The sequence below is a fragment of the Odontesthes bonariensis genome, chromosome 21 (assembly GCF_027942865.1).
Source record: "Odontesthes bonariensis isolate fOdoBon6 chromosome 21, fOdoBon6.hap1, whole genome shotgun sequence".
NCBI classification, from domain to species: Eukaryota; Metazoa; Chordata; class Actinopteri; order Atheriniformes; family Atherinopsidae; genus Odontesthes; species Odontesthes bonariensis.
Window position 1 is genome coordinate 13690285 of NC_134526.1, and position 70284 is coordinate 13760568.

At 40.3% G+C, this 70284-nt stretch overlaps 6 protein-coding genes across 11 annotated transcripts in view; 3 read left to right on the forward strand and 3 right to left on the reverse strand.

Moving 5' to 3' along the window:
* Window positions 1-6278: 6278 nt before the first annotated feature.
* Window positions 6279-10073, reverse strand: atp5pd (ATP synthase peripheral stalk subunit d). Its single transcript, XM_075454224.1, has 6 exons — window positions 9999-10073; window positions 9551-9682; window positions 9044-9140; window positions 8798-8869; window positions 8579-8641; window positions 6279-6612 (listed from the first exon to the last, which is right to left on the reverse strand). Exons 2-6 carry the CDS (start codon window positions 9670-9672, stop codon window positions 6481-6483), a joined length of 486 nt encoding a protein of 161 aa, XP_075310339.1. The 5' UTR covers window positions 9673-9682; window positions 9999-10073; the 3' UTR covers window positions 6279-6480.
* Window positions 10074-10534: 461 nt separating this feature from the next.
* LOC142371537 (medium-chain acyl-CoA ligase ACSF2, mitochondrial-like) lies at window positions 10535-16068 on the forward strand. Its single transcript, XM_075454220.1, has 16 exons — window positions 10535-10771; window positions 11389-11584; window positions 11707-11835; window positions 12082-12135; window positions 12277-12395; window positions 12484-12646; window positions 12745-12840; window positions 12940-13091; window positions 13179-13267; window positions 13343-13419; window positions 13510-13617; window positions 13700-13851; window positions 13975-14116; window positions 14338-14448; window positions 14554-14622; window positions 14708-16068. Exons 1-16 carry the CDS (start codon window positions 10650-10652, stop codon window positions 14756-14758), a joined length of 1830 nt encoding a protein of 609 aa, XP_075310335.1. The 5' UTR covers window positions 10535-10649; the 3' UTR covers window positions 14759-16068.
* Window positions 16069-16535: 467 nt separating this feature from the next.
* Window positions 16536-25906, reverse strand: ndel1b (nudE neurodevelopment protein 1-like 1b). Of its 2 annotated transcripts, none has more exons than XM_075454221.1 (9): window positions 25758-25906; window positions 22078-22174; window positions 20199-20352; window positions 19331-19479; window positions 19079-19215; window positions 18817-18984; window positions 18625-18716; window positions 18339-18484; window positions 16536-18192 (listed from the first exon to the last, which is right to left on the reverse strand). In XM_075454221.1, exons 2-9 carry the CDS (start codon window positions 22161-22163, stop codon window positions 18102-18104), a joined length of 1023 nt encoding a protein of 340 aa, XP_075310336.1. In that variant the 5' UTR covers window positions 22164-22174; window positions 25758-25906; the 3' UTR covers window positions 16536-18101. The 2 variants fall into 2 exon arrangements, with proteins under 2 accessions (XP_075310336.1, XP_075310337.1); XM_075454222.1 differs by having other exon boundaries at window positions 25750-25906.
* A 513-nt stretch (window positions 25907-26419) lies between these two features.
* On the forward strand, window positions 26420-31463 carry LOC142371539 (RING finger protein 222). The gene has a single exon (XM_075454223.1). It carries the CDS (start codon window positions 26566-26568, stop codon window positions 27184-27186), a length of 621 nt encoding a protein of 206 aa, XP_075310338.1. The 5' UTR covers window positions 26420-26565; the 3' UTR covers window positions 27187-31463.
* On the reverse strand, window positions 29013-55705 carry arhgap44a (Rho GTPase activating protein 44a). 5 transcript variants are annotated; one of them, XM_075454217.1, is made up of 23 exons: window positions 55399-55705; window positions 44883-44922; window positions 44490-44609; window positions 44319-44395; window positions 44029-44140; window positions 43843-43919; window positions 43629-43743; window positions 43416-43484; window positions 43139-43220; window positions 42678-42805; window positions 42343-42454; window positions 41785-41866; window positions 41540-41620; window positions 40865-40978; window positions 40662-40753; window positions 39972-40155; window positions 39148-39165; window positions 38840-39028; window positions 37268-37780; window positions 34568-34713; window positions 33882-34283; window positions 33182-33233; window positions 32037-32124 (listed from the first exon to the last, which is right to left on the reverse strand). In XM_075454217.1, the coding sequence occupies exons 1-22, from the start codon at window positions 55449-55451 to the stop codon at window positions 33226-33228; spliced, it is 2814 nt and encodes a 937-aa protein (XP_075310332.1). In that variant the 5' UTR covers window positions 55452-55705; the 3' UTR covers window positions 32037-32124; window positions 33182-33225. The 5 variants fall into 5 exon arrangements, with proteins under 5 accessions (XP_075310330.1, XP_075310331.1, XP_075310333.1 ...); XM_075454215.1 differs by lacking the exon at window positions 33182-33233 and having other exon boundaries at window positions 29013-32124; XM_075454216.1 differs by lacking the exons at window positions 33182-33233; window positions 39148-39165 and having other exon boundaries at window positions 29013-32124.
* Window positions 55706-69019: 13314 nt separating this feature from the next.
* Window positions 69020-70284, forward strand: part of hs3st3b1a (heparan sulfate (glucosamine) 3-O-sulfotransferase 3B1a) — a 9540-nt gene continuing 8275 nt past the window's right edge. The window contains exon 1 of the mRNA XM_075453930.1: window positions 69020-69805. Within this exon, the coding sequence (XP_075310045.1) occupies window positions 69312-69805 (494 nt within the window). The 5' untranslated portion in view covers window positions 69020-69311. The remainder of the gene's footprint in view (window positions 69806-70284) is intronic.

The following is a 70284-nucleotide window of genomic DNA, read 5'->3' on the forward strand; positions in this document are numbered from 1 at the left end:
ATGTCTGCGCTGTGCGCGTGGCCCTAACCTCAGCACACATAAACACACCACCCCAGCAGCCAGATAGCCGCCACCCACACTGAGCCACAAGTCACTGTGCAGCTGCAGTCCTGACACCTCTGATCTGACACAATGCCACCCTGACATTTCTGCATTGTGGTGCTTACATGCTTCGAATAGTCTAGAATTGGACCTTATTTTCCTCAGCGATAAGACGGAACAACCCTTCTATCTTAGTATTTCTAATCATTCTTATTTCTTGCAAAACTCACTTTAGTTTAGGATTACAGGATCCATCCATTGTCTTGTGTTTGTCAGCCAAACTGTAGAAGGGAGACTATGTGATCTAAAATGGTTTGATTTGGTTTACTTCAAGATTTCTGTATTTTTGTTATACTTTGGAAGCTTGTGTTTATTCTTTGCAAAAAAATTTTGTTCAGTAGATCAATCTATCTCACATCTATGGAGAGATGACCTGCCGTTGCTCACATAAGATTTTCTCCATTGCCCTTTTCTGGAGGGCTTTGGTTGTCCTGCTTTGTGCTTTAAAATACTCACGATGCCTCACAGTCCTCAGGTCAGGGACCACATAAATCCCCACTTTATCTTCTTCAAAAACTATGGTGTGATTATCGCAGTGTGGGATTACAGTGGGATTATTGTCAGAATGGAAAAGTTACCTCCACGCTTCATGGGCACTTTGAGAGTCCAGGCATTACACAATGGACCACATTTGATCCAAACCATGTAATTTTGCTTTTATCAGTCCAAAGAATGTACAGCCAATATTCATCAGGCTTCTATACCATACTACACACCATTTTGAGGGAAAGACTACTCTCCACAAGAAGTGAAGTCACTCGTGATTTTACTCTCAGTTTGAGAAAGATAGAGATATGAATGTCAACAGGCAACAAAAGGACCTCTCAGAGTGCTTATGAATCCCTAGAGGGTTATGAGTTTCAGTCATGAAATGCCTTACAGCCGCCTCCTTGGCTCCGCCTCCCGCAGCAAAGCAGCATGCTGGATTAAGGACAAGAGTGTTGGGTGTCTTCGGCAAAATGCAGTTGTGGGGTCACATCATGGGTCTCCATGTCTCAATATCAGGTATCAAAGAGGATTGGGGGATTTGTGCCCCAACTGAGAAAATGTGTAGTGTGCATGAGGTAAACCAGACGTGGTCATTTTGAGATGTTTTGGTGATCAGAGTCAATTAGTTTTGGATGATGGTAGCCTGTTAAGACGTTTTGTCTTAAAATTGACTTTTGGGATCACATCCAGTAGAAAATTTACAATAACACTTGCCAAAATGAAAATAGAGTTCTTGCATGTGATGAAAATAAATAAATAGATAACATACAGCTAAGCTTTATCGTGCAGATTCTTCGGTCTGGGCTGATGTCTGTATTGTGTCTAATTATTTCTGTTTGTGAATAGTGATTTGATGCTGAAGTCTGCTCCTACGAGACTGACTTCTTCTCCCTTTTGTCCTATGCCGTCTTCTTTCTCAATGAGTGAATGTGTGCCGCTGTGGTCTGCTCACATGGCCCCAAGAGATCAGCGCTGGGATGCCCTATTCGCTCAGCAAACACGCTAATGTCCTCCAGAGTGGGGGTTCCTGCTCCATGAAGCTTCAGAGAGCCCTCCAATGATCAGCAGCATAATAAGAAAGCAGACTTTGGCTTGGAGGGCACCAAGCAAACATGCAGCAAATGGCACTTTTATTTACTTGCCTTCACATCCCCTCCCCCAACAACCTTCATTTACTGGGATCTGCAGTGGCTTTTCCAGCAGCCCCATGGCAACAGCAAGCCTTGTCAACAGGGGTGAAACTTTCTCATGATGTCACCATGATTATGAAGCCCCACAAACTGTTATATTCTTCCATACACAACACAATTTGTGGTTTTCAGCATGAAGGCCAACCTTAAACTGGTAAGAAGGATCAGATTTTGATTTGTTGGCTCGCATCATCAGCAGCATTGTAAAATGGTACGACACATTGTTGAAGGAATCATTACAGAAACATTTACAAATCTAAATAACAAAAGCTCATCCTGTCTCTAACCCTAACTTGGCTCAATCTTGGCAGTGAATGAGTGTGTTGTTGTGTGCTCTATACAACCTGTCATTCATCAACTCTAGCCTCTTGTCTGATTGTGACAATGCAATCTGCCCAGGCCCCATCGCTCTCAGGGCTGTCAGAAGGATAGTCAGAGAACCAGATCTGCTGTGTGCACAGTCCAATGAGCACCAGTGGATTTTCCTTGCTGCATGACTCCACCTTGGCAACTGGACCAACCCCCTTTGACCTCTGACCTGGGCTGTGGCCTTTGGATGACGGAAAGAGATGGGGGGGTGGGTCCAAATTCAGCCATTAGACTCTGGAGTAGACAGGGCCATGCCCTTCAGTCTCCAAAGGAAACACGCATCTTTGGGCAATGTGAGGTGAAAAAGATTATCAGCCAATGGTGTGACGGGTGCGGAGCGTGATAGATTGTGTAATTGAACATGTGACATTTGATGGATGTCCAAATTAGGGGAATAATAGGCTGTGTGAGGGATAGGTAGGAAGTGAACACTTAGATTTTAACACAGGAGCGGATGTGAGCTGTTTGCTTTTAGGACGGAGAATGATGGATCGATTTGCAGAGGAGGGCGACTGAGCAAAAAGGGAACAGATGCATCCTTCTTTTGATTAATATGCAAACATCAGTCCTTATCTTCATCTAGGAAGTTTCTACAATAAAAAAACTATCAAAAGTAATGTGACAACAATGAAAAAGAAAGATGTTCAAATTTACAAACCTGCCTCTTAATCAAGAGCAGGTTTACAACCATGCATCTGAACCAATTTACTACATAGAACATTCCTTAGATCAGGAGTTAAGACCGACTTCACATGCACTTATGTATTGAATAGCAAAAAAAGAGACAAGATTTAAATTGTAAGGAATAGAGGAAGATTAAGGTAATCAAAACAACAATTAAACTAGCTACTTTGTGCTTAAACCTTGCCAAAAACGTCTCCAGAAGTCTGGATTGAATCAGAGAATCACAGTGCAGCACACTCCCAATAGAATAAACACAAATTTAAAGCCAACAAACCATTTGCAAAACTATAAAAAAACAATTTATCTATGCCAACATGCCATCAATATGAAACTGACTCTGCTAAAATATTGATTGTGGGTTACCAACCTACCATGCCAAACAAGACTTAGGGGATTTAATTAAAACCATTACTTCTTGTAAAACAGTGTGCTGAGTTCTGAGCTATGGCAACAGTTATCAAGAAGACAAGTGTTGGCAACAGCTGAAAGCTCAGCTGGGCAGAGAATGGCTGAGGCAAGGGAAAGTAGAGCTTCAGGGGGTCACACACTCACATGTGCACATGTAGCTGTTTAATATAGAAACTTAGGCACAGGTGACAGCAAGAGACCTTCAATCAGAGGTGAGGAACCTGTTGGATTGCTCGCTTGTGTTGCAGAAAATTAAAGGCCTGATTAATCTGATGAACTCACAACAGTACAGGCCTAAAACCTGAAGTTGGCTTTGCTTCTATGGCTACTCACTGGCAACTTTTTTTCTCAATAAATAGGAAACATAAGTGGCCCTGTGATGGACTGGCGACCTGTTCAAGGTGTACCCCGCCTCTCACCCAATGACAGCTAAGATATTCATCCTATGAGGCCGCATGTTCTGGCTGCAGAATGGTCTCGACAAGTCCACCCAGATGCAGTGCCCATTGGTGACATAATGTGTAGATATGGGAGGATTATCACTGCTCTGCTGGGGAATGCATAGCATGCCTAAATGGAGAAATCTGAGAGGGTGTTGATGAGGGCACAGAAGCCTCAGTGTCGTGACAGTGAAACTTTGCTTCGCCCTGCAGGAAAATGTGAAGCTGGCTGAAAGACTAAAAGTCTTCCATGCAGCTGCACCAACCTACGTTATGTCGACTACTCTATACTTAAAAAGAAGAAGATTTGAACACCAAACTATAAATAAAAAAGTGAAGTAAAAGGAATATGGGATTTAAATGTTTTATCAACTAATTCAAAACTAATAACATACCATCAGTTTGTATGAAATGTATAAAAAACCATAAAAGGTTGTATCATGTCTCACAGTGTGTATATCATAGTGTGCATTAAAAAGTCTGATCCTAGTTTGTTTCTCATTAAATACTTATACTAATAAGATTTCTCCACAAGTCACAATACTGTCATCAAATATATTCAATCTTGATCAGCATGTTTGTTGGTCCATCTGAAAATAACTGTGAGGTCAAATTGAAACTGGGCCACAAACTAATGGGGTAAATTCATAGTAAACTATGTTGTACCAGAGACAAAAATAAAAAATAAATACTGTAAACAACTGCATTAAACACCATCTCCAAACGAAAGAGTTAAACCAGGTGGAGTTATTTCCTCATTTACAATTTACAGCTGATTTCTAGTGGCACACTTGCTCGTAGGGTTGTAAGCATTTGCTGCACTCCTCATGTGACAAGCTGTCACATTCATCATCGCAAGAAGCACAAGTAGCTGGAAAGACATCATGTGGGAAGAGATGGGTAGACACAGATGTAGGATATCCATTTTATGTGACGCATAAATGGCATTTCCTTAGCTGGTTACAAATAAACTGTCACAATGACAAAAAGTGTCACAAAATGCTCAAATTGTCATACGCGGTGGAATTTTTACCATTTTGTCGAAGCATGTTTTTCAGAGGGTAAACCGTCTGTGTCGACACGACTGCACATCGTTGCTGTTGGACTCCCTTTCCTTTTGGTGTTGACAATGACATGAGGGGGGGGGTAGCTCCAAATGAAATGATAGCTGCCAGCAGTATTTGGAAGAGATCATCATTTTGTAATTTTGTTTGTGTATTCAAACACATTAACAGCTTATATCTAATAAATCTGGTTAAAGTCCACCGTTAGATATCGATCAAATATAGAATCTCTTTATATATATAAAGGCTTTTTAAAGTTTGCATGTGTGCAAGTTTGAACTTTGGAGCTATAAATCGTGTACTCTCAATATGATCTCATTTGTTGAATGTGGGTGATCGTTTTGAATTCTTTTGCTGAATTTCCTTAGGCATCCATTGACCTGTAGACGATTTGAAGACCAGTTAAGATGTTCTTAAAATCCGCTTGTTTTATCCATCACAATGATCATCTGGAAACAATTTTGGTATTCTAAACAGAGCTTGAACACTGTTAAGCAGACTGCCTTGAATGCGTTTTTAGTGCATTTGATAACAATAATGTCACAGCCAGAAATGACAAGGACTTGGTGGATTGACTGGTTTACAGAAGGTTAACTATGAAGTAGAACTGGTTTTGTTTTGGTAGTAAAAAAAAGAAAGAAAAAAAAAGGTAGTTTAAAAATAAATAGATAAATAAAACTTTCACTTAATAGTAGAAATTAGTAGCAGGACAGCAATGGCCATATCAGGTGGTGGAGGACACCTTCAATCATCTGTTCCTCAAGAGTGTTGCTGCCCCCTACAGGAGGTATAAGTCTGCTAGTTGTTTTGTGCCACATTTTTAGTGAATCATCAAACGACAATTCCGGATAGGGCAGGATACATCTGTGCACGTCTTACTGTCAAGTCTGCCCCGACAAACTGAGAAACACACAGCATTAACCCAGAAACCAAGCCATAATAACAGGCCAGAAAGCAGGCTTTATGTTTTAAATCTCTCTCTGATCCCTGAGAGACTGCTCATATTTCCAGCTATGGTGAAAAGTACATTTATGCTGTAGTCATAACAAAGCCTGAACATGACTGACACTGCAAAATAAAAGGGCAGGATGATCATTTGTTCACGCACTGATGGATCACCTTAATCTGTCTAATGTGCGAGTGTACGGTTTGCATTATTACAATAAGGCAGTAATTTAGGTGCATGTGAAGCTACTTCTAACTACACATAAGTAAATACACAAATAGGAGAATGCTTCTGCCTTGCAGATAAAAAAAACTGGAAAAGACAACACCAACCATGCAAAAGAAAGAAACCATACTAAGCTTTCTGCTGAGAGTGATTCTTCTGAGTGTGTCCACAAGGGTCGGATGATTTTTCACGCCAAATTTACAAAGAAAACAGTCAAACAGATCAAGTTAAGTTCATGATGTCTGGGAAGAAACCCAGTCATAAAATAACAGCCGTTTGCCTGCGAGGGATTTGTGCGGTTGTTTATAATGGGCCAGAACAACAGATTGTTAACACATTTTCCCAAAAAGCAAGACAGTGACACCATGTTTTCAGGATTTAATTTCAGATAGCAACAAGGAGAAACAACATATCCCAGTTATTATTTTTTCTTCCACTGATAGCTATTAAACAAAAGCTTGCTTTAAAAACTCTTGAATGGACAGAACAAGAGTTTCTCTTTTTTTGAACACATAACTGTACAGGCCAGTGGAACATTCAGAATTTAGATACGTGCGATTTATTTACAGTTCAGAAATTGGTTTGTGTGGCCAATAAGGATACTTCACTTTATCCAGTTTTGTTTCTGGGAATGTATCATTCAGGTCTTCGATGGTCATCTGGTCAAAGGGAATCATGTTCCTGAATTTGTCAAGCTAGGGAAGGAAGAACAGAGGAACAGGATCAGAAAAACCTAATGGACCTGTGACTGTCTGTCCAGGGTCTCCCACTGTGGAAAGGATACGAGGCATTTGATGCAACTCAAAAATCATGCAGGTGTAATTCTAAGCCATCCTACTGCCAGCGAACCTTTTTTTTAAAAACTTATTTCATGTTTCAATTGCCCTGCTTCACAAAAAGCTTCTTCTTTCTGAGCTCAGACCCGATCAAGGTCCTGCATTGGAAACAGGTTAACACACGATTCTTCTCAGAAGCTTTCTGGGACAAAAAACGGAGCATGCTAATCATTCAAAAGGGTGGAAGAAAAAGACAAGGAAAAAATTTGCAAATTTGCTCTGAATTAGGAGTAACAGAAACTTTGTTTATGAAATAAAATAAAGGACCACTTAGCAGAAAAGCAAAAACAGTGTGTAATGCTCTGTTTAACATTTAGTGATAAACTATGTTTCTGTTAGTGCACAATGTCACCATGCTGCAACCACCAGTAGCCCAGAGGAGAAGTTGTCTTTAAAACAGGCCTTTTGCATTTCTTGTGGTTAATGTAATTCTCACATAAGCTTGGAGTGTGAGGCGTGTATATATATATATATAAAAAAATTAATACATTTAAAGGGTGTACTTAAAAACAATGTTTAGTATTTGGGATTTTAGCACACTTCCAGCTAGGAGAGTAGTCAGAGAGGGGAAACGGGCAATGTGTGTGCAAGCTGGAATCGCAGAACACACCAATCTAACCAATAATGCCGTCAAAACTCAGCTGATTCCACCATGCCGGCTTGACGTGTGTAAGCAGATGGAAATGCAGGGCTGAACCACTTTCATTTAGCGTGAATTACCTCTTTTGTCCACCGATAAGCCGCAACTGATACACTATATTGCCAAAAGTATTCCCTCATTTGCTCTTACACGCATACGAACTTAAGTGACATCCCATTCTTAATCCATAGGCTTTAATATGAATTCGGCCCACCCTTTGCAGCTATAACAGCTTCAACTCTTCTGGGAAAGCTTTCCACAAGGGTTATGAGTGGGCTTATGGGAATTTTTGACCATTCTTCCAGAAGCGCATTTGTGAGGTCAGACACTGAAGTTGAACGAGAAGGCCTGGCTCTCAGTCTCCGCTCTGATTCATCCCAAACGTGTTGTATCAGGTTGAGGACAGGACTCTGTGCAGGCCAGTCAAGTTCTTCCACACCAAACTCGCTCATCCATGTCTTTATGGACCTTGCTTTGTGCACTGGTGCGCAGTCATGTTGGAACAGGAAGGGGCCATCCCCAGACTGTTTCCACAAAATTGGGAGCATGAAATTGTACAAAATCTCTTGGTATGCTGGAACAAAGGGGCCAAGCCCAGCTCCTGAAAAACAACCCCACACCATAATCCCCCCTCCACCAAACTTTACACTTGGCCCAATGCAGTCAGACAAGTACCGTTCTCCTGGCAACCGCCAAACCCAGACTGGTCCATCAGATTGCCAGATGGAGAAGCGTGATGCGTCACTCCAGAGAACACGTCTCCACTGCTCTGGAGTCCAGTGGCGGCGTGCTTTACACCACTGCACCACAGCGTCCGCTGACCCCGCTCTGTCATTTTACAGGGCCAAACACTTCGTTCATTCCACTTTGTTATAAAACCACTGACAGTTAACTGTGGAATATTTAGTAGCGAGGAAATTTCACGACTGGCACAGGTGACATCCTATCATTCCACCATGCTGGTATTCACTGAGCTCCTGAGAGCGACCCATTCTTTCTCGAATACTTGCAGAAGCAGTCTGCATGCCTAGGTGCCTGAAATTATACACCTGTGGCCATGGAAGTGATTGGAACTCCTGAATTTAATTATTTGGATGGGTGAGTGAATAACTTTGGGAATATAGTGCATGTGAAAAGGGCTAATTATACGATATCAAATGTTTAAAGGAAAATAATAAGTCTCACCTCTTTTTCATACTGGCCAATACGAGCTTTGGATGCCTCAATGTAAGCAGCAGCTGTTTTATTCTGGAGGACACATACACACACACACACACACACACACACAAAAGAAATATTAAATTGAGTTGATGCACATCATAGCTCATGTAGTTAAGTGGAAAAATAAGCAATATTAAAAATAAAATTAAACAGAGGCATCCATCTGGAAACGAGGGCACTCACCGCTTCTGCTTCCTGAGCATCGATATATGCCATTTGAGTGTCTACGGGCTCAGGAACCTTCAGGGCGCTGAACTAAAGTAACAGAGTTCATGCTTTGTAGGGTTAAAAAACAAATACTCCAGGTTCCCTCATTACGGCGTCACAACTGTCACTTCACCTTAATGGATTCGTGTTACTCATAAAATACTGCAAGGTTTTTAAGTTGCACATAAATAATTGCTGGTATCAGATTTATTATCCATTTACCTTCTTTTCAAACTCATCCACCATGCCTGCTTTACCCACAGCAGATCTGTAGTAGCTCCAGTCGATGGCAGCAGGTTTCTCAGGCAGAGAGGAGAGTCTGTGGACACACATCAAATACTTTGGTCAAAAGTGGTCTGTCACAACCTCATGGATATGAAGGAGCATCTACTTGGTCATGCATTACGCAAACCTATAAGTGGGTGTAATGTATTCAAACACTGAACGAGTGCTTGTGTGTGAAGCCTTATTAAGACCATAAGGTCTCTGAAGCAGACTTTTTAAACCATTATGCATCTCAAGTTAGCACATTTGGAGGGAAATGCCCAGACGTTATTGCCATGTCAAGAGACCTATTTATGTGCTTTTTTTTTCTCACATCTCACTAAATGAGAGATAGGCTGGAGATGGGAATTCTGCTTTGGACACACAGCTTAAGAAAAAAAACTGTATAGGATGTGGGATGAAGCATCTAAGTTTTGACTGGCGAGTTTAACGAGGAATACAAACTTTGCAGAAATGGCATCGCTTCGTGTCTTTAGGTTGTTGAACATGTTCCTCTGATTGGGTGGCACCCTTTCAGCAAAAGCCAGCCAGTCAATGGCCTTCAATGCAGCTCTTCTCCCGGCCATGATGTGTTAACTGGGAAGAATGGCAGAGACTAATCAGTAATCAGGTCACTAATGAGGAAAACTACCTGTTGTCCTCGTGTGTTTCAAGACCAAATATTTTCATACATGCCACATTCCCTGTAGTTTCATTGAAAAACACAGCAGACAAGAAAACTGGTGTAATCACATCAATCCATAACTGTCTTCACTGCAGTTAGATTTGGAAGATGAAAACAACCAGAACAAACAGGATATAAATAAGCAGCTTCCAGCACTGGTCCACATATTTTCTTTATGCAAGTGTGACTCAAACATTGTTTGATAAAGTCGAACATTTAATAACATACCGTCTGCAGGTCAACAACTTCTCTTCGCTGCTGACCACGAATAGGAAGCGGAAATGATTTGGTTGAGTTCAAGCGCCAATGGGTCTTAATGTCGCCATCTAGCGGTGGATGTCTTCATCGGTCGTTAAACAGGGAAACTCTCATTGCTTTTTTTTATCAAATAAAAACTATGACCAGACACAGAATAATATATGTACACACACACACACACACACACACACACATATAGGTATATAGGTTTGTTATATTATTGACTGTTTCTCCTATTTTGTTCCCACTTTGCTGATCTGGGACAAACTTTAACTTTAAAAGTTTAAATGCAATAAAAACTGGTCATGCATTACACCTCATGTGAGTAGATGTTTTAATGAATGTGTTTTGTTATGTAAATGTTGCGCAAAATGTTGGGTTCATTAGCGGTTCCTCTTTCTGAATATTTTCCATACAGGTGCTGACAGGTAACATGTTCAAACAGGAAAGATACTCTTATCTTCCAGCGCGGTGTGGGGAGGGTTAAATATTACACATGGTGTAACTAAATCCAACCAGAGTAAACCGCCTTTTTGTTGACGAGACCCATTGTCCTCCACCGATGTATAGTCTGACTAAATTCTGAGCCAGCAGACAGAGACTGTTTGATAATTTAGAGCAATGTCACTACTGATTTCTTCCTCACTGCTCAGGTCCTGCTCCCACAGTCTGAGGTGTTTGGATCGACTCAAACACAGCCAGACACGGAAATCATGCAACACATTTTTGCTCCAGAGTTGTCGGTAAGTTTATATTTAAATACCTCAAATAACAGCATTAGCTGGTTAAAAAAAAAGGAAAACTAGGACTAGGACTAGGACAATTTCCGCTTAAAAAAACATTTCTCTTTCGGTGTGCTTGTGGTTGAGTTTATATTTTTCTTTTTCCCCTCTTCTTTGGTTGCTTTAATTTTCTGTTTTTAATTTATTTTTTTCTTTAAATTGCTTGTTTTTATGCTGCTTTATGCTGTTCTTTTAAATGCCTTGTCTTTATGTAAAGCACATTGAGTTGCCTATGGTATGAAATGCGCTATATAAATAAAGATGCCTTGCCTTGCCTTATGATTGTTTTGCTTAAAGGCCAAATCATCACACTGCAACAATGGTTCTTCAAAAATAATGCAGTTTCTTGCATTAATCAGATCGTGCTTTCATTTTTCCTGGCATTTACGAGACCGAGTTTGATACTTCTGGCACAGTATATGTTTTCTATTTCCTTCTTCCGAGTTCATTTTTTAAACAGACTTGTATTTTATCAAACAGAGCTGGTAACATTGTCTTAAAACCTTTGAAACTTGAGTGTGACAAAAATCCCAGGTCACATGCTGTATCTGAACCCTGAACATTATTATCTCTGTCAGGTTTCTGCATGTGGACAGTCCTCCTCACAAACCCTCACTGACCACCAGCTACGTCCATGGCACCTCTTCCAGCTCACTGCTCTCCCTGACTGTTGGCCAAAGCCTTGACGCCATGGTGCAACACTGTCCTGACCGTGAAGCGGTGGTCTTTGTGCAGGACGGTATCCGAAAGACCTTTGCAGAGTTTCACAAAGATGTGTGTCCCTGATCTAATGAATTCGGTTTTTGCTTTCAAGAGCTTATGTAATGATAAAGGCTGTTAATAATTCACTCTCTACACCTGGTGAGGGTTTTTCTGTCTCATTTTTTTTTGTGCAGGTTGACAAGGTGGCTGCAGGTTTGCTTGCTCTGGGCCTAAAGAGAGGGGATCGACTAGGTGTCTGGGGACCAAATATATACGAATGGATCCTTTTCCAGTTTGCTTCAGCCAAGGCTGGAATTATACTGGTTAGTGTAATGGCTCTATATACTTTGAACATTACATCTCATAGAGGGTGTTACCAAAAACTCTGTTGTCAAGCGAAAGTCAGAAGGACATTGAACCTTCTAGGCGCCTGAGTGGACTGTTGTGTAACTGTTCTATTATATATTTAGCACTTCATTGTTACTGTTATTATTATAAATTAGCACATACAGTAGGGATTAATATACCATGTAGTCATTCAATACTGCCTAATGGACTTAACCTTCCAGGTGTCATTGAACCCAGCCTATCAAGTGGAGGAAGTGGAGTTTACTCTACAGAAGGTAGGGGGTCATATTGTCTGGCCTACATGTTGTACTCATGAAACACAGAAATCTAAAATGGATTAAAAAACATGCCATTCTACTGCTAAGGTCATCCATCAACCTTAAAAGGCTATAACAATAGAGATTTGTTGTGTCCAGGTCCAGTGTAAAGCAGTGGTGTGTCCTACCCGCTTTAAAACTCAGAACTTTTGTGAGATGCTGAGGGAGCTTTGCCCAGGAATCGACAAAATGCCAACAGGCATGATCAAGAGCTCCAGGTTTGGTTTTCTTGAGAAACTTCCAATTGTAGGCTACAGTTGATTCAGTTCTGGCTGCAATATCGCAAATCTGTTTTGTACCTGCCAGGGTGCCAGACCTGCGTATGGTAATTGTGACTGACAGCAGACAGCCGGGGATGCTTCATGTAGAAGATGTGATGCAAGCAGGCGAGAGTCAGCACTACAAAGAGCTCCTGGACCTGCAGAGCAAGCTGTCCTTTGATGATCCCATCAACATTCAGTTCACATCAGTAAACTTCAGTATCACACCTTTTAGATGAGCAAGCAGGGCGTGTTTTACATGTGACGTAACAATCATTCGCAGAACTTCTTTGTTAATTTGTATTAGGGTACCACTGGGAAACCAAAAGGAGCCGTTCTTTCCCACCACAATATTATAAATAATGCATACTTCGTGGGTCTGCGCATGGGTTATGGATGGAGGGTAAGTTAAAAATTGTTTCTAAATTTGGAGAAATGCTAGTTGCAAAATCTGGATAACCTTATTTCATTCATTAAACTTATTGTCTCTATTCCCCATCAGTCTCTGGTGCGGGTGTGTGTGCCTGTGCCACTGTACCACTGCTTTGGCTCAGTTCTTGCAGGGTTGAGTTTGGCAGTTCATGGTGTCACGCTCGTCTTCCCTTCTCCAGGCTATAACAGTGTTGCCAATTTAGAAGCCATCACAAGTGAAAAGTATGGTGTTCACTACCTCTATGGTATCCAGCTTTAAAGTGATAAGCAGTCTCACTGATCATCATTCATATCTTTCTCTTACTCAAGGTGTAATATCGTCTATGGAACTCCCACCATGTTCACTGACATGGTTAGCCAAGATTTAGCCAAGTATAACTTGTCAGCAGTTGAAGCTGGTAAGAAATTTGAGGACATGAGACTTATGCTTTCTTTAATTTGGTGTGATCTGTGCATCTGCTGCTCTTTTTTAGGGATCATGGCGGGTTCTCCATGCCCTCCTGAGATTTTGAGGAAAGTAAAAACAAACATGAATATGAAAGAGATAACGGTGGGTGGATACATTTCCTGTATTTCCCAATACAGCTCTGTAAAAAAATTCTGAAATATGTTCGACCATGTGCACATCATCCTCTAACAGATCTGTTATGGAGCCACTGAAAATAGTCCTGTTACATTTATGGGATTCCCACAAGACAACGAGGAGCTGAAGATGAATACTGTCGGGTGTATCATGGATCACACTGAGGTATGACTCCGTTTTTCACACAAATGTTTACCTCCACTAACACAGTAACACTCTGTACTGTATTTGCATGTCTTAACTATAGGCCAAGGTGGTGGAGCCTGCCACAGGGGAGATTGTCCCATTGGGAGCTTCAGGTGAGCTGATGATTCGAGGCAGCTGTGTGATGCATGCCTACTGGGAAGATCCAGAGAAAACTAGAGAGGTTATATCCATGGACCGCTGGTACAGGACGGGGTGAGATTGTATTTTTACTCCCCACTCTCAGTGCTACTTTGCGCACTACATTTAAAGGGGGTATGTTAGTGCAACAGGGCTCAGTGCTTCATGTAGACAATGTCACAATTTTCATCCAAACAGTGATACAGCCAGCCTGAACAATCTGGGATACTGCCGCATTGAGGGACGCATTAAGGACTTGATCATCCGTGGAGGAGAAAACATTTATCCTGCTGAGGTAGAAGACTTTCTCTTCAAGCATCCGAAAGTAAAGGAGGTGCAGGTGAGCTATTAAACCACAGGAGGGCAGCAAAGACTTCATAGCAAAGATCTACTATCAAACTATAATTACGTGTGCTTATGTGACCAACTGACCTTTTTTTAATTTTTGTCACACACACACCACACAGTCTGCGAGTATGTTCTGTGATTGTATCTTAGTCAAACGACATGAAGTTGAAATGTTAACGGAAGGTCTAAAACTAAATGCGATTTGCTTCTCAGGTGGTTGGAGTGAAAGATGAGAGGCTGGGTGAGCAGGTATGTGCCTGCATCAGGCTCATGGAGGGCCAAACCTTGAGTGCAGAGGAGATAAAAGCGTTCTGCAAAGGCAAGGTCAGAGCAGATGATGGATAAGATCGAAAATATCCCAAAAGATTGTAAATCAGCATATGGGATGGCAGTTGATGCACGTTTTTTTTTTTTTTTTTTGCCCTCTAGATTTCTCACTTCAAGATCCCGCATTATGTGATCTTTGTAGACAGCTACCCTCTGACCGTCTCCGGGAAGGTAAAAGCTCCGTTTTGACTCCATTAATGAAGTACTCTCATGATTTGTGGTCCATTACTGAACTGAGGCTTGTCCGTTTTTCTAGATCAAGAAGAACAAACTGAGGGAGGACATGGAGAAGAAATTAGGGCTTTAACCCTCATAGGGTCCTCGTCTTTTTGTTACACAGAGAATCCTGCTAGGTCTGGTGGACCCATTGCATTTTGGGGCTTTTAATTCAACATAATCAAACCTTTTTTTGTTAAAATACTCTGCAGATGTTTACTCCATCCCAATTGCAAGTATTATAAACAACACATATGTTAATTTTTTTCCCTTTACTTTTGTTAAATTCAATTTATGAATAAAAATGCCACTCGTTTTTGTTAATTTTTTTATTAAAATGTAACTAAATAAGGAAATGCATCATATAACAGGCATTACTGGAAGTAATCAACAAATGTACAAATGAAGCAAGTAATTTTTATTTGAATTTCATTAGAAATTCAACCTAGACAGGTCAGTTTACACAACATCTGTCTGAACAACACATTAGCCCCATTGAACACAGCTATTTTCATACCAGACTATACCACACGAGGGGCAGAGTTTCACTGTGTGAGTATTGCATATGTACTTCTTGCACTGGGTGCATGTATATTGTGTTTTTCTGTCCTTCTTGGGTCCACACACTTCACAGCGCTTCTTTTTGTTGTTGCCGGCCATCTAGAATAATGAAAAGATAAGGATCTTTACTAACACTTCTCTCTCTCAGAAACATGATTTTTTTATACTGCAACAGCATCAAACACTTACCTCAGGCTCTGCAGATGGTGGTTCTGTAATTTGGGAGGATGTGGCACCGTCATCTTCCCCCTGAATCCTCCTCACAATGGCTGCAGAGATTGGGGTTCTTGGAAGATGTCGTCTTCTCTCAATCTGAGGTCTCACCAACATTTTCCCCAATTCCTCAAGAAAGAGACGCCTCTTCTTCAGCTTTCCCCCATTACACTCTGGGCTCAGTGACATCCAAATGACGAAGGTGTTGTACGAGGAGATATCCAACACATCAAAGAATATCACCAGAGGCCATCGTAGGGTCTTCTGTTTGCAGCTGTAAGCAGTCACCAGCTTATCGAGGTTGGCCACCCCTCCTTTTGTGGGATTATGATCCATGATCATTTCGGGTGATCCTCACATTCTACTTCCTCTGCATCACCATCAAAACCCTCTGTCTCTTCAACTATCAACTGTAAGGCAGCCTGAACAGAGAGTCGCTTTGCCATCTTGATCAGTTGTGGTATGGAACCACGCTGACAAAGCAATTTATAGTGTCAGGTCCCCAAGATTGGTTCACGCAAGACAGAGGCTGAAATGTGTGGGAATCTGGGTTCAGACAGTGTTGGGTGCTGTAATTTTGCAACAATGAAGACCCTGTATGTAATATAAATGTGAAGGGGGGGTATACAGGGGGGGGGGGTCATTGAAAATGTTTTCTGATTTATATTCCTCACAGAAAATGAGCCAAGGCCAATACTTTGTATACTTTTTATTACGCTCAAAACTGAAAATGGGTCCCAGACCCGAAGACCCTATGAGGGTTAACTTTGTCGATCCTTCTGGACTGGGAGCACTGAAAAGTGGAAAGACTGCAGCTTAGACTATGAAACTGAATAACTTCAAAAAATGTATTTACTTGTTATTTTGTCATTTGAATGTTTAAATAAATATGCCGTTTCATTATTGACTCAGTACATAGTACTTACAGTTTTATCACAATACAACAGCACTCCAAAGAAATAACAGCTGTACAAAATGCTGACAAGTGAAAAAGTGTCACAGCTCTGGAAAATGTAGTCTGAAAAGTAGTCGTGCACCATTTCGAATGGCATCCTATGTAATAACACCAATGCAAAAACAAACTACACAACATACTCATCATCTCAATCTTTATTTACTTTAACAAGTCTGACAAAACATATTTAACATCATAATACAATGGCTGTAACCACTGTATCATAGCAAAACTCATCTGAATACATGCCATACAGAATTTGAAATAAATAGGACTTTAATGCCAAATGTCAATATGTACAGTGTGGTAGGTAAAAATCCCCAACTATACAAACTATACTGTACAATCTGACTGTAGAACTCACTTTAGTAACAGGCTCTTACGGTGCCCAAAGTGACATCTCATAAATAAAAAACGAATACTAACTTTTGGACTGCACTCCAAGCTGCGAAGACTGTGACACTGAGGAATTAGCAAAAATATTTGTAAGGGGACAATGGATGTGGACACAATTATGGTAAGTGAAATAGATGCAAAGCCAATATTGAACCTGTCTAAAATCAAAAAGCCATACCAAATTAATGCTGAGCAAAATGAGATTACTAGAATGGGATGCAGTACCCAAAGGCCGCAAAGAAAGTCACTAAAAGGTTTTAACTACAACTTAATTTTTGCTTTGATTCCAGTCCACTGGGTGCGTTTAGAGCCAAATTCACATCCTCGGTTAATAATCAACAGCTGATAATTCCCAACATATCACAATGAGGTATTGCAAGATAACAACATTTATTGTTGAAAATGTCAGCGGACATCCATCTGGATGGAGGGGGGGGTTGTATGCTCGACTGCAGCAAAAACCTGTGAGGAGCAGCTTGTTTAAGTGCAGAGGAGCGAACCAGCTGAGATTTCCAAAATGACTTCAGCCAGTAACAAGAGAAATGACTGCACTGCAGCCACATGAACAATCAACATTCACTTCGGTCATTCTTACAAAACACGGGCTCCACCCATACTTCTCCAACCACACATTATATATGCACACATGCAAAAAAGAAAAAACCAAAAAAAAACAACAAATAACGTAGCAAACAAGAAAATAGCATTGTTAAAGCATACTGTGAGATAAATTAGTTAATGTGAACATATCCCTTTTTAAATATCATACATTCTGAATAGAAATGAGTTTAATTGTGCAAGTCAAGAGAAAGTACATGAAAAAAAAAAGGAGGTTAGAAGGAAGCGGTGGTCTACTGAGGACCCTTTTGTCAGAGATGAAACTTTTCAGATGAATCATGGAATTGCCTCCGTTACTTAATCAACTTTAAAGTTGGCATCAAGGGAGCAAAGTATTCTAATGACAGACATACAAGCAAAGCACAGTACACCTTTAGGCACATGCAAGCATGTGGTAGGAACATATGCACCTACTCACAGATGCACTGAGCTGCGACCTGGAGGCAAGTTGATCGTTTAGCCAAGCATTTCATTCACACGTTATCTCTCTCTGTAACACACACACACACACACACACACACACACACACACACACACACACACACACACACACACACACACACACACACACACACACACACACACACACACACACACACACACACAGAGCAGCACAGGTGTCCTCTCCATTTCCGCACTTTAGTGGACAGAGAGGCGTTTCAACAGAGGTCTGCATGGCCCTGTGGATCCCTCATACACTTAAAGGCAGCATGCCCGGCGGAGACACAGCTCTGGATGATGCTATGGAGGTCAGTGAGCTGGGGTCTAATCCATTAACAGTGCTGCAGTTGACATACCGAAATGCTCCACGTCAGCAAACATTGACATACAGGCCAAAATTATTCATGCCTAAAGTTCATTTACAATTCAACGATTATTATCAAAACCAAAAGGGAGACAAGTTGCCCGTGTTGATAAAAAGACTTACGTTTTGTCGAAGTAAGTGGTATGTAGAGAGTGCGAGAACTTTGTGGCATTGCTGTTGATGAGTGTGCCTTTGTCTGTGGAGAAGTTTTTTCGTGTAGCCTGGTCTTTGGCCAAGTTCCTGCAAGCAGCGAGTTTAGACTCCAAAGCCTGTCGACAAAAATGGGAATAGAATTTGTAATTAGCCACGATAGAAACGTCTCTTGTTGCCGATGCTGCATGTCAGTGTTCTGCAATTTAACTGAGAATGGAAAGAGGGAAGTAATTCACTCAAAAGAAGCAACACCTACCCCAACTTTTCTCAGGAGGTCTCCAACTATGTTAAGAGCAGAGATTCTAGCGGAAGGGGTCAGGGCAGAGCCACCACAGCCATTGGTCAATGCTAGAAGCATACAAGCAAACACGAGTTAACAATCTACAAATTTCTCAATGTACGAAAAAAAAAAAAAAAAAAAAAAAAAAAAGGTGGGAGTAATCCTTACATTTTGGGCTGACGAAGGCGTGCTCCATAGCCTTTCCAACAGGTGTTGCTGGGAGGGATAAAGAGGCTTGTACTGCTGAATCCATCTTGTCGATGTCTAAGGTGGGTGAGCTAGGTGCTGACATCCTGTCCGTGGTCCGCTCTCGTACTGCCAGCTCCTGTCTCAGGTCTGCAGAAGATAAGGTCAAACTCAAATACCCATCCACTACCCCTTAGACAGGCGACTAACTACTTGCAAAAATCTAGAGTGGTTTCTTCTTTACCTCGGGCTTCATCTTTCAGTCGCTGCACAGACACCAGGAGAGACTCCTTCTCGTCCAGCTCACTCTCTAGGAAGGCATTTCTCTCAATGGCCTGGTTTAAACGGCCCTCAAAGTCTTCAAGAGACACTATTGTAGCCCTACAAATAAATACATATATGTTTTATGAATACTGCTGAACATACAGTTGCTACAAAATCTGGAAAAACTTTAGACTACAATGTTTACTGAAGTTGTAAATTGTTCCATTCTGACCTTTTGGCTCTCTCCAAGTCGTCGTTGGCTTGTTCGAGCTCTCGGACATATTTGTGTAGCTGCTCCTTGATGCTGCGCGTCTGGCCCAGGTCATCTTCTAGCATAGAAACCTGCTTGTAACTCTGGGCATACTGCTGCTCCAGTTTCTCCTGAGAGAAGAGGATGGAGTAAAGAAGAAAAAGGAGCACAGTGTGAGCCAATGTAGACGATCACAAACAGTGACACAGCTCGCCACGGCATGTGGTTTGAAAAACTATTTTATACTCTCTAGTCATGAACACCAGCAGAGGAAATGAGGTGAATCACAAGGCAGACAAGATAACCTTCTACATAATTTCCCTTTCAAAGTGTCTCTTTGTTCCTTGGGAGGCCCAGTGGCTCTTTTTCTCAGAGATACTTTACAGAGTCATTAGTGGCAGGACTGCATGGCTTTACTGTGTCCCGTGAGGACAAAGACAGGAAAGCATTATTCTTAGTGTCTCTGGTTCATTTACACTCTTCATATCTAACATCAAGTGGGACAAGTGAGCTCAGATGTCAGACGGTGTGAAAAATGGCAAAAAAAAAACAGTTGACAATGTAAATGATCAGGAACACAGGGTCCATGCCTGCTGCGATTAGGAACTAGACATGTCCTAACTATTTTCTTCCTCTTTATCCTGACATCCAATTAAGGAGTGCTGCAGGATTACTGACCAACATGCCTTATTAAAACCTACTATACAAAACAGACACTGAACCTTAAGCTGAGGATCCAACAGAAACCAGATACCCTCTTAGGTAAGCACAAATGACTTACTGAATGTTCTAACCCATAGATAATAAATGCCGTTTAAATTGTACAATAAGCTACAATTCAACAAGTTACCTTCAGGTTGGACACCTCGTTCTTCAGTCTCTCATTCTCAATTTGCAAATCTCGGAGCCGGTGTTCAGCCTGGCTAAGCTGTGCCTCTAACTCAGCCTCCAGTTCCCGACTCCCCTCCTGAAACTCCTGAAGCTCTTCTTGGGCATCTTGGCAACTGGATGGTACACAAAAAACAAAGCAGGGGAAAACATAAACGGTCATCGTTAAGTTTTGTTCTCTGAATCAAACCAATCTCAGTCATGCTCTCGTAGCTTTATTCCTGTAATGGCCAGAAATACGCCCGATATCGGATATTTGCACATTTTCAACCTTCAAACTGGACTTCTTCCTGCCAAACAGAACACACTGTACATCTCAGCATTGTGGAGTTAAGCATGCTAAATATATACAGCTCTAAAGAGACAGCTGAAGTGTGACCGTAGTTGGCTCAGAAGTAGATGAGAAAAACAGTACTGCTGCTCAGTGTGATCAGCTGTGGGTGTTAAAGGTCAGGAGCAAAGAGAAAATGAGAGGGCAAAAAAAAAAAAAAGAAGAAAAAAAGACACGCAGCATGAGGACCAGTATTTAGACATTGTGTACACGCTAGTCTGGACTGACCCCGAGTTCGGAACACAAAATGACTCATAACATAGCTCCAATGTGTGTACACTGAGTTCAGCAAAAAATTTCAAGTCGGAATATGAAGGACAAACTCTGTTGTGTCAGAGTTTATAGAATCTAAATATATATTTGTATTTTTTATTTTTTTTTACCCTGTGAAGATGTCACTGTGCTTAACATTGGTCTGAGATCAGCCGACTTGTGCAGAGATAATGGCCTCTCAGTGGCTCTACAGAGTACAGGAATTCGTGAGTCAGTTGTTGTGCTGGGTTCCACACATACCAGCGTCAGAGGCTGCTTGATCAGCACGCAGGACCCTATAACTTGCCTATAACGGTGAGCCTATTTCAACAGCTCTTTGTGTGTGCGAGTCAAACAGCTTTTAATAAGAAAATGTGTGAATCAACGATAAATGGGTGAAGGCAGGAACTCAAGCGCATTTCATAGGAACTGTTAATGTTTAAACAGGCCATGCATAAACACTACGCGCTTCAACTGTTGATGGACTAGCGTTAAAGTGCTCCTGGGAAAAACACATGCGCAAAACATGTGCGACGAGCCACTTTGAACAATCAGCTTCAAGCTAGTTTTTTCATGGACTGATGATTTTCCCCTATGTACCCACGGCAGGAATTTCCAAGAACACCAAGAGACCTTTAACCCCTTCCCTACAGTTCTACACCTTCTCTTGATGTACAATAGGTCCCAGTTCCACAAATAGAAAAGACAGACAGAGCAAAATCGACAAAGATTTACACAACACCGCTGCCAACCCCTAAATGGGCTGTGGTGTGCGTTTAAGAAGTCAGAGCTGTGGTCACTTCCTCATGCGCAAGTCAGCAGGTTTGTGGGTGCTGATTTCATAGAGCCTGTCATTTGCCTTATATGGGCTGAACTCAGTCCATCTGTGTTGAAACTTTTGACAGAAAAAAAACCCACAAACATTTTTCAACCGACGATGGCTCTTTTATTTATTATAGGGGAATGGCTGCCATCTGAAATTCATTTTTTTTGCAAGATGGACTGAAAAGTAAACAGTGACACATGGTTGCATAACCAACTTTGCAAAGATTTGCTTGGTAAGCAAGAATAATGCTCTCCATATGGAAACGCAGAGAACACAACAAAACAATCGTCTACAAGCCACGTGTATTAAATGCCACTGCTGCCTGAAACAAGATGTTAAACATCTTATTATACGGAGGTTAACTATTACAGCCTGGTTGACACAGGAAGTACATTTAGAAAGTGTTCAGTAGGAGAAATACATGATGCCTACCTTTTCTTGTATTTAAGGGCCTGCGACTTCCAGTAATCGACCTCCTCATCTTTTGACGAAAATTTAGGAATCATCTCTGTGTCCATGTCAGGGCACCCTGAGAAGGAAAGAGACTTTATTAGCTTTACGGACATATTTCCTTGGACTTTATGACAAGTAGGTGACTCGAGAATGGCACAGCTCTTTCACTGCACGTGTCCTGTGGCATGTAGAAGCAAGCATGGTGCATTCCCCTTTTTATCTAGAAGCTGAGCAACCAATGAAAACAAGATAATACGCAAGATGATAGATTAAAGTTTCCCTCAATCCTAACTGAAGGGGAAATGTTCTCTCTTTACAAAAAAAAATCCAAACAAAAGCCAGCTCGGCCTGGCACTGTCATTCTGAGGTCATCCTTGGTCACTCATTAATCAGTTAATTAAATAAACCCTGAGTGTATGTCAGTATTTTTTTAATTTTTTTTTTAAATTGCAAAATTATAATTCATGTAAGTCTGTCTACCAATAATGGAAAGACTTTCAATAATGTGTTCACAGAGCCTGGTAAAAGGGGGGGATTTGTATTTTCACCTCATTTCATCTCATCTCAGTTTACAGTGCACAGTGAAAATGAGTACACCCCTGTTGAAAAGTAACATTTTGAACAATATTTTAATACACACACAAGTTATTCCCAAAACGTGCATAGAGTAAGTTTAATACAACATCTGTTCAGCTTACAACAGAAAAGAAAGGTCAATAATATAACTTAAATGACATATTTGTCCATTTTTGTGAAATTATGCTGGTGCAAAAGTGAGTACACCCCTATGTTAAACTCCCTGAGAATGGGCCGTGTTGGCCCGAAATGTCATGAAATGAAAAGGCATTAAAAGGGAGGTCATCGTTGTGCGTTTCATCCTTGCCTTACATTGAAATTTTACATTTTGAGTCTGCACCAGGCTAAAAGAGACGTGTGTGAGATTTGACTGAAATCCTATGGAGAGTATCATGATCTGCTTCAGTAGTCACAGTACATGTTGACAAGCATGTTTCTTTTGGTGAAATTCAGCTTCCTACTGTTGATGGCATCCATACAGCCCCAAACCATGTCACTCCCACTACTATGCTTGACTTTAAGCATGGGGCACTTTTCTTTGTACAAATCACTTTTTACCACCACACATGCTTGACACCATCGAAAGCAAATTTGTTCATCTTGGTGTCATCAGATCACAGGACATGGTTCCAGCAATCCATATCCTTAGTTTGTTTGTCTCTGATGAGACAATGATAAACAAATTTGCTTTCGATGGTGTCAAGCATGTGTGGTGGTAAAAAGTGATTTGTACAAAGAAAAGTGCCCCATGCTTAAAGTCAAGCATAGTAGTGGGAGTGACATGGTTTGGGGCTGTATGGATGCCATCAACAGTAGGAAGCTGAATTTCACCAAAAGAAACATGCTTGTCAACATGTACTGTGACTACTGAAGCAGATCATGATACTCTCCATAGGATTTCAGTCAAATCTCACACACGTCTCTTTTAGCCTGGTGCAGACTCAAAATGTAAAATTTCAATGTAAGGCAAGGATGAAACGCACAACGATGACCTCCCTTTTAATGCCTTTTCATTTCATGACATTTCGGGCCAACACGGCCCATTCTCAGGGAGTTTAACATAGGGGTGTACTCACTTTTGCACCAGCATAATTTCACAAAAATGGACAAATATGTCATTTAAGTTATATTATTGACCTTTCTTTTCTGTTGTAAGCTGAACAGATGTTGTATTAAACTTACTTTATGCACGTTTTGGGAATAACTTGTGTGTGTATTAAAATATTGTTCAAAATGTTACTTTTCAACAGGGGTGTACTCATTTTCACTGTGCACTGTATGTGATTACAAAACAACCAAGTCAGTGACTAAAATCTATCCCAACTATGTCTACTATGTCAAATGTAGCTCAGCTGTGAAGTTTTAATGACGTTTCAACCTCTGTTCAGTTTGCAGAAGTAGCACTCACAAAGACAGATGTTCCTCTTTTCTGGGAAGCCATTAAACTCTTACTCCATAATCTATGTAGCCCAACAAAAACTGTTTTCTGGAAATCATTTGACACATCTGGAAAGAGATGCGGTGTGGGTGTCGGGGGGGGGATACAGCTGTTGTCCCAAGCACTACTGGTGCTGCTGTAGCTCAAAGAATATTTACAACCCGACCTGTGTTTTTAAGGATTTCCGGCAGATAGGTCTAGTAGTCAGCGAACACAACACAGGAAACCCATCCGTTATATATTGCCTCGGGAATTTAATGCGAATCCTGCTGAAATTGGCTGAAACATGGCTAGTTGAAATAGAAAGTCTGGAGCTGTGTTACCTCATGTTTTGGACGTGACAGGCCTAGTCTGAGCTCAGACAAAGAGGAGGATGTGTCATTATCCTTATCAAACAGAGGATGGTCAAGTCTTAGAGGCACGGCGTCCCTGAGGCAAGACTGCCTGCTCTTCCGTTTAAACATTCCAATGAGGTGGCGTCATCAACTATTTAAAGACAACAGGACCTCAGAAAGCTTGTTCTCAAATTAAATCGGTGGAAAGAGTGAGACTTTCCCTTGCTGGAACTGACATAACATGTTGGCTGTATCATATGACATGTGTGGTGGAGGTGAGGGCTCCACAACATTCAAAGACCAAACACAGCAGATATCCATTTGCTATGATGCAGAAAGACCCAAATGAGAGCAAAGCATTCTATTGATCTCTGTGGGTCACCAAAAAGCATGGTGTAAGGAAATGGTTTCCATGGTGATAAGAGCTCGAAACTCTAAGCCTACTGATGGGATGCTGGAATAAAACGAGGCAATACAGATGCACCTTTACCAAAAGCACAGTATTTCATGTATCAGATAAAGGCAGTGGCACTTTACAGGTAACATTATACACCAGTTAGAGAGGTTAAGCCATATCACGTAACAGATCAAGTCCTGACACTCTGCCAAAACGCATGACAGTTCCCGTTATCTTTCATTTCAACATCCTTTGGAGGGGTGTCAGCGTGACCCCTGAATCCATTTGTTTGCTATAACAATACCCAGTCAAACAAGGCCAGCAAAGAGGAGTCATCTGGAAATAACAGGCAAGGGAAATGAAAAGTAAGCTTCCTATCCCACATGCTTATAGCTTCATAATCTTTTTTACATTTATACATAAATGTATACATTATTTTCTATGACAAATGTAGATGTTTGATATGGTGTTTGGTTAAGTGAACTACAGAGGACAACAGTGATAGCTCTAAGTGTAAAAATAACAACCGATATTTATTTTAAAAAGACCACACAGTCATCAACTAGCAGGCCAGATTTAGCTGAGCGGCGTGAGGCTGTTATTTAACAAGGTAGCTAATTTAACGTGTTGATATTTGATACCACTATATCAGTTTTGACAGACGATTATGTTAATACCAAGAGATAGGCTCTTCACTGTCAAAAGAAAGCGGCATGTACAAAATACAAGGAGTGGAAGTCAATGGTGCATTAATTAAAAATCATATCTGACTGTCACCATTCGACGTTTCACCCTAAATTGAGCTATCACCTTCGTTACGTTAGAGAGCTGTGACTGAGCACATTACACAAACAGGCCAAACATTAACACACAAAACCCGAATATCTTCACAGTTAAATCGGTACCTGCTCACATCAAAGCGGTATCTCGTCCTCTGTTCCAGCAAGTATCCTACCAGCCGGTGTAACGTACGACGAATAACACACCCTCTCCTGGACGGGCCTCGAATGAAACTAACTGAGGTAACCGGGGAAGTGTTTAGGAAACTGCCAACGCGTCTCCCGGAACCAACGTAGATTCTGGGAGAAACGTACGTGCTTACGCAATGTCACGTTACGTCAGAACTGGGAAGAGTCTACCACCAGCCACACCTTTTGACTAGAAGTTTATTGTAGTGTAATTTTAATAGTAACCACAAGATGGCAAACGATGGCCAGACAATGAAACTTTTTTAAAAACGTATTTATTTTTCTGCCAGACAATGAAACGAAACACAAAAACCCTAATAGGCTTTAGTTAGGTTATTGTGAGCTTAACATTTCAATATCCTAAAATGTTATATTTATATTTTTTAATCTGTAGGTTACAAAAAAGAATTGAAAAAAAGAAAATACAATAGAATAGCAGTACAAAGCAATAAAGCAATTGTTCACATTTTGTTAAATAACCTCACAGTAGACACCAATCAATAAGAAATCGTGCGTCTTTAAGTTACCAGTAGGCCTATTTAAAAACATATCGACATCATGATAATGAAATGTGAACCACAGGCATTTGAACTGGATCCTATTCTGCTGTCACAGGTGGCTGGCCCTGTTTTACAAGACTCGTTCTTGCCTCCACCCATTGCCAAAGGCAACGATAGCCAATGAGGAAAAAAGGGACTTGAAGAACACTGTACTTTAAAATTACAAAGAGTTTACAATAAAATAGGCACGTTTATGGCACTCCATAAGGACGACAACCAGGAGGACGAAACAGAATGTCCCGTCTGCTATGAGAGTCTTTCTGGCAGTGAACGCACTTTGAGCTGCGGGCATGTGTTCTGCCACGACTGCCTGGTCAAAACTCTGGTCAGTATTAACAGTGATGGAAACATCAGGGACACAATTGCGTGCCCCATCTGCCGACATCTGACATTCATAAAGAAACAAAAAGAAGCACTGGTGTCACTCGCAGCGAGCAAGGATCCAGATGAAGGGCAGACCCTGGAAGTACCTTTTCCTCTCCCGCCGGGACATCTCCAGGACGCACGGCGCACCACCAGCGTACTGAGTGGAGATAATTGGATTGCCCACTGCTACAGGTGCATCGCCCAGCGATCCCATTGCCAGAAGTTAATCACCCCCCGCTATAATGCATGTCAAATCTTCATCATAAGCACCCAAGGGCGGCCAATGGCTGAGGAAGATGCGCTCGATGTTGTGATGACTGTGGTTCATCCTCGACGCAGGCGAAGACGGAGGATTTGCACAACAGCACGATGTTTGCTCTTCTTGCTTTCGACATTTACTGTACTCGCACTGGTGGCCGCAACTTTACCCTGGATTTTATTGGCATAATCCCCTTCTGAGACAAAAAAAAAAAGAGATGAAAGAGTTTAGGAGAATCAGTGACTTTTAAAGGAATATATATTGCCACAGACTCTTATCCCTTTTATGCAATGCGTGTGAGTTTGACTAAAATATAATGTATAATATGAAATGTAATTTTTCTTCTTAATGTCAGCCTATTAACATAGTTCTTAAGTTGTGACCAAGTAGCCTATTCATTTAGGTCGACCACCTTAACTGACTTGACGATGGAAAAGTATGAACTGTTTAGTACATGTGGTCAAGCTCTTTTATGTGAAATACTGAGCAAACGTCTCTTATTCCTTTATTTTGCATTTGTTTGTCACATATGCAGTCTGTTTTATTAGAAGCAAACAATTTCAAACAAATGCAATCTTGTCCAAAACACAATAAATCAAACTACAAGTTTCAGTTTAATAGTGTTCCTGGATAAATTTAATTAAAAAAAACAAACAAAAAAAACCAACACAATTTCACTGTCATCAAAGCAGCTCTATTCATTATGATGCTGTGCAGTTGATTACTCTGTTTCCAAGCAGCAGACAATAACTCTGTAGACAAAACAGTGCCACAGCCCACCACTTTCAGGATAATAGAGTGAGCAGGCTGTGCATTAATCCTCCTAAGTAATGAAAAGGTAACATTTGGCATGTAAACAATTTGATTACTGAACTGAACATATAGAAGAGGGTTGACAAGAAACAATTTACATCAGATACATTTTTAAAACTTGAAAGCTATGCTGTCCAAATGGGAACATGTTTACTATCATACAGTTAAATTAACATCCATCTAGACTTGTATTGGGCATTAAAAAAAAAAGAAAGATGTATTTAAAGGTTTCTGTGAGAAATAATTTATGCATCCATGGTGGTCTGAAGGAGATGAGCTGGGCTGAGCTGATTGCTGTAAGGAGAGACATTGCTGTAGCATTAGATTACCAGAGAGTCACTCAGAATTCACTGTATCAGTCAACAGTTTGGACACTTGCACATTCAAAATAAACGGGTGCAAGGAGACTGCGGTTATTTTGATAGAAATTTAGCAGAAATAATATACAAGATAACATAGCAAGTGAATAAACAAGAGAACAAAATGTTTCAACATGGTTACTGCAGTCAATAACGTAGCTTGTGGAAGAGATATATATCAAATTAACAACCTGTTCTTGGAAAAAGCTTAGTCAGTATCACTACCATTATGTCAAACACTCCTAGTTTCCCTCGGTGGCAGTTCTTCAGCCATCCTGCTTGGCCAGTCCTACAAGTTACACACCTGGAGAGATATCTGCTTTTCACTCATACCTGTTTTTTGTAGTGGGTGAGGAAGAGAAAAACTATTTACATAATTTGATAAATGTGAGTTGTTTTCATTTTCCTCACATGAAAATGAATGTTGCAACAATAAAGTTGTAAATCTAAGAAAGATACCTGTTTCAAGACAAAGACGCTAGATTAAGAACTACTTTATATGGTAAGGTAACCTACACCTACAGGTGGAAGCATTCAGACTGTGAACGTTGTTATAAACAAACCTGTTGATATCTTCTATTTCCCCCTTTTTTTGTGAGAGGAAATTTAGTTTTGGTAGAATTGGAAACACATGAAAGACTTCTCAAACATGACAATGCAACAATACTTGAAGTAATTTATTTCTAAGAGGTAACATCAATGGAATTAAGTTTAAAAAATATGTACATATATAACATATATCTGTAGTTAAATAACCTAAAGTATTTGATTACTGTACATCAGCCCAATATAAAGCTGATTCAGAAAAAAAATAAAAGAAATAATGCCACATTAACCAGGTGAGATAATTAAAAATGTAGAGTTTAATATATATTTATTTCTGACATTCTGATAAGGATTGCAGTTAGGCTTCACAGTACACACTGTGTTCCACTTGATATGCTAAGCAGAGGAGGAATGAGTGGGCATGGTGGGCTCGACAAGCAGCAGGTTTTGTTTGTACATTAGTCGTAAAGCAGAAGGAGGCAGTACATCCACAGGCAACTTCCGCTCCTCCACTGTATTGCTAAAAACTCCACAAAGGACCCCCTATTGCGACCCACATTCTCTAGAATCCATCAATGCATCTCTTTATTACCCCTCTTATAATCCTAAAAAGACAGTGATTGACACCAAAACATGGATTATCAAAAGACTATCTAAGTGCATGCATGACACTTTTTGTTATATTCTGATTGAACCCCCCCCCCCCCCCCAAAATGTAAACAAACTGGGCTTAATTTTGGAGCCACATTCTTACAGTGAGTCAGAAAATAGGCTTATAGTTGTTGAAAAGCTTCATAAAACTATGCAACTGTGTACCATCTGGTGCAAAAGATTGCTCTTGTAAATATGTGCTTCAAAAATGCTGTAAAGTTCCTTTACTAGCTTTGTGATGAGATTAGGACTCATCTTTTTGGGGAGGTTGCACAATTTTTGTTTTCCTTTTTTGCAGCAAAAATAACCACACCTATAATGAAAATCAATACATGCTTTTAGGAGATAGTTCCAGCTATGATGTACAAAAGCATTAGAGTAATACCACCATGTTCTAATAAAAGTACATGCCGAGAGGCCTTAACAAATCTTCATTTAGTGTCTAACTCTTGTTTGCCTTGTCAGTTCTTACACAGTCAGGCAGCCTACCATTTCAAATCTGTGTCAGTCACATTCAAAGAACCCCCTGCCTCCTTTTATAAATGTATGGGTCCAGCACACACAATATATCCTTTAGCACACATTAATTATGCCTATAGTTCCAAAAAATAACAACCAGAGCGAGGGCACTTGCAAATGTTGTCATATAATTACCACAATTATCAATATAATCAACATCACCAAAGTCTTCATAAACATAGTCCATTGAGAACACACACTGAGGCATACCATATACCATAGATCGCTGCTGGAGAGAGATTAATTCATTTTGTCACCATCATTGAATTCACATGTAAAAAAAAACTAAAAAAAACAAACTAAAATGCTTTGCAATGAAATTAATGGCTTTTTTCTGTAGGTTTGGAAAGGGTGACTATGACCATTTTTCTAGACTGAGGTCGATCAGTAAACACTGTAATTGCACTTTAATTGAAACGATTACTGTCCTTAAGACATTCTACAATAAATAAAAGATTGACACTGCAGCATTTGTCATCAGGTGGATTTAAAATATCTCTAATTCATTGTCTTGAGTGAGAACACCAACAAAGCGAGCAAGCATTTTCAAATTTAGTTGTGTGCCAAAATTTAATATGCTCTCTGACCAAGCATATTATAGTCAGTCCAACCAGATAGGCCTAAAATAGTCCATGGGAGCAGAGTAATCTGATCATCTACATGGAAACTCTCAAACAACAGATGTCTTTTATCAAAATAGAAGAAAACACAGGGCATCAGCATATAAGTAAACAGAGCTCTAACTTGCCTGAAATTCAAAGCTCAGGAGACGGAATTAGAAAGAAGCTGATTTTTTTAGCAGGAGGAACATTCAGCATTTCTGCTGCAGCATCATAGTTACCTGGTGTTAAAGTGTAAAATTATGAATCTACAGTACACCTGTTCATTGTGTGCAAGGACAAAAATAACATAATTTTTTGTAGTCATTACCTTTTCTACACGATATATATCAGCACATATATTATTACTATATGTTCAAGATATGCATTTTACATATACTTACTCTCTCAGCTTTATATACATCAGTTTATGTACAGTCTTTGTATTTACACTTGGGGATCAAAGGTCACTGAACCTGAAGCACTTGAAACAAAGTTAGGAGAGAGAATCACACAAACCTAAAGGCAGTGTAGTAGTCATCCAAGCTGTAACAGCACAGCAGATGTGGGGTCTAAATTTACGCTCAGATGTGAAAAGTGACACTTACACAAAGTAAAGCACTGCTATTCTGAGGCCCTTCATCCAAAGCAGGTTGATCATATTGACATGTCATGCAAAAACATTATGGTACTTCTTTCAAACTGAATAACAGATGCAAGTACAAAAAGCTTAAATTACAACATTCTTCTCTTTCTGTGCTGGTACGGTATAAAGTGAGTTTAAGTGAGTCTGAAAGAACTATAATTTTACTTTGTGACAGAAGAGGAGAAGTAAAGATGAGGGAGAGGTGACATTAAGAAAAAAACTGCATTAAATGTTTCATCCTGTATGCAAAGCCTATCTCAAAAGGCTCAGCATGTTTCTAATGTGCACATAGCTCGAATACCCTGTGAGCAATAAAACTGGACAACGCTTTCACTCTTGTGTCTCTGTTTCAACCTGAGGACGGGCTTTACTCCTACCATGTCAGGCTCTGAGGTTCCCTAAGCAAAACTTAATCAACCTTCGAAAATCATATTGCAATTTGAGTGTTGATATTTTAATAAGGCAAAGAAATAAATCAATGGGAAAAAAAACAGAAAAAAAGACAAAATAACAGAGATAAACAAAGCAAAGCCCAAAAACAAGAAGTGAAAGAATTCTTTAAATGTAATACTTCTCTATATTCCAGTCTTTCCACTTAAAGGCAACTGTTCCTCCACTATGGCATTTTGGTGTTTTCAGAAGTCACATTAATGTAATAGCGAGCAGTTGTAAAAGATAAGTTTATTTGCAGCTTGTAGCAGATGTAAGGGAAGGTTCATGTTCTGGTTTCAAGAGGGCTTGGTTTGGCCAGTTGGTGTTTCCATCAGGCCTTGGCGGCGAACACTTAAGAGCATGTTTAGCCATAGGGGTGCTGGTAAATGATGCTTCAGGGTCATAGGTCATAGAATGGTGCTTTGGGGCTCCTCCTCAGCGACAGCATCCCCCTCTGGAGAGTCTGTCACTGCCAGGGACCTCCTGCAGGGGGCACCGCTGAACTCATCGATGAGGCTGTCCAGATTGACATTGATGGAGGGGATTTCATAATTGAAGATATCTATTGGCGAGCATGATGGGAAAGGTGAGTAAGATGAGCAGAATAGTTGAAATGGTGTTGATGATTGACAGGAAGAGGAGAGGAGGGTGTACCATGAAGATAATGAGGTATAAAAATGGAAGAGAGCAGAAATAATATTAATTGATTTGAATCTGAACTTATGGTAAGTGTGCATATGATGTCTGCCCTGATTGAGGGAATCAGTAGATTACACGTGCTTCACATTCTACACAGGGATCTTTTCAGTGTGCTATTAGTCATACAAACAACCTTGGCAGCGACTAATGTTGCATGTCACAGCTTTTTGTGTCTTTTGAGACAACAGCAACAAATATTTTGCAAGATAAAATATACAATAACAGGTCAAAAGGACTGCACAATGACATATTACATGTCTACAACAATGGCCAGATAAACCAACACAGAGGCAACGAGATGTGTGTGGAACTCTGTGAAAAAAAAATGGCACCAAGACACCAAGTGGCTTAAAGTAACAATGGAAATCTCATGAGGACTGCATATAGTATTTGCTGAAAATATAGATAATCTAATGTGCTGCTCCATTTACTGGAAGCTGCAGGTCCAAACAGACCGATGACTACTCCTGTGTAGGCATGAGATGGATTGTGGCAGTGTAGTAAGAGGAAGCAGAGGTTACAAAAAGCGATGAACCTGCCGAAAGAAGAGTGGGGGTCACCTTCGCACCCCTGATAAAAGCGGCAGGGGTGTTAGAAGGGGATGTCTTCCAGCATGGAGCTGGGAATGTGGAACAAAAGGAAAGGCGGGGGGGCTTTAAGATGAATCTTTGTAAGCGATGGCATCTGCAATGTGAGCGCAGTGTGGTGCACTCTGGGTAGTCCTTAAGCCGCGTGTTAGTGGTTGAACTACAACAAAGCGCAAAGAGACCATGATGCCAAGCTGCTAGGAGAAGAAAATGTCCAAATTATGATCTACAGATGGGTGTGTTTGAGGCAGGCTGCAGGAGACCCCAGAGGCATCCACAGTACGAGGCCAGGCAGTGAGATGGAGTACATAGGGCGGGGGCGGTCTGGCTTACCCTAAATGTCCCCCTCACACTTAGCACACACTGTATCCCTGGCCTCAAACAGCTGCAAAGTACACAATAGTAGCAGGGGGGGACAAGAGAATGATGAATATAACAAAGTAAAATAATTACTGGTATATTATTGACAGTGAACCTTAATAATCAGAACATCATACTGTGGATATAATGTGGGGGTTATCTGGCTATATTTCCACGCCTGCATACAGTAAGAGACACCTATCTGGTGTGAGCTGTGAGCTGTGTAAGCCTCTGACCTACCTCTGCCACGTGGGGGTCTGGGTAACACACATAAACAGAGAGCACATGATGAATCTAATGGCAACTTCCATACAAGCAGGACGAGCTATGCTTCTCTGATGTTTCCACACATTACCCAGAAACATCTCACATAACACAAGCAATGAATACAAAGGTCAGGAGATCTGCTCACTACAATAGCACAACACTGCTAGAAATTACATTGCATCATTCTCAGGCATCTGTGTCTAAAAGGCAACGTTTTTTTCATTCAAGCATTTGTTTGGGAACAGTCAGTTTAAGGGGAAAAGTATCCTCTATGTCTACAGTCCTACAGGGTCCTACACTCGTCCACCGTCTCCATTGGACAGAGCCACAGCGAGTCTGAGAGAGGGCCGCTGCAGCCCCACCTGTGGTGGCGGTGGGGGTGTCGTTGCCAAGGGCTCATGTTTACCTGTAGACATGCTCTCTCCGGGAGACAGTCCATCCAGGAGACCCTGCTCCAGAGGCTGGGGAACCGGGGCCATGGCCAGGCCAGAGAGCCCTGGGGGAGCTGGGGGCGGCTGAGGAGGTGGCAGACTGGGTCTCTGCCTGGGCTTGGGGGCAGGTCGCGACTTGGTGAGCGTTCCAGCCAGGGACGGTGGTGACGAAAGGGAGTGGGGTGCCCCAAATGGAGTCTGCCCAGGGGAGGACGGTGGTACTTGCCCTGGAGGACAGGCCAGTCCATAAGGAGAAGGGGTGCTAGGAGGTGTTGGGGAAAGGCTGACTGGTGACGGCTGACCTGTGGACTGGTCGGACATCCCTCCTGACTGGACATAAGGGACCTTGGGAGGCACAGGGGCCAACTTCTTGGAACCTAGGAAAACATAAGAGTTTTTATGTCCCATATGAAAATATATATATAAAAAAAAAAATCTAAAGTCCAATATACATCTAAAGGCCATTATACACCATTTGGCCACCAGGGATGTCTATTGTCTTTTGGGTCTGTAAAACACAGCTATTACACACCATTGACAGTTTTTTCAGATGATTTATTGCCACTGGTTCTTGATGCAAGCAGGTGTATAGGGTCCTGAAAGCCAGTGTAAGCACAGTGTAAGAAACACAGTGCAAGCTCAGACAGAGAGAGTAACTGACCTTTGCGCAGTGTGTGTGGACTGTGCTCTGTTGAGTGGGGTGACTGGCTGCTGCTCTGAGGGCTACTGCTGGGGGGCACTGTTGGACCTGCCACCTGGATGGCTTTGTGCCCAATTACAGGGGAGAGCTCTTTACTCTTCAACGTACTGAAAACAAAACAAAACTTTAGGACATCAGGATGTGTGAAAGACCAGAAACACAGAACACTTGGACTGTTTGTATGCCACATGGGCTGAACATTACCTCAGTGCCACAAAAGTCACTACCACCATCATCACCATCACTTATGAAAAATTTCTGAATCCAAAAATATCATACAGAGCAAAGGAACATCAATAGAAATAAGTTCAAACAGCATTCCAACTTTTTCAACGCCTCTTGTTTACACATAACAGTGTGCATTATACCCTAAAGGTGCAAATATTTTCCCCAAATTATAAATGAATAATCTATAGCTTCATTTTTCTCTTCTCAGTACTCAGTAGCCAGCCCAGTCTCATGAGAAAATGTGTAATAGGTACATTTGTCCACGTGTCCAAAATATAGTAGTTTCACAACAAAGGTGTAAAAATACTGAGGAGGTCATATTTTTCATTGGCTGTTGCTTTGTATAGGGAAGGATACAGATGACATGATGTGAACTTGAAACCATAACTATCAAAATCTAGTCCCAGCTGTCATTGGGGCGAGAGGTGGGTTACACCCTGGAAAGGTTGCCAGTCCAAACAGAGACAAACGAGACAACTGCGCATGCTCACACTCCTCGAGTCAATTTAGAGACACCAAATAACCTTACATGCATGTTTATGGATGCGAGGAGGAAGCCAGAGTAACCATTGACATATTTCTAATTTCTATCTAAAACTAACCATCAATTTTTATTTTCCTAACCCTAACTAACCATTACTGACAGGTCATAAAAATGAATTGCGTGGGAGTTCATGGTGTAATTCCATCATCAATAAACTAATTCAAAAAGTTGCGTAATATCATGTTTTGGACAAGGTCACGTAATGCAAACTGGAAGCATTTTACAATTTACAAAGGAAATCTTAAGCGTGAGACATTTTAGGAGCAATGAAAATTTCGTAATATAAAATAATTTGAGCAGTTTCATGTAATACGTAACGTAGGCATGTTATAATTTTGAAAGGCAGACATAGGCCTATAATGCTTTGGTCGTCTAGAAAGTATCGCAATTTATCAATTTGTGAACCTTTATAATGAAACTGCTTCCTTTCGTGCTGTAAACCAATGTAGCTATTACACTTTTAGGTGTGAGACTGCGTTGCAGAAACAGTGATGTGAAGCATTTTGTGATATTTAGAAAGTCAACAACAGCCCATCTGGATAGCAAACTCATAAGATTTCATTGTCGGAACTGGTTACAGATTAAGATAAATTTTCATGTTATTTCAACTTAAACAATAGTGAAGATGCACTGAAAATGGATGCATAAAACTAGATATGACTGACTTGATTTCACTAGTAAAAAATTAATGCAGTTTTAAAAGATTTAAATGAACCCCAAATACACCTACATCAGTAGGAGTGTTATTTACTACCGTTGTTTTATTCTGTTATTCTTCTTGTAAAAAAAAGGCTGTATTTGCCAAACTATCTTGGCGTTTCTGGGATATCTGAAACAAACATCTACAATGATAATAAAATATATATATATATTACATTACTGACATGATATCATACACTGATTATGATTATGATTACCTGCCTAATACTGCCTAATAAGTCTACCTTATGCTATCAAAAGACCTCTAACCTGTCATGGGTCGAACCACTTCTGTTCTGCTGGGGGAGACTGCTGCTGAAGGGGATTGCTGTTACCATTGGTGGTGTTTAGGTACAGTAGGTGTCCAGTATCGCAGTGTTATTCAGTAGTGAATAACATGTAGTGGTTGATCAGTGCATGTTTAAAATTTTTAAAACATAAATACCTGCTATATCCCTTCACTATCCCTAAGGTCAAAAGTAAAAGACAGGAATATGCAACCTGCATTGGTTGTGTGCAACATTGATCAGATGTGTCAACAAAATCAACAAAAGAGACATGTTTTTACCCTGCACCTCCACAAAATTATTGTTTAGCCTGTCCTTTTACTTTAATCTCAGGTTTCAGTTTCTGTTACACCAAGCTAGTTGTAATTTTCTGCTGTGTGCCTTTAACAAATGAACAAGTTCTGAAGCTTCCAAACCGAAGAAGTGAGCTGACAGATTTGTCGTGATGATTTACAATGTCCTGTGTCATTGTAACACCAGACCTATGAGTCAAGAAGGTGCCAGAGTCACTCTATACAAATTCAGCACTTTGGTCTTAGATACTGCACTGCACGGCATACTTAAACTTAATGATGACTAAGTGATTGACAAATGTCAATCAAATAAAAAAAACTGCTGCAAACTTAATAAACACGTTTATATGCTATTTGAAAGCAATTTGCTGCATTGATGTGTTTATTGCTTTTTAAAAACAAGCAACTGCATAAGCCAGTAACATCCTCAGTTGCTAGGTTACCTGCATGACAGGCATTCCCAGACAACCTGAATGTTACAGAATCTTAGGTACACAACTTGAAAGGGGAGGGGAAAAAAGCAAAAACAAATATGAGCCAGCGAGCTAGAGGAGAAATCAGCTGCCACTCTGTGATGCATCCATAGCAGCCATGGGTGTGTTGTATTTACCTAGTCAGCCTGGGGGGTCCTCTCTCTCGGGCACATGGACAGGCAGCCCACGGTGGGGGCGGGGGCGCGGACGAAGGGAGGCTAGGGGGGTTGCCAAGGCTCTGGTCATGGCGGGTTAATATCAAGGGGGTTCTGACATAGAGTGGTGAAGCATTTGTGTCAGGAGGGGGGGCATGTGATATTTCACCAGGTGGGCTGTGCTTGGGGAAGTGCAGACAGCTAGGTTTGGGGTTTGAATTGATGTCAAGTGATGAAGAGGAGGAAGAGGAAGAGGAGGAAGGGGGCGGGGCAGGAGGAGTAAAGCCTGACCAGCGCAGTGGGGGTGGAGGTGAGCCAGGGGGCTGGGACTCAGGACCTGGTGCCACAGGGCGAGCACAAGGTGGGGGTTTGGGATAGAAGTGATGGGGGGCAGCGTGGCACGAGGAGGTTGGGTAAGGGGGAGGAGGCCGGTCCTCCCCAAGGGGTGGGTGGGCATGAGAGGTGTCCGGCCGATTGGGCAACACGTTGTCTGAGCTGTAGATATTAAAAGAATAGACAGCACAAATAAAACAGCTCTAGTGACTGAACAGGGAAACGCATTGGAGCGATATAGGATAAGCTGTTCTGATGAATAAGGTGTGTTAGTTAATCCAAAAAAAGGGTTAGAAAAAAAGAAAAAAAACTGCATTTTTAGCATAGCGGTGGGCACCAAGCTTAGCACACAGTCAGCTTTGTGTAAATACAAAGACAAGCAGAAAGAAACTTAAAATAAAAATGTTTTATTGCAAAAGGAAAAGAATACAGTGTGTAGGACTTCCTCTGTGATCACCTTGTGTCTGCACACTGCATAGAGCTCTGAGGATCTTTCTCTGGAGCCAAAGTGCTGGTCTGCAGCTTACAATATTATCGAGCTGAGCTGAATATCTCCTCACTGCTGGATATGGAAACCCTATCTGGCCTAATCCTTTATGACTAGTTTGCATCCCAGGTCCTGCAGTCAGCCCAGATCAGTGTGAAACAGACACAAAACCCTTTCAATGGCTGAAAGAGCCACAGGAAATGAGGGGAAAGCCAGCCAAGCCAGAAGCCATATTATCTCGTCTGCCACACAGGCAGAGCCAGTGACCATGAGGTGATTATTCATGTGTTTATATATGATAAGTATGATAATTAAACCAAAAATCAGGGTGAAATCAGAGAGTCAACAGAAAAATAAATCATTCATGACTAAAGCTGAGAAAGCCAGGCCACAACAGTGAGATACTGAATATATCTGCATGCTTGCAAGGACTTGCATATTGAAGCTTAGTGGTATCTACAGAAACACACCTTTTATTATAGCATTTGGACTAAAACTTTTCAGAGTTAAAGATAATGTTACCTACAGCAACATCAGGGAAAACTCATGAAATGAAGAATGTGAAATTATAATTATAAAATAGAATGAGTCATGAGAGGCTTTGCAGATTAATGGTAGTATGGTCACAACCGCCAAGGATCTTAATCACACTCAACTGGGATTGTTGATGGTAATGATGATGGCGATGACAATATGAATAAAAGGGGACAGCGTCTTTGGTTTGGGTGACTTACCAAATCCTTTCTCCAAGTGGTGGTGTGGCGGATGGGGAGGTGGCGAGCTCCCCAGGCTGCTCGGGGATGAGAGTGTCTGCAGGAGAGCCTGGCCCTTGCATGCCTGGGGGGGTGGAGGAAGCCTTGCGTGCCAGCGTGGATGAACCCTTGCGAGACACCCAGGAGGTATCCATAACCCGGACGCCCATGCTGGAGCCAAACACATGGCCAGAGTTATGTATGATGATAATGATACCATTATATATATATATATAAAAAAAAAGCAGGGATGGTCAGGAAAGAAGTGGGAAAAAGGAATGATGCAGTACCTTTGTATCTTCCTAATGCTGCATTAGTAGGGGAGAAAAGAGGCAAAAGGGATATGAGGTCATGAAGTAATGCAGACAGTGTTCATGATACACGACTGAAAATACTCAGTCACTAACAGGTTATGATAGGGAGATGAGATCCACAGTGGCAGGGAGGAGAAGGGAGGGGAAGTTCACAGGGTGAGAGGATGTCAGACCACATTACCTGTGTGCATTCGTTGACTGAATGGCATTCAAGTCAGTGCACCGCACTTGAAATATATATAACCTATTTTCTCTGAGTACATACAAAATTGTTGGAGCTTTAGACAAAAGCCTCTAACATTGCAGCCTTTTTCCTAATTTGACCGAGGTACTTTTTTGTTATCTCCTCAAGCTATTTTCCACTGGCTGGATGACTCAGGTCATTCAGGTGACGTGCTAGCCAGACTGTAATGAGGGAGCTGGGTGTGGGAGGATGGGAAGATAGCACTAGCGAAATATTTCCTCAGAAAAAAAAACAAAGTAACCAGCAGCTCTCCATCAGAAACCTGTTGCCATAGAGACAATACCACTCTGGCAATTTTTGATAAATTCTGATATTAGGGGGTGTAGTTGTATATGCTGGAATTGGCAGTGAGATACTGCTGCCTATATTGAGGCTTCTGACACACTGATATGGAAGATTTTACATCACAGGGTGTGTAAATACTCTGCAATTTTTAATGTGTGAGTGCTAAGAATTCAGTATGAACTGCCCGAGAAAAGGCGTGGGTGAAGAGGGAGAAAGAGGGATGTAAGGGAAGTGAGAGATGGGCAGCAGAAGAGTGAACTTGGCCTCATACCCATCTTTCTTGTAAAACTCCAGCATCATGTTGTCAGTTGCGACACTCAGTGGGCGTCGGCTCTGGTCGTGCTGCTGCTTGCGTTCAGATTGGTCCATGTCTGGTGAGGGCATGGAGCTGTAGTTGGAGTTGTGGTTGGTGTGGATCGGGCTGCCATAGCAGCCTGTCAAGTTGAATTCGATCTCTGTGGCAGAAGCGCAAACAACATTAGCATATGCATGTACTAGACTGCGTTAGAGTAGGATTTAAAAGTGAGTGTTCAAGCACAACTACCCTTAAAATGTATGTGCTGGGTTTAAATATGATAAAAACTATCATCCAGAGGATTAAGACATGTAAAATTCTTATTGCAAATACAGCATTTTTAAGTAATATTTCTTCATTGAACTTAGAGTACCATATGAGTAAGACTTTGCAGCACATCATCAATTTTAAGGCTCTTTGTCTGTGTTTATTGTGTGTGAGTAAGTTTGCTGCATGGATCTATGGTTAATTATAATGTAAATGTTATTGTGCTCTTTGTATGAACAATGATGTTAAAAGACAATGATTCAGAAACAAAGAATCATCATATTGATAGCTGTACTAAAGAACAAAGGTCCAATCATAGAGATGCAATGATAGAAGGCCAAAAAAATTGATATGTTGCCCAACCTAATTACAATATTACATACATAATGAAATCCCCACCTCCAGGAAAGAACCAATCAGCATGCTGAATAATAGGCTCAATGATGCCAACAATCTGTAGGGACACGGTGGTCATCATCTCTGTTATGTTTCTGGAAAGAAGAAAAACAATTAGCTACAGTATAATCATTGTGTGGTGTGTTTATGTGCAAGTCAAACCACGCAAAGCTAGGTCAAAGCAGGAGTGTGTTAGGAATACATACGGTTCTGTGAGTGTCCACAGCAAGTTAGGTCCAAGGACAATGGCCATGTTCCCAGGAGTCATCTTATTTGAGTCTTGATATTCACTCAGCTTGGCTAAAAATTTGACTAGATATCTGTAGGGTTGAATAAAAGAGTCTGTTTTAAAAGTGACTCATATTTTTGTAAGACATATTGCTAAAGTACATGTATCTGTTTTATGTAGTTAATCTACTAAGTCACTAACGATTTCACGTGTAGCAGATTGCTGACACGAGGGGGTGGATGATTTTTTTGTTGAACACATATTTATCTTTACAGACTATGATTTGGAATGCAAAATTAAAGCAACAGCAGGATCTTGCAACCTGCACCTGGTACCCCCCCCCTAAAAGCCACTGCCTTTAGATGGCACAAGAGTCAGCACTGCAGAAGTAATACATTTCCTGGGCTGTAGATGGGGACATTTGCATGTCTGCAGCTAAAAGTGCTGCTGCCGTTATTTCACTTTTCAGTATGTGACAAGAAGTTAAACTGAAATTCTCTGGATTGTAAGGACATCACAGTGATTCCATCTGTATTATACTGTTCAGGCTTGACTTTCACTGGTTTGTATCAACAAACCTGATGTGCATGACATGTATATACTTGGCTACAGTAAATAATGAATGGGTAGAAAATCAGAGAGAGCAACTGACCTGAAGTTATTCAAGTTGTCTGTGGGGAGTTTTTCACACACTGACATTAATGCTTGTAGTCTCTTGTCCATATCTTGAATACTGTGAAAAAATGTATAGTTTATTTTTGCTCCACTTCTTAATAAATGTCACCATTTTTCATTTTGGCAGTTACACTTACGGGCCTCTGTAGGACTACTTTTAATTGTTCATCATTGCCAATAGCATAACACAAACATATCTTTAATAGGAGAATAGCAACTCACTTGGAGGCCTGAATCCATTCATCATAAAGTTCAGTGGTCATTAATGGCTCGGGGAGCTCACGGAGGTATGATTTCAGGGCCCCTGTGGGTGAGAAAAACAAGGCATGTTTAAAAAAAAGAAAAATGTAGTCAGCTTTTTTAGAGAAGAGGAGGATTGTTTTCTCCCCTCAGAATACTTGCGAGGCCCATATTTTAAGTCCCCTCAAGCAGGCCCTTGCAGTCAGTGCAGCTGCCAGATTCAGATTGCTCAGCACAGATTTCATGCTAATGTGTAATAGACAGTAATTCCAGAATAGGCATCCTGGGAAAAGAACACTGAGGGAAGAGCAGATAAAGGCTTCTTAGCCACTGTTATGCCATCTAAAAGATCCATATTCTCTAACTCTACTATGTCAAAATCAATTTTTTTCCCCTCATAAGAAAAAAGGCATGGAAGGATAGTCAGATTATTTTACATAAACATTTTCGCTAATTTCTTGCTGAATAACACTGACATATTCTAGAGCCTGTTTTTATGGAAATGGCCTTTGAACATGCATTTGTGTGTGTGTAGTTTACCTGCAATGGCGTGTGGGTCAGAGGAGTACTCCTGCACGTCTAGAACTCCACAATCCAGGGAGGCTTTTAGCTTCTTCAACTTGGAGGCTGACGGAGCCACCCTGAAGAGGCCCTGCAGACCCCACACAGGAATCATCAAGTAATTATTAATCATAGGATGACCTGTGCATCTAACACTTACAGAATGAAAAACAAACAACACTGATGTGTTCAGTTAACCAGAAACTACAGGCATAAATTTGGACTTGTTCTTGTTATGCATGTAACAAACATAATGCAACATAAATGCAGACACTTCAAAACATGTGTGCGATGACTATGCAACTGTCCTGTACCTCTTCTTCCATGCCACACTCTAAAAGCATGGTGACGCAGGCTTCTATGGGAAAGGCAATCTCTCTCCCACTAATATTCAGGTGTTCCTCCAGAGACTTGCCAAATGATGGCTTCTCCACCCACGCCTCTGCAACACAATATCGCAGCAAGAATCACACAGAGATACAATAAACCTACACACCAACACCTGCCATCTTCCTCTGGAAGATTGTTTAATAACAACTTTCTATAAAGGTTCAAGACTATTTGGCATTAATTGGAAAATATGATGTTAAAGTCCTCTGTTTGGTTTGGCAATTGCACTTTCAGTATCACGGTTAATAAGAGTTGCTTAATGAGGTGGATAAGTGACGCATGAAGACTTTTACATTCTCTTTTACATGTCTCCGTGATAGCGCTTCAGGTGCAGAAACAAAGCAGGTCTCTACTAACACACTTCCACACACATTACATGACTCACCTTGATGGGCTTTAATCTGAGGCAAGACACTATGAAGAATTTCTAATGACTTCCTGTGATATTCTGCCTGGGTTTCTATCAGCTACAGAGGGAAGAAGATGTAGAACTGATTACAACAAACATCCTGTAAGAAGAACGTATCAATTAATGCAAACAATATTATCAAATGATTGTTTTTACTGTGATCTGTACTAAAATCAAATATCATATAAATAATAGAAAAAAACATTCTTTATTCTTACAATAGGATTCCAGTTGTGACAGAAAATGTACTTACTGTCTGGAAGTAGTTTGCATAGTCTATTTCTTTGGCCACAAAACTGTACATATCTGCTGACAACTGATCCTGAAAATGTATGTGGAGAGAAAAAAAAAGCATCGAGGCAATGTGGTTAATTTGTGTCTGACACATGCATCGGGGTTATAACTCAGAGGGGGAGCAGAAGAAGCTGGGTAGGACATAAATTATTTGCTCAGGTTGGTGACTCACTCTACAAATCTCCATCCGATTGGCTGCCTCCTCCATCTCCTCTCTCAGGGACTCGGACTTGGTGCCGGGCTGCAGAGTGCTTGGGTGACTAGATGACTTGGATGACTGCTGATATCTATAGGCAATTAAAATAATTTATCTTTAAACATGAGCCTTTGAGGACAATTAACAGGAGCAGGTTGCTGTCTGGCTCTTAAATGTAAACATTCTTCACCTTGTTCGTGCTGAGTCCATGTCCAACACAAGTTTAGCTAAGTGCTTCCTCTGTTTCTGGATGTTAGGGATGTCCACCTACAGTAGATTACAGTTCAGTTCAGTCCAGATGAGTGCAACTCTGCATTTCTATCACATCAACTTAACAACTTAATTACTGATTGTATTAATAATAATGTCAGCCCACCTCAGCGAGCACATAGAGAGGCTCCACCACATCTCTCTCTATCTGAAGCTCAAACTGAAGGAGCTCCTGGGCAAGTTTATCTTCTGTGTCCCCACACAGCTTCAGCATTTTCCTTTTTAGTGGCACCCACACACAAAGTCGTACGTAATCAAATGCAATGAAAACATGGACAAGGATAATCAGGACAGAGAAGAATTCGATGGCAAAATCAATAATTATAGATGCCCCGATGTGGGGGTGTGTGCAAATCAAGTTTGTGAGTAAAGACCCATGAGCTTGTAATAAGTTACCCCAGGAGAGAGTCATCCCCCAACACTGCAGCTCCTTCCTCCATGCATTGTGCCAAGATTGTGAGTGGTAGTTTTTTCTAACAGTGGAGAGAAATAGTGCTACTAAGACATCATCACCACGCATTATATTGCTTTCCATCAGTTTCCAGTGTCTGACAGACATTTACTCACAGAAGGTGACTTGACAGATCTCTTCTCGGTGTCAGTCCCCTGCTGACCCTGCAGACAAGCAGTCAGCTTCTTGTGAGTGCTGTGTGTCACCTGCTTTACGAGATCCAAACGCTTCTCAACCTGGACAAAAACACACGAGGCACAGCTTGAAAAACTCCTATGCACAACTTTACATAACCAGGGACACTGCACTCACAACAACATATCTGTCATATCTCATGAAGCGTAATAAATCAGCACCTGCTACCTACTATGGAATCTAAGGACAGAAATGATTACACGCAGTCATCATGATCCAATCATTCACATGCAGTTAAGAAAAACAGCTTGAACCAAAACTAATCTTGAACTGCTAGTCACAGATGACTGCAGCTGTCATCTTTGCACACACACCTGTAGAAGATCATCACTCAGAACCTCTGTTTTTTCTGCCCTGCGAAGACAAAAATATGAAACAGTTAGGGTATTCAAAGGCAGAAGCACATAAATATTAGCTGATGCTTGCTGATATTAGTATGCCAACTCCTGATCTTCATGCACCTCTGAGAATTGCAGAGAAGAAAAACATTTCTCTCACTGAGGCTGAATTTGCTAAGAATTCAAGATTAAAAGATCAGCTTTAAACTCTCACACAAGAGTTTCTATCCATAAAGGTAGACTATCTTGGGGTTTAAGTATCAACATTATTTCATTGAGGAGATGTAAAAATGTATTTTTGATGTTTATGACAAGGTGACATCACACGCATTACATATGTCTCTGCTAAAATGCAAAATTTCAAGAGATATAGAAAACTCAATTACATAATCAGATATGCAATGCTTCATGATGGGTGGACCAGATCTACACATCTGTCCTTCAGAAGTATGCAAGGGTTTTGTAGCCATTTCTCTCTCAGTCATGATGTCAAACAACACATTACAGCAGCATGTTAAAGCCACTGATTTAAATATGCCAGTTCCCAGTGAGTTGCATCGCATCCCCCTGTTAATCCAGCAGACAAGGAGTCAAGTGAAGTCTGTGAGAGAGGGCAGAGCTGCAGTGCCGATGGAGCAGATAAAGCTATTCAGCTGGAGAGGTGAAAGAGCCGTACACTCAGAAAAGAGCAACCAACTGGAAGTTACAAACGTATGGTGTCAGCTCAGTTTACACAGCTTATATTTTGAGAGTTCAGTCTTTTTTCTGCAAAGGTGTTTCTAATAGAGCTCAACATGCCTTCTATACCAAGAAAATAATAAATTGGCGAAAAAAAAATACTTGGAAAAGCAAATATCTGTTTGGATTATATTCTATCCAATAAAAACTTGAATGTGTGCTATATACATTTACTGACCATTCAGGACTTTGGGAATGGAGGATAGCATGCACTTCCTGCTCAAAACAAGAGTTGTAGTCTGACAAGTTAGGGACAGGGCAGATAGATTGGGCTCCAGCTCCAAAGGACAAGGCTCAGGTCTATGGGCGACCGGGCCTTCAGCTTAGCTGCACCCAGTCTGTGGAATGCTCTCCCCGACCATCTAAGGGCACCACAGACTGTGGATTCTTTTAAAAAAGCCCTGAAAACTCACCTTTTTAGAAAAGCCTTTAGTTTGCCTGAATTATCTTAATATTATTTTACTGTTTTTTTTTGCTAGTTTTAAAATGTAGCACTCTGAGGTCATTAAATTGATGTAAAGTGCTTTATAAATAAAATATATTATTATTATTATTATTATTTAAAAGTGAGTCAAAACCACACCTGCAGACCCCCAGCAATCACCCAGCAGCACACATGCTCTCGCTGCAATTCCACTTCCTGTCTGGACAGCCTCTTCCTGCAATTGTGCCCGAACCATGCCAATCTCAATAGCTAATAATGAACATGGACTTATCTTAACCAACAGAATGGAAAAGACCTTGGATTGTTCCATAATATTCATTAGCTTAGAAACAAAAGAAAGAAAATCAGCAGCACAGACCTAAAATGCGTTTTTTCATGGTTGATATATTGACAGAAAGTTTGCTAGGACTCTGCATAACAGCCCTGTAAAATCATAGCGTAAAAATGTCTGTTTGATATTAAGATCCAGCTGCTGCTGCTTATCCATATTTATTAATTCAGACATTGTCACCAACAACGGAGAGCTGCACTGCAACAATGTCTGTTATTAGCCTCCCAGCCTCACTGCCAAGATGTGAACATGGAACCATGAGAACTGGGTCAAACCATGTACGAGTGGATCTAATCACGCCAATCATTTGGAAAACTGCTCTACTCACTGAACTATAAAGAAAAATACAGGAAGTGTGTGTGTGCACGCCTAAGAGAGAAAGAGAGAATGATAGCAAAGCAAAAGATTTCTGGCAAGATTAGTATGGACAAGTGTGATCGCTGATTACATGACAAAGGAGGACAAAAATAACCAAAGCAGAGCAATAAAGTGTGACACAGTTTTGTTGCAACACTTCACCAGCCTGAAAAATCTCTAAAACTCCGATTTCTATGAAACACATACCCAGTCAAGAGTGCAACATGTATGAGGAGCCGTTATTGGGGCCAAACGGCATGGGTGGGTAGGAAAGACTACAATGTAGGATTTAAATCTACAAGGCTTTCAGCAATGACTGTCTCTGTCAAGAGCTCTACTGGGAGAACATAAATGCAGTGCAAACTGAAGAGGTGGGTGAAAAAACACAGAATTCAAACATATTTGATGTTTAAAACAAGGGAACATAAATTTTAATCTCCATCACTGATGCTGCCATTATGACCCTGACATAAAACAGATTAGAGCCTATCTTCAAAGTGAGCCCTGTCTTGTTCAATGAGCATGTTTGTTTTCAGTCCATGGCATTTCCTCCTTGGAAAGCAGAAACATACATAATCGGCCTGTGAAGACATGGAGAAAGAAACAGATTTGCCCATGCTGGAAATATTGGAGCTGTTTTGTCCCAAAGATTCTGATGTAAAGCAAAAACCTGAGAGAGAATTTGGATGTGAGGAGTGATATTCCTATCAACAAATAGAGTCCAGATTGAGCCCTTGGAGGAAAGTAAACACGTGGGAGAGTTGGCAGCCATGTGGGCGGTGTGCGCATGGAGAGGGAGGAAGACATTGCCAGGTTTATGCCAACCATCTGCCCTAATACACATTCCTTTACCTAGAGCTGCTGATGACTAAATACAAGTAAGCACACATACAGGCACGTGCAAAGACATCTATAGATATGAAAATGGATTAACTTCTGTCAAAATGCAGACATTTAACAACATCTTACAGACTTGCCACATAAAATTCTCTCAAACTCTATGATACAGTGGCGATAAAGACCATCTGTGCAAAGCAAACACTGAGCACAGAGACAAAAGTATAGTGAATTATATAAGATAATATTTATACAGACAGATCAATTGAAATACTTTAAATATTTTCCCTTTCCGCCTCTGGTGACAACATTAACAAATAAGTACAGATAAGAAGAAAGATTTGAATGTGCTGAGGACATCTGGGCTTGAATGTTAATGACTGTTTTGGAATAAATGCAATACTACTGTGCATATGGGACACTATACATCATTGAAATTCCATTAAGCTGGAGTCAAAATGTGGACCAAATACCCAGCTGACCATTTCAGCTGCACATTCCATATAAAACATAGTAAATGTTAAATATTTTTATATTGAGATATGTTCATGTCAGACAGCTGCAGCCCCAGCCTTCCAGCAATGTGTATAGTTTATGAAAGCTTGAATAATCCATGTCAAAGTAGCTGAAATGTGAATGAAATAACATCCGCAATTTCGAACATGTGTTGGCAGCAGGCCTGCTGTAGGCTGTTGAGCATCTGAGATTGGGTTGAACAAAAAGAAAGTGGTTGTGCTAGATTGGTCACACTGCTACGTAGCTAAGAACGGAGCTGACTCTCAGGCCTAGGACAGCTATGCTGGATTCACGATACTGTGCTGCTCGGTGAGGGTAGCGGAGCAGAATGGCGGCCCTAGGCCTCAGAGGGCACCACATGGCCTAAAGTGCTGGCATGACATCTGCAGTCAAGCAGAAATACGCACAGAGAAACACACAGCATGTTAATGTTTGAGTCTAAATATTTCTCTACGGAATGCTTTTTGTTTCCTCGAATCTGCTGCCGTGGCCCCCTCTGGTTCCTCCCATACTGCAAAGAAGAGGGCTGATAGGAGACATGGCTACTAAAACAGAGAAACCCACTTACTGTAGCTGTCCAGCAAACTAGGTCACCGTTCTGTCAAGTATGCAAGAATAAATGTGAAGGGAGTGAACACACACGCGCACACAGTGTGCACATGCACACACATAAAGCACATATGTGCAGAGAGGGAGTGAATGAACGAGAGTGCTTGCAGCATCCTGTGACGTTTCGTATAACCTCCTTGAGGGAAAAAAAAGTAAAGCATATCAATATAATGCTCCTCATAAGCAATTACAATCAAAAAAGTAATCTCTGTCTCATAATGTTATAAATGAGTTCAGCATCTGAAAATTTGAAATATGAGTTGACAAACAAACTCCTAATACCAAAGTGAGTGTTTCTGGGCAACTTGAGCAAATGAAAAATGCATTTTCTGTATTGACAATGAAGGAGGAGAACCATCTTTTAGAGCAAATAGAATAAAAATGACAAATGAGAACTTTTAGATATAGCAGTAAGAGGTAAACAAAACAGGAAACTGTTATTAGTGGATTAGTGCTTCCTGTTTTTAGCCTACTGGCATTCCTGAATGAAAGGAAGTGGCATGTTGACAGGGAGTCACCCATCTACATAGAGGTTATTTCTAACAACAATGCCACTCTCGTCAAGCTATTTTAATTTATAACTGCTTGTTGCTCATTACAGCATATACAGTAGCTAAGACTTTGGGCTTAAACCACTAAAATATGTTTTTACATCTCTGAATTACATCTCTGAAGCAGCGAATCCAACTACATCAGTGACTGCTTTTACGGCATTAACATTACACAATGTTGTTTTTTATCTTGATTGATTCTATAAAGAATACAGATGACTACCACATTCTTTTTACATCTGTAACAATCAGTTAATTTAGGACCACAAATGTTTGTGTTTGAACAAGATTCAACATGTTCTTCATTATCCTGTCTTGTACATGATGAGCAATAGACTGGGTCAACCATGACACCTGTGACCCACTGCAGGTATGATCAGACATGAGTAAGCATCGGGTCGATTGGGACAAAATGAAAATTAGAGGGCAAAAGAAAATCTGAGTCGGACAGGACTGAGCTTCTGTCTCTGGCGTTTTTGTTTTTTTTTTGCTTAATGCCATGTTGTTTTCTTTGTATGTGCTTTTAAAATGAAGCAGCAGTGAGGTTGCGGTGGATCACCAGTCCAGGGTCTCTTTAAGAGGTTTGTCTTTTGAGGGAATCAACAACGCTGAAAGGGAGAAACAGTGCTTGTGTCTGATATTACATCATCTCTTTTAATGGCCAAAATGGCCCCTTGACAATGGCTCTTTATCACTACCATTCCCTGTAGTATGCTGTCTCTCAAAAACATTGATGGGATTAGGGAAGGGTTCTAAACATGAACCTAATATAACAGCAGAATTAGACATATAACTGCAGTAGCTCTTGTTTTACAAGATAAAGATACACAATCTACTGCACAAGTATGGACTCATTTCTCATTGCTGATGCCACGATACTCTGAAAAGATCAGCCAAAAAGTGTTAAAAAGTGAACCGAAAAGTTAACTGCAGAGTGAGAGCAGGAAGCTCTGAGATTTCCACAGTGCTTTTGTCATCTGCCAAACCAGGAATTCAAAGCAGCTTGGTGGAGCAAAAGGAGACAGAGAGCAGAGAGGGATGCTGCATTGGCATGCAACAAGTCAGCCACCATATGTATGTATTCGTGCCAGTAATACAGGCATAAGTGTTTTAATGCTTTGCTGAAGAAAAAACTGTCACAGGTAGTACATTTATTTGTCATGCAAAAATAATTTTGTTTACAGAACCATATCCCTGTTCAGGGAAATTTTAATGATTCACACAAAATGCCGTTTCTGTCCTTCTGTCAGCATTAGTAAACATGCAAGAGATAATAAGGTAATAGATAACACTTTTCCTGTACTCTTCTTTTTCTTCTAACAGCCCACTTATCTAAATATTTTGTACGTCACTTAAAATCTGTGAGAGCTGGCATGCAGGCTGGTCTATAATGTGTGAACACACTGCATCAGAACAGAAACAAAAATCTAGAGTGAGACAAAACCATCTACAGCCCACAAATGGCTGCCATTTTCTAATAATTGGATCGTGCAGTAGTGCTGAGCTATTCAGCCTGCCCTAAAAACACAAGCAGAAAGAATACATTTATTTCAGTTTGTGAATTTCTCAGAATTTCCACATTAGTTCATTTGATGAGTTTGTTTTTCAAATTACATGTTTGTGGAGTGTATCATGGCACAGACAAAGGAGGTCTCTGAAGACCACAGAAGAAGGAAGGCATGTTGATGCTCATCAGGTTGGAAAAGGTTGCACAACCATCTCTTTAGAGTTTGGACAACAACAATGCACTTAAAGAGACTGTATATAAACAGAGAACACTGAACAACTGTGTGCTTGGTGGGGTTGGATTGTTCCGTAAATGTTGGACCCATTGACAGAACAATGAATTCTGAATTCTACACATTAGTTATCAGGAAAAAACATTATTCCACATCTGAAAACCTGTACCGTATGAATGTTTCCCACCAAATCATGAACTTTTCCAAACATAAAACAGTTTATTTTGTTGCCTAAACCAAGCCAATATGTTGCTTATACCTCACCAAACAGTGTGTGAAAATGAAAATAAAGAAAAAAACACTGTCACACTGAATAAGTGAAACCGCAATATCTGAGGCTAAACATCGAGAATGAAGACCCAGTGACTCATACCTCTGCCTCCCCTACCAAACTCTTAATAAGTGCTTGTTGGTTGACAATGACTACTTCCCTGGTTGTTGTACCAAAAAAAAAATGGTTAAAGAATAAGGTAAATGTTTTTGGATAATTCCTGACCTTGATCTAAATATTGTGGCAAGATATGAAGTAAGCAGTTCATGTAAAGGAATCCACCAACATCCCAAAGATGAAGCTGTTCTCTAAAGACTAATAAGCAAGGATTGCTCAAACTCGATGCACAGGACTAAACATTTAGGCGCAGATATTTCTGCAGAAGAGGTTAATACCAGCTATTGAAAGCAAAGATTTACAAAGTAAAACTTTGCTACTAACATTATTTTTGCCACTCAAAGCCTTGCAATACTGGAACAATTTCCTCAAATGGGTTCCAATTTGTATCTACCTTAACAATTTGTTTCTTTCAAATGCCAGTGTAACAATTCACAATATTAGGGTTAGAAAAAATAGAATGAACAAACTGTAGATAGATTTTCTTCTTTCACATGTCATTTTTAGACATATTCTTACAGACTTGTATAGTGGAATGTTTTACCATGCTGTCCTAGACCTAGATAGGGCTGTGAGTTGGGAATAAAGAAATAGGTCAAGAGAAATGCAGGCTGAGAGCTGTTTCACCCAATGCAAAGGGCAAAAAGATAAATAAATAAATGTCTCTTTTTGGACAAGTGCAAGTACAGTCTCTTAAACCGAGGAGCCTCAGTTATAACTGAACAAAAAGAACGTCTGAGTTATAAACAAAATTAAAACAAGAAGTTTCCTCCACTTTGTGGAGCAGTGGCCCTTTGTTGTTTCTCTTTCAGTACCATAACACATTGCTTTCAGCTATATTGTATGCATGGCTGCACACTGTCCACTATAAAGTCTTGCTCTGCAGAGATAATTGGTCAAGCTGGTGATCACATGATATGGATCTCACCCAGGCAGGCGGTAGTAGCAGCCGGCCTAAAGAGCTATAGGGCTGCTGACACAGCACACCTGAACACCAACCCGCCCTACTGAAAGAAGACCTTCACTGTGTTCCATGCACAAGGCAAAAGAATGTCAATGCAGGAAGACATGCCACCATAGAGGTGCTAATGCAGGTCATGAAATTACAAGAAAATTCTACTTATAGAGATACACTTTTACATAATGTGCATTCACTATTCTGAGACGAATGTACTTGTTATTAGAATAGAAAAATACTTTATTCATCCTCCAATGGGGGGAATTCCAAAACTTTTTTAAAGAGACTTAATGATGAATGTGGTCTTGTATTTCCACCTCCACAGAGACAACTGAGGTTCAGGAAGGTCAAAGGCTCAACCCAACAGAGTAACCCTGTCCCATATTGAAGATGGTTGAAGCTTGTCAGCAGAACCGTAAATCCGAAGCTGTCATCAGTAAAATCATTAACTGTTTTTCCTGATTTGCCATTTCCTTTCTACAAGAGCATTGTACTGCTCACACGGCAAGACAAGTGGTGAAAAATTACAAGAAATATTAAATTCAATCCTTCAAAGTAAATCTCTATTTCAGTCAACATAGGATAGGATAACCTCCTTTTTGAAAATGAGCTCACGTGCAGTGTGAGATAAAAACAGGCAAATAGCAGAGCTGCAGTATGTTTTAAATTTTTTTAGAATGCAAGCTTACATTAAAATGCCTCATTAATCTCTACATACGCACTCTTGTCCACCCACTGATTCCACACTAACAGCCCACAGCATGTGGGCGAAAGGACACAGAGCCATGCATGCATTTAAAACATGAAGCAAGCTGCCACTTTTACAATACAATACATACACTTTTTGGGTGGCAAGAACACATTTGTGGTTAAATATAAGAAAGAGCTGTTCAAATGTAGCCCCAAAGTTGATCTTTACTTCAGAAATAACTCTCAATAACTAATAATTTTGGGGATATTTGGATAGCCTAGTTTCATTGTCATTAAAGGGCCAAATTCATACTCCTTTACAAGTTTGTTATTTTATTTTGGGGCTTTACTAAATCAAATTTAAATGTTCAACTTCAAAAAATAATAATTTCTCTTCTCAAACTGTGCATTGATGCAGGACCTCTTGTCAGCCTCTGTCCTAAAAACCTTGTTTTTATCTGTTGTCTCTTTAAGCCTTCCTTCTGAAAGAACCAGTCTGCTCTGATCGATCAGCTTATTGGAGGCATTTGACGAAGATGCTCATTATATTTTGTTAGGCATGCCGGTATGAGCTTCACATCTCAGGCAGATCAGCAGCAGTAATTTGTTCTCTGAAAGAGCATTATGCTTGTGTTAACTTTGGGTTTCGTAACTTTTCAGACCCTTTATATGTACGAAAAGCTACCTCACAGACTTGATGAAAAGGAATAACCTTAAAAAGCTTATGATCTCCTCTTTAAGAAGGCTCTTCAGGTTGATAGAGCAGGGCTTCGGTTTAGCTTCTCTGGACAACTGTGAATCTCTAAATATGTATTGATTTGAGGGTTTGAGAGTGTGAACTGTAGGCACGAACAGCCGGGGGCAATCCACAATTCATGGTTTCTAATATCCACATCAACCCATTCATACAACTTTTTCGGTCAGCTTCCCCATGAATGACAATTTCATCAGTCTTGTAGAGCACTTGCAATCTCTCATCAAACCTCTCCATATTGTTCTTCTGCTTGTTATCTTATTATCTTATATCTGATTATCATATTTTATTCTGAATGGGAGATTGATTGAGATGCGTGCTTAGTTGTGAAGCTCAGCCTGCAAAATATTTGTTCTGCATGAAGTTGTCTGCAGAGGGACCCTTAGGCCGTACATGCAAGTAGATTGGGAAACCACAAATTAGCTATATGGAATGTTGCTGTAGATTATTTCTTTGTGGTACAACCAGAGAGAGCAAGTTATCATGCTGCTGCTTTTAGCCTCAAAAGACAGCAGATAGTAAGAGGTGGATCACACCCATAACATTACCTATGTACCTATATGTATGAAATACCTTCAAAAAGGGCTGCATGAGTGGCTGCAACCAAACAAACACACACAGCTAAAAATAAAAGTTCCCTGTTTAATCCTTACATACGAAGGCCTATGTCCTGCCTTCCCACACACATATCTATGCATGCAAACACACTGAGTCACTCAGAAAATTCTAAAAAAAAAAAATACTGCTGTAAGCAGCATGAACCAAGGGGTAGATGATAATGATAGCACAAGCACAGCCTGCAAGGTGTGTTCTTCCTTCTGAGAGCATGCCACTCACACAGCCTTGTAGTAATAATGACCTGGCCTCCTGGTCCTAATCCCTCTGTGCTGAACAGAAAACACCTTCTGGCCTAGTGCTGCTTGACAAGCTGCTCTCCCTTAAGGCAGAGGAGGGGCTGATAAGCCCAATGGACCTGTGTAAAAGGTCACAAAACCTCCTTTCTTGAGGACCCACGCCTAAGAGGTGCTTCCCACCTCACAGCTGGCATACTGCGTAATGAAAACATTGCGCCTTTTCCCATTTTCCCCCCACGTCGCAGCCCACACCGCATCCGTCTGGATCACGTTCACCTATTGACAGGTTCGGTGACAGGAGGTCAATTTAACCACCGCATAATCCCTCAACATCATTCGTGTCACACTCCAAATCTGAGTCCCTATCATAAAGATATAAGGTTGTCGTGTGTCGTGGTGGTCTGCGTTAGTGCGATTTTCTATTTTTAATGTATTTCTGTGGGCAGGTTGTGCTGTAGCTACTGGGGCAATGCGCCTACACGCTGCCTTTGCGGTAGCATATTCCAATGGATATTACGCATAGGAACACTGAGGGCGTTTTGAACATTAGGGTATTATTTGGCTCCCCTGAATTATCAGTGATCTCTTGTGAGCCATATCTTTATACAAATGACAAATATAAGGCATAATATTTCATTGGATTTCATTCACATTCTTACGGAACGATAAAGGAGGATTCTATTCCCTTTGATTTGGCTCTGCGTGAATAGCACTGAAAAGCTTACCTTCCCACCGTTTGGTTGGCGAGCTGTCGCATCCGGTTGAATTGCTTCTTCATCTTGTATTTTATGCGTTAACACCTATGTGGGGAAATATTCCGCATTATTTCTCTCAACACATCGGTCCGTCCTCCACAAAATGCAGTCTTCCATATTTTCCGTTCCTCATTGCAAAGCAGCCAACTCCGAGAACTTAGTCCACGATTACATATTTTCAAACGATATTTGTCACATCTATATTTGCCCCCACTGCCTTTGCAGGGATGCTGGAGCAATTCACCGCGGGTACAGACACAGGCGAAGAGCGACAGCAGTGACAAGTAGCGGCTGCGCAGCAATGCAATGTGGGAAATGTAGTAGCTTGACCTCTTGAAGGATGAATCCAATTTTGCCGCTTCACACAAGGCTGCGTCGATAAAAAGATTCGAATACGTAGGCCGCCAACTTATGTTTGTTCATTTTGTCAGCTGTATCCAAATTTATACATCTTAGTCATAAGAATACACTGAGTAAAATGGAGGAAACTCCAAGACGGCTTGAAAAGTGCATTTTCATAAGTGCATATTTTCCTCCAAGGCATTCATTATCAGCTTTATTATAAAGATAGAGATAAGGAACATTTCTAACAATTAATCCAATTTGAAATAGTTTATTGTTGTTAACATATCCTCCCCTAAAGTAGGGAGTAAATACCATTTACCAGGGAATGAATGTAAATACTTCATCATCGTGAGTGAGCCTGTCTAATACCCCCATCTAGTGCCACTTTTGTGTCGTTGCAACTGAAGCGTAGAAATTATATTAATTTAATAGTTAATGAACAATTTATACTTCATTTTTAACTGGTGCTCATGATTGAACTGTTAATCACAATAGGTTTGGTATTAATTTTTTAACATTTTCTTCACAGTGTTTTACATTGGTGCAACCCTCAAGCAAAATATTGTAGGGTCTTTAATTTTTTTTCTTTCCCTTTTTTTGAGACTTCAAAACAGTTGTGCGTTTTAGTCCTATGGTGACTTAATTTCAAACTCTGTTCTGCCTTTAGGTTAACTGTCCACAGGGGAGCAGTCTCGTCCTATAAACCACAGATTTTCTCAGCACTCGGTGTGAAGCCGCAGCACCAGCACCATAATTTGGCAGTTTACTCAGGATGAGCAATCTGTTATCATGACATGTCCATTAAAATTAATCATATCATTTTATGGCCAAGAAATGCCAAATCGATAAATAAGACATAAGGATTTAATGCTTGAATGAATGCAGGATGCCTTGTTTATCACTATGTCACTAGGCTTGGTGTCAGTTAAACAGAAGCTTCTCTGTGTAACTGTTTCCATGTAGCCATGTTTATTATCCAAACATTTGAATCTGATGACCAGTTTGATTGAACAAATAGGTTTGAAGCTATTTTGCTGCTATAGGAACTGAGCAAAAACTCAAAATGAAAGTATTCTGTCCACCTAGTCCTTATAATTTGTGATTAAATTAGAAGGATTTTACATAAATATTTCTTAAAAGACGAGCTATGAAACTAACCACAGAGGGATTGTGATTTGATCATTTGTAAATGGTAACCGCCATGAATATATGACAATGCAGATGAAAAAACTCATGGAGATGAAAAACTGGTAAATCTAGTGACTACCACCTTAAATCTGGGTAACACAGGATTAAATTGGGTATAGAGCTTCATTAATACAACATGCTCTTGTCTGTGCTGTAAACAGATCAGAGTGATTACAAACCCTATTCAGTGGTGATGCCCCCTGGCTCAGTGTCATGAGGCTTTAATGGACCAACAGGTGGGCCGCGTTCTGCTGACATAAGGTTCAGAGGCCTCAGGGGGTAAATGATACAGAGAAATGGCTGTTTTCTGCCCTCATTAATCTCCTAAGTTGGAAATTGAGAGGGGCGGGGGATGTTTCAGCCTTGATCTCAACCTTTCGACCTTGTCAGATCATTTGTTTTCATTAGTTCCCACTTAGATGAACTGTCCAGTCCCAGTCCAGACACCATCCCTGCCCCCTTAAAGCAGAGAGGTTTTTTTGTAAATATCTCCAACAACCTTCTTTTTCTAAACGCAGACTCCAAAACTACTGCTCCAGAGTGTCTCTGGACACTTCTAAATCATTATGGGTGATTCTTCACATCCGCTGGCCTATTTCAGAAACTCTCTCATCACTAATCCCTGCATGGTGAATAATATTCTCTTGTGTACAGGAAAAGTAAATATAGGACAAGAAAATAGGGTGAACAAAAAAAAATTCAGGGGAATTGTAGGGTGCATTTCTTTGCACAACTATCATTAAAGCGCTCCCAGGTTGTAGTCTGTTTGCATTTTAGTGCACAGCATGAAGAAGAGATTGTACAATTCTTCATCTGGTCTCCCATAGTTTCTGTCACTGGGTGGAATGACGTTTTGTTCTCACTCTAATGCTCCTTTGCTTGGCAGCTGGGGACTAATTGGATCCCAATTTGCCTAATGAAGCCTTCTCTCAGGTCATAGCCTTTCCACCTGATGACCCTTTGCTGCTACTGATATGTGGGCTGCACAGACAGTGACCTGCAGACTGTTGCCCTCACTGAGGCATGCAATTACATCGTTGCTGCAAAGCAATGAGACTTCCTCATGCAGTCACTGGATGGGTTTGGTCTTGCTGGACACGAAAATGCTGCGGTTGTTAGTTTTGCTCAAAACAAACAAAGGTAGGGTGTTGGGTAGGACCTAATGGCGTGTTATGACCTCAGGTTAAAAGCTGCCTAATCAACAGAGGGAAGATGAGTGAGATGGTCACGTACATCATGCATGTGTTTCATCTTCAGACATGAAGTATCATATTACCTAGATCAATCAGTCTGGGTGTGAGGGGTGGGTTGGTACCAGCCTTTGGTCTGTCACTAAAGAAAAGTGTGACATATTAATCAAGGAGGTGCATGTGAGGCAGTCAGCAAACAAACTAAGTCATACTATCTCTGGCTATGAGAAAACAAACATATCTAAGCTCGGGAAATGCACATACATTCAAAATACATGAAAATCAGCATCTGTCATTTTGATCATTGATGTTAGAATTTGAATTATCTTAGAATCTTGAATTATTAACTATCTTTGTAGTTAATATAGTTCTTGTCTCATAAGGATAGTGTGGAAAGACAAAATTCCACATAGGCATTAATGACTACTTTACAGTTCTGGGCGTATGGTCAGACTTTATGGTGAGTCTTTAAAGGGTTATCTAGGGCCATAATAAGCCTCAGCAAGCCTAGCAATGGGCCTAATGAAAAAGCTGCAACATCTGAGGGGTAGAAGTATTACAGGTCGAAACTACGGGGGCTGTTTTAACAAGCATCAAATGACACAAAATGATGGTTATCACAAACACCTTTCAGACACAGTAAATGCAGGTCTTCCAGCAAAAAAGCCTCAAGTTTAGAAACACAGACTGAGCACTAAACACTGGTGTTTTACTGGACACACCACCGGTGCATAATGAAGTAAACAAGTTAGTCCTTCTTGCTCTGAACAATAATTGATAGTTTTAGCACTTTAACTAAAAAAAACCTCATGGATTCTATTTATACAGCAAGGTGAGGATATAAACTTGACAGGATGGGGCCAACATATCAGCTATCAAGGTGTTATCTTTCACAGCACATCAACCAGATTCTCTAGGATACAGCCATACTGCAAATAGGAATGATTGTGTCTGAAAAAAAAAGATGATAACATGAATTAGAATTTTTAAAATGCAATGGGAATAAAACTATATTTTTGGGGTAAAAATGATATGCACAAGTCTATGAGAACTCATGTACAGCCACTGTTGCAACCAATGCAGCTAAACCAAACTATACTGCGGTGCGCTGCCACTGTGATACAAAAGTACTAAAAATGAGAGAGAAATCCAAATATGGAACACCAATGGGAAATGAAACTTTTAAAGGAAAAGAACATGACAGATGTGATAAAAGAAAAAGTTCAGGTTAGGCTGCAAGGTATCTTGTAGTTGTGATAATCTGGAGCAAGTCACTCTATAAATAAACGTTTAATTTCTCTACCTAAGGTATTAGTAGGTAGTTATCAGAACAGTGACCTGTAATGTACAGAAATGGTCCTTATGTTGAATACTGTAGAACTTTGATTGAATTCAAAGGCACAAAAATCACAGACAATGACAGTTGTATAAATGTACTTTAAAGAAAATATAGGTAAAAATATAGGCTAAACTCCTATAATTTTTTTCTGATGTTTTCTTTTCTATAAAACAACCCAATTATTAAGCATAATGGCAGGGTGTATTTGTATTTTGAATTGGATTTATTGAGGAGTGAGTTTGTTGATTCAATCAGTGTGACTGCTTCCACTTGCAATTATAGGTACTCCTCATATTACTCTTATTCCAAATTTTCCAATAAGCAATTTGACATTGCTGATATATTTTGGCATTCTTTGTGTTATTTTTCTTTGCTCTATTTATTTATTTTTGCGGGCTGCACCTTGATGAAGTGGTTGGCACTGTCACCTCATATAAAGAAGATTTTCCAGACCTTTCTGTGTGGAGCTCATATGCTCTCCCTGTGCGGGCGCAGCTTTTCACTGGATACTTTTCGGGTACTCAGGCTTCCTCCTTCAGTCCAAAAACTTGCATGTTAAGTTGACTGATGGTCCTTAATTCACCGCAGGTGTCAGCCTGAGTATGCATTTCTATTTCTCTTTATGTTAGCCCTGCGATGAACTGGTGACCTGTCCAGGGTGTACCTTGTCTTGATCACAGCTAGGATACGTGGCAGCTCCCCTAAGACACTGGGACAGGATGGAGGAGGTTATAGAAGACAGACGGATGGAATAAAAGTATATGTTTTCGATCTAAGAATTCAAATGTGTTTTCTCTATCTCCTACATAAAGATACATTCTTGTCTCTAGGGGTGCAGAATTGTTCTTTCAAAGGTACAGACAAGAAAGTACAAAAATGTACCATTTTCTTTAGGTACAGTGCTTGTACCGTTCATAAAGCTCGGTAAAGCTGTGCACCTTTTATAAGACCATGATCGCACCTGTTTTTTTCATTATAATGGTCCTCTTGTTTGCTTGATCACATGCAATATGTCAGTTATTACTGTGTATTGTGTGTAACCCTGACTATTTAGCTTTCAGCACGTACTCTAACTAAATCTCTTATTATGTGAATTGATGACTCAAGTGACAGTTATGGCCGGTAAATATTACGTAAAAGGACTCAATCATCTTTATGTCCCTATTATCTTTAGCAACTTGTTCAGTGCTAGGTATTTGCCTCTGGCAAACTGACTGACGCATTAAGACTTACTATAAAGCCATGTTCCCGGCATGCTGTATTCTGTTTGGAAAGCCAATTCAGAAACTGTTTTCTGGGGTGTGGTGGGTACCAGCTGTGGGTTATTGTGAGCACATTTGTTTTTTAAGTAAGTTCATGTATGTACTTGTAAGCACATGAAATAAATGCTTAATTTGCTTGAAGGCGAGTTTTATTATGGAGTCATTTTTTTCAAGATAATATAGCTTTTTCTTTTAGGAGGATCAAAATGTGGAAATTTTCTTTAACCATATAATTTTAGATCTGGGTCATTGCAATGCAATGCAACATTAGCCACTAAACGTATACTTCTTACCTTTTGTTTCTCCCCGAATACATTGACGATTTTTAAATCTTCACAAAAGTTTTAGGGAGTGACAGCTTTTTCTACTAATTTGCATTTTTTAACTTTAGTCCCACTTCCCCTGTCACTGTTTGGATTTTTGGACTTTTTTGGACATATCACCAAGCCAAACCAAATTTCTGACTAAAAGATAGCTTGCTTTAAGGGTTCACACAAAATCTAGATGGATAGCTTAGATGCGACCAACTCACTCATAAGGCGCATCTTATTATAGGTCAAATAGGTTTAATTGTTCAAAACATTGAAATTATTCATAAAAAAGATCACTGTGAGTTAACATGTTATTTCCGAGGTTGAGGACTATATCAACATTCGATTGAGACAAGCAAAAGCTGTTAACAATACATTTAGATACTGATGCAGGTGTTGCTGGAAAAAAGAATTCCTCACACGGAACTGTATTCCAGCAAATAGCTCACACATGCACACCCATACACAAAGGACATTTGATATGGGACCAACATTTGGAAACCAAGACCTTGAGGCCGCCTTGGCATTTCATGGATCTGAAAGACAGATTGACCTCAGATGGTTCAGGATTTATGATGCAACGGGACCAGCCAAGTCCTCCCTGGCCTGGCAGCCACTTGTGATGGAGAGATTTATGGTCAAGATGTTACATGCATGGTGCTGATTGCTCATAAACCAGGGGAAAGGGGGAAATTAATGTGGAACACACAGATTCAGTATTGTTGCTGGGAATTTGAAAGCTGAATTACAGTAAATTGCTGGAATTCATTGCAATTGCTGTAGCCTGAAGCTTTAACAGCTCAATATTTTCCCTGCCAAAACTGAATACTAAAAGGTCCATGAATCAAGTGTTCACAGAGCTAAAAAAGCTTCACTAAAGACATGTGAGGTGTAATCTTGTATTTATAACAATGATGGTTTATGATGTTTGTCTACCCTTAGTGGTATAATACAGATGCTGAATTTCCAATGGAAAGTTGAAACTGGATGAAAAATGCATGCAGTTCACAGGTATGTAGAGCAATGTGTTTGTTCAAGTCTAATGAGTCTTGCTAACCCTGCAGAGAGAGTTCATGATCGTCAGTATTGTATTTGTGTTGGCATTCAACAATTACTTTTACTTTGTACATTGCCATTGAAATAAACTTTTTGTAGACAAATAGTCCAATGAAATGAAATTTGTCCTCTCTGGATTTATTTTACAAAGGTTGAACTTAATGTAATGTTCAGCCTCTTTTCCTGTTGATACTGCTGGAATGGAGGAGGCATCACCCTCAGTGTAAAAGCTTAGTGATGGACTGACCTTATTCCACTCAACCCTGAGCTGAACTCCATTAAGGACTGCCTGTAGTCTGTAATTTTACAGTCAGCCTCTTATCATGTTTGTCTTGTTTGCTCCTCGGGGGATTGGCCACTTACCTACAAACCGGCTTTACTTCATTTCAGCTGCACAGCTCCCCACAGAGAACTCAATTTAGATGATATAACAACTATGTGAAAAAATCTGTGCCCTTTTTAAATGATTGTAGTTAACAGAGCAGCTTTGTGTGTTTTTCAATTATTTCTGGTTTGTTTAAGTGGTCTGCCTGGAAATGTTTTGAGATGGTTGCATGCTCAATCAGAGCAGTGATTGCATACATACACAACTTCAGGCATGATTACCCGTTCAGAAGGAATTAGTCTGCTTAATATAACATTATATCCAACATCTAAACTAATGAGTTGTTGATAGACGAATGCTGAGCACTTTTTGACTTTTTTCATAGAAGGTATAAAAAGTTTACTTCAGTGAAGTGCTTGGAACAAATAGTGTAATATTATTTGCTTGTAGTTTTGTAGATGTAAATCATGTTTAAAATCCAACTGACAGGATTTAGTCGTACAGGTATCACTGGAGATCACCTGCTTGTTTCCTCTGCCCTCCCCTGAATGACCTCCTCAAACTCCACGTTTGGTGACAGACGAGCCCCGAGGACTCTGGGACCACACAGCCTTGTTTGGCTCTGCCCAGATCAGAGGAACAATGTTCCAGTCTAACAGGTCCCGAGACACTCGATAAAGACTATGACGAGAAACAACTTGAAATGCATGCAGACACTTTAGATATAGTATCATCCACACAGAATTTCTAGAATTGCTAAAGAGAAGCTCAAAACATCTGAACAGTGTGTAGATCCTGTGTACCTCTAATCTGGACATATGAGGGAGATGAAAGAGGAGTGAGAGACGAAGCATGTCAGGAATGTGGAAACAAAATCACAGGGAAGAAGAAGTGTTGGAAATTTAGAGCATAATGTGTCTTTAGAGGACTTCCATCTACACTGGAATTTTTAGCAAGAAATTTTTCTTGGCCACAGCCTGACTTTCTTGTGGTTTCTGAATACTGCAGATACGCAGTGTTTTCTTATTGAAAACAAAATAGGGTCAAAGAATAAAGAAAAAATGAGTGAGTAAGATAAAAAAAAGTTAAATAAGCTACACCACAGACTGTTCCCCTTCTTTGGATTTGTGATTCCTAGCAAAAGTAGATGGATGAGGTGTTAAAAAACAAACAAACAGTAACAAAAAAAACTCTACATGTGTCATCTTATAATATATGGTTTCATATGCAACTATAATAAACCTTTTGTAAGCAGGTCAAAGAGACTCTCTTTAATTCATGCTTGATTTAGATGAAACCATTTTTGCTTCACTAGTTTGATTCACGATCGAATCTGATCCACGTTGCTTTCAAAAGACTTTGATATTTTCTCTCATTTCCCAAAGGACCATAATGATGCAGGAATCTTTGTTGAAAGCACCTGTTCTCAGCTCAAACAATGGGCTACATTTTCATCCAGGATATATCCCCAATGGGACACCCAGCAAGCAGACCTGAGATGTGAGGGTATCTAGTTGCTGCTGTTGCCAATTGAGTGTTCACAGCAATCTTTTGAACAGCACCAGACAGTTGTACTCTTTGGCTGGTGGGATCTGTTTTCTGAAATGGTCAAAAGGTCAATAAATACACTCAGTGGTTCCACATCAAAATGCTCCAAATTGGAGCACTGAAAGTGCAAGTTCAAGTAAGTTAAAGTGAGCCTTTTCTCCAGCCTTTCTTAGTTGTATAGGACTGCAAATCAGATGCTTTCATTGGAATCTTCGACACATGAAAGCTCAATTATATACAATGATATTGTAAACCTATGAGTCGATTATGCAATGGAGTTTTCCATTAATAAGTCTATGCTCTGGTGTAACTTTGAGATGTTGAATTGTTTTTGTTGCAAGATCTTTTGAGAGAAGTTACATCTGAAGCAGCAGTCAGTCAGACTGGCAGCTGCTAAACATGCTTCACTCACAAGACACCTTTGTTCACACTACATTAAAATTCACATTTCCAATAGGTTTTCAATACAAATGCTTGAAATTGGAACAAAATAGAATAGCTGAAATTAATGGAACGACCCTCAAAATAAATTTCAAATTAGTTAAATTGCCTAAAAATGTTTTTTTCAGTCAGGAAACTGGATTCATTTTCACAAGGGTTAAAACTCTTTTACTTTTAACTTTATGTTATAAACAAAAAAATGTTGGAGGAGTCTGCAGCTTATAGGGTTTTTTTCCCCCTTAAAGACTGAAGTGCCCAACCTAAATTGAGTTAGACTTGAAAACGAAGCTTTTAATCATAGCAGATACTGCAACCTTGAGATTAAACTTGAGAACCATCTGGATGCCGCAAAATGATCCAAACAAGTACACAAGGACTACACATCCTGTTTCATTGTTTGTGAAGCAACTTCTGAGAGAACTTAAATACTCTGCTTTAAGTGCTTGTTGATGTCTGTATGAGGACAGGAAAAAAAGCAGTGCAACAAAATGTCTACATGGAGCAGGAAACCCAAAAGTAAAAGAAGAACAAAACAAAAAGGCAGTGACAGTATCTGGTAATACAGTTTCACATTATACATGATTGCATTGGTGTTGATAAATGCTTTAAAGTGAACTTGTGTGCCACGTCATGATAGCTGTCTCATTCTCATTCGTATGGAAATATGAATGCCCCTTACACTGACCCGTAAAAGAGGAAGACTGCATAAAGTGATTTTCAGCTTGTGCGAGTATTAGCAGAACCAGAACATCTAAGCCAGTTTGAGCTTTCTAACCTGCCAAATGGCTTCCTCTGTATCCAGAGGGACAGAAGTGAGGGATAAGACTTTTCCTTCAGGATCAAGTAGGGAAATCCGCTCAAATTATGTTTATTCCTTAAGAGAAGATAAGATGGTCTCTAGCTGGGCTCCGGAGAATTTATAGACATCTTAAAGGGCCTTAGCTGGAGTTGAAGACATTGAAGGAGGACTAATGGAGTCAGAGCAGTCTTGATCTGTCTCTCAGCTCACCTAATAACCCTGTCATTAGACTGAAGGCTTTGTATTAAGGCCGCCGTCGTTCCTGCTGTTGTTTGCGTTTCTTCTTTCTGGGACAGAGCTGAAGATGAGATCATCCATCAGTCAACTTTACCCTCTAACTGGCTCAGATCTTTGACATCTGGCTGTCGCTCTTACAATGACGTTAGTGCAACTTAACATGTGTGTATGCGGATTTGTATATTTGAATATGGACTCACATGAGAGGCCACCACAGAAGTGAAGTCCGCACACTTCATGTACAGTATAACACACAGGAACACAGATGGCTTTTATTTCCACCTGCTATCCTATTCATTCGCACTGCTAGAGGAATGCTCAAACATTTTCAAAGCATGCTGATGGGAAAAAAAGATACACCAGAAAGTGGGACCATTATGCAGGCTGTTGCAGCTTTAGGCTGTTTCATCCCGGCAACAATAGTCTTCAGCAATTTCATCAGAATGTTTAACAAGTCAGCTTCTAAAACTTTTACATTAACTTGAGTAGGACATGTAATTGCAGACTTGCAACCTAAATTCAAAAAGGTTAGATCAGGTTGCATTTGTTTATACTGTTACTACACATTACAGTAGACAACGCACACTGATTTTCATGATCAGTCGGTGTCCCACTGCAGGTTTTTATTAGACTGTCTGGCTTTCATGTATATATTGGGATGTGTTTATGTCATCTGTTTAGACTGCAGAGTTTGTTAACAGGGTTTGTATAATTGCTCTGCGGATGTGTAGAACAAGTCAAGCACCCCCTTTAGTGTGTCCGGTTTACTTCTGCTCGACCCTTGTGAGATGACACAGAGGGCAGAGTGTGTGTGAGTGTGTGTGAGTTAGTGTGTGAATGGGAGTGTGCATGACGTGCGTGACTGTGTCCATGCATCGTGAAGCATAACAGATGGAACAAATTAGTACAAGAACACCTTTGTGGAACTCCGGGAAAAAAAACATGCTCACTTCTATGCCTTGCGAGTGTTTGTGAGAGTCTTTGTGTATCCTCCCTCAGGTGTCTTTTGCTCTGACCCATGACTGCTACATTTTGAAGTCAATCCATTCTATGCAGTCTAAAAGGATGTCCTGAAAAAAGGAAACAAAATGGCCTAAATGACCTATATTGCTGTACTGTGTCAATTAAAGATAATCCCTTTAAAGAAACAATGATATTTCTTTTCCACGGTTCCTTCAGCAAAAGAGTAATTAATCACAATGCTTTATTTATGAATATGTTAAAGAGGACATGAAGAAGTCACCAAGTTAGATGCTTTGACACGTTACTGATCATTCACTCAAGTTTATCAAACATACTGCACAGTCTACTATGTTGCACTGTTCAGTGTCAAAAAGGTGTTAATTAGTCAGTGAGTAGGCTTAATGTATTTGTCATGTGAGCAAAGATATTAAACCAGTGAAATGATTATTAAAGCTGTAAATATTTTGTCTGCTTCATGGCATCAGTGTTAAATTTGAACTCATGCTTGGAGTTCTTGTGTGACTTGCAGCTATTTCTGATGTAAAGGGACTGAGTTAGATTGACAAATAATAAATTAAAGCAATTGTTTCTTTTTTTAAACCACTATATCTGTTCCAGTGTGTTTACAATTCACCAAAACTTGTTGAGATAGTTTGAAGAACACTACCACTGTTAATTTGTCACAAAAAAAAAAACATCCAGTAAGATAAAAACACGGAAATGGCAGTCTTTAAGAAGGCTCCGCTTTTTTTTTATATTGCGGAATTGATAAAACATTTGTTCATTAATACTTCAACACTCAACCATTCAACTGCAACTCAGAAAGTTACAGGCACACAGTGCAACCACAAACGCAAACAACGGCTGCGTAGGTCTAACCAAATCCCCCAAAGCACATATTTTCCTTAACGTACTATTTTGTACTCATGCTCTGTGAAAATGCAACTATGAGGATTAGAAAATATACACACACTTGCACACAGGCTATATCATATATAGCAATGTCTGACAGAGATGAGATAAGGGGCTTAGATGAAGGGGGCAGGGTTGTCTCTGGTGAAACTCTGAGTAACATGGCAGCACCGGGTAATCCTGCTAATCCTCTGCCAGCTCAGGGGTGTAACTAGACTGGAAGCCTTTGACCCTGCACAAACAGGAGGTGTCAATGCATATGCACAACAAACTTTTTTTAGGTGGCATTTGAGAATTAATAAAAGCACATGCTCTGCACTACTGAGATTCGCAGCGACTGCACCATAAGCCATTTAAGAGTAAATGATTAACTTTTATAGATTTTAAGAATCAACTGATAACGTTTGTTTCTAGAGAACTGTGTGTTCCTTTTTGGGAAATTACAAGGCAATTAGAGATTATTACAAGGCCAATTAACTCTGACCCACTCAACCAATCAACAACAACAGTTTTATGGTGTTAACAAATGGCTGATATGTGCCATCACTGTGTCAGTGTGTCATGAACTGTCTGCTGGAATCAGGTGACAAAGTTCCAATAATTTGACAGAAACATATGTGTACTTCTACAAATCAGACGAGTTTCCAATCAGTTCTGCATCAGAGTGATCTCAGCAAGAGTTGTTGATTTGAGTCTGGATGAGTATGTTTTATCTTGGTATTTCTGAAATTGAACAATAGTCTGTGTAAGTACAGTTTAAATAAATTCGCGATCAAAAATTTTAAGATAGTTTGACATTTGGTTAGAACATCTCTGAAGGGATTATTCAGTATTCTTGAAATGTTACAAAGACAATATATATTGGAAAAAAATAATCAATTTGACATTCAGTTGAAATAACAGCTAATCAAGTTCGAATTACTTAAAATATCTTCAAACATAAAAGAGATTAAAGTTGATTGAAGTTGAAAAAGCGCATTACACAAAATATATAGAGACTGGTTGAAAAGTTCATTTCAAGTTATTTTGTTTCAAAGCGGCACTGAATTAAGGTCTGATTTGACCTTAGTCATGGATTAACTTTGCAACACTATCTACTCTTTGACTTGAGAGGCTGAAGTCTGATCATGTTGTCTGTTCAGCTGCTCTGACATGCTCCAATGTTTTCTGAGTATCTGCGTCTAAGCAGGCAAAGATGCAAAGAAAAAAACAGGAATTAGCCTGCAACTTTCAAAATAAACGTAGTCAAACGGTGCTTGTTTTTTTTTTGCGACTTATTTTAAATCTGACTTCAGTTGACACTTGTTATTTCTGATACGTGCCTTAACATGTACATAACTAAATCAAGCAACTGTTCATTTGATAAGTTTCACTTACAATGTTGAATATATAATAAAGTAGAATCATAGTATTAAGTATATGAGCTCTATGAAGACACAAACAATAAAGATGTTTATTACAAAAGAATGCACAGGATAATCGCTTAGCATGGATTTAAATATTCTTCAAGGTTGCTCCAAAAAAAGAGAAAGAAAAAGAAAAAAGCTCAATAGGTTTACTTTGAAAGGTTAGAGTGGAAGTTGTCTTTTCAGAATATTTCCATCTTGACACAGTTGTCTGGCGAAGATAAATTGGAGCTTCTCCGGATGAGCGCTCACACGCTGAGAGACAGCTAGTGATGGGAGAAAAACTCCGTGGCCGTACGCTGCGCACAGGCTGCCGCTCAACCGGTGATATCTTCATTGCCTTTTTTTCTGACTTTTGCTTCCATTAAGGAAACAATTACCCGTCCGATTATTCAAGCCGACCTCCAACAGGAGGTGAAACCAGCCCATCGTTTTCCAGTTCAATTTCTCTTTCTGTTTTGGTGAAATTCCGCACCGATTGTCCGGAATTTAAGCCATGGCAGAGGTGTGAGGCAGCTTTATCAAAATGCCTTATAACCGGAACTTTTTCACGGTGTTCCTATGGAATATAGTTTGATTTTACACAGTTTACATGTTGTGCCATCATCCCACGTGAGGAATAAACTCTTTGTATTCTGCATAATGTTGTCTCTTTGGGTATACATGATATATTGCTGTGTTGGCTACTGCTCAACCATGCCCAACCTGATGTACGGCTCGCTGAACAGACACGAAAACGATGCTGAAGTTGACAATCTAGAGTTGTCTTTGGGGACGTCCAGGGACTTGCTGAACAACGAAAATGATTTGGACAGCAAAGGAGACGAGTGGGATGAAATTAGAGGCGAGGCGAAGGCGCTGGATGATAATGCCGTGTCAAGTTTCTTAAATGAGACGGAAAGTAAAAAATTGCCTCAGGCGATTATCATCGGGGTGAAGAAAGGAGGGACCCGGGCGCTTCTGGAGTTTCTGCGACTGCATCCGGACATCCGAGCGGTAGGAGCGGAGCCGCACTTTTTCGACCGCAACTACGAAAAGGGGCTGGAGTGGTACAGGTACATCGCAGACTTACTAAAGATCAAATAGGCGCACGAAGGTTATCGAAACCTGCGACATTTTCAGCATTTTTCTAGAGATAGGCTTTTCATTTCTAATTATCCAGTAATGATTTGTCATTTATAGGTTCCTTATGCATCCATCAGTGCGTCAAGCATCACTGTTTGGTTAGTAATACTAGTTGTGACTGACTCGGAAAACATCAGTATTCCTCTTTTGATATTTTTACCCATACCATGCAGCATTTTGAAGCCTTTCATAATATTTCACCACAGCACTTAAGAAACGGAAATGTAACAATATTACTAACTATTACTAGGCATATATTTTCAAATATATAGGTATTATAGAATATGATATGATATTTTATACATATATATATATATATATATATATATATATATATATATATATAAGTACATGTATATGTCTACATATATCTTGGTTGATGACCCTGAGTTCCTAGTATGAAAAGCAG

What these genes read in the sequence shown, in the direction of transcription:
- atp5pd (XM_075454224.1), bottom strand. Translation starts at nt 9,672, where the DNA reads ATGGCCGGGAGAAGAGCTGCATTGAAGGCCATTGACTGGCTGGCTTTT. An exon ending in ATGCTCAGGAAGCAGAAGCG is followed by an intron (nt 8,642 to 8,797) that starts GTGAGTGCCCTC and finishes TGTGTCCTCCAG; the next exon opens with AATAAAACAGCTGCTGCTTA. An exon ending in TTGGCCAGTATGAAAAAGAG is followed by an intron (nt 6,613 to 8,578) that starts GTGAGACTTATT and finishes TTCCTTCCCTAG; the next exon opens with CTTGACAAATTCAGGAACAT.
- LOC142371537 (XM_075454220.1), top strand. Translation starts at nt 10,650, where the DNA reads ATGTCACTACTGATTTCTTCCTCACTGCTCAGGTCCTGCTCCCACAGT. An exon ending in TCAACATTCAGTTCACATCA is followed by an intron (nt 12,647 to 12,744) that starts GTAAACTTCAGT and finishes AATTTGTATTAG; the next exon opens with GGTACCACTGGGAAACCAAA. An exon ending in TGAATATGAAAGAGATAACG is followed by an intron (nt 13,420 to 13,509) that starts GTGGGTGGATAC and finishes ATCCTCTAACAG; the next exon opens with ATCTGTTATGGAGCCACTGA.
- ndel1b (XM_075454221.1), bottom strand. Translation starts at nt 22,163, where the DNA reads ATGGACACAGAGATGATTCCTAAATTTTCGTCAAAAGATGAGGAGGTC. An exon ending in ACGAGGTGTCCAACCTGAAG is followed by an intron (nt 19,480 to 20,198) that starts GTAACTTGTTGA and finishes CTCTTCTCTCAG; the next exon opens with GAGAAACTGGAGCAGCAGTA. An exon ending in ACCACTTACTTCGACAAAAC is followed by an intron (nt 18,193 to 18,338) that starts GTAAGTCTTTTT and finishes TGTCAACTGCAG; the next exon opens with CACTGTTAATGGATTAGACC.
- LOC142371539 (XM_075454223.1), top strand. Translation starts at nt 26,566, where the DNA reads ATGGCACTCCATAAGGACGACAACCAGGAGGACGAAACAGAATGTCCC.
- arhgap44a (XM_075454215.1), bottom strand. Translation starts at nt 55,451, where the DNA reads ATGAAGAAGCAATTCAACCGGATGCGACAGCTCGCCAACCAAACGGTG. An exon ending in GCCAACCAAACGGTGGGAAG is followed by an intron (nt 44,923 to 55,398) that starts GTAAGCTTTTCA and finishes TTGTCTTCGCAG; the next exon opens with GGCAGAAAAAACAGAGGTTC. An exon ending in TGACCCACACGCCATTGCAG is followed by an intron (nt 41,867 to 42,342) that starts GTAAACTACACA and finishes TCTCACCCACAG; the next exon opens with GGGCCCTGAAATCATACCTC.